The sequence below is a fragment of the Lolium rigidum genome, chromosome 6, assembly GCF_022539505.1.
Source record: "Lolium rigidum isolate FL_2022 chromosome 6, APGP_CSIRO_Lrig_0.1, whole genome shotgun sequence".
Lineage (NCBI taxonomy): Eukaryota > Viridiplantae > Streptophyta > Magnoliopsida > Poales > Poaceae > Lolium > Lolium rigidum.
The window spans coordinates 147,774,631-147,846,719 of NC_061513.1; the positions used below are offsets into that span (position 1 = coordinate 147,774,631).

Genomic DNA, 72,089 nt, shown 5'->3' on the forward strand with positions numbered 1-72,089 from the left:
GAAAGCCAAGGCGCCCGTCTCCCGTCTCCCGCCGGCCGCAGCCGCCTCCTCCGACGAACCAGCCGCCTCCTCCTCCTCCTCCGACGAGTCAGCCGGCGCCTCCCTCCGGTAGCCGCGCGGGCGCACATACGGTGCATGATGAAATGCCCGAGAGGTAAAAAACTCTACTTTTCATCCAAATTGTAGTTTAGATGCATACCTAGCCGGATAATAATGAATTTCATTGCAATGTAGAGTCGATGATGACACATTCATGGAGACGATGAATGTTGGATCTTCGTTCATGCATGATGAAGCCGCCGATGGAGAGGAGGAATATGAGGATGTAGATGAGGAAGGAGAAGGGTTGATTGAATCTCGCCATCCCGGTCGATCGGCCAACTACACCATAGCGGAGGACAAGTTGCTTTGCAAGACGTGGTTGACAATTGGAATGGATCCAACAACCGGTACAGATCAAACAAGAGAAACATATTGGGTGAGGATGTCAGAGTACTTCAACACACACAACACAAGTGGGAACGAGCGAACCATGCGCTCACTTCGGTCCCGTTGGTCCGGCATCAACACCGATTGCCAAAAATGGGCGGGCGTGCAAGCCAACGTCGATGTTCTTAATCCAAGTGGCACAAATGAGAATGATAGGGTAAGCCATTCTACTACTATGTTGACCATATGGCTCATATGTGAAGAATACGGTTGTAGTTCATATAGCTCATCTATTCTCTTTTGCTTGCTTTGTAGAACTCTATGGCTCAAGGATTGTTTAGGGATGTGGGAAAGAAGAACAAGAAAGGCAACAAGATTCTTGGCAAGCCATTCACCTTGCTTCATTGCTATGAAGTGCTAGGGAATGAAGAGAAGTGGAAGACGCGCGGCAAGTTGGATGCGGCAACTATGGCGGCCAATGCTACCGGTGATGCAACAATCATCGATGATGATGATTCAAGTGATGAAGGCAAGAAGAGAAGCTCCACTCCTCACTCCGTCAACAATGGGCGGAGGAATGTGCATGGTAGGAAGACCGCCAAAGATATGAAGGGAAAGAAGGCCGGAGATGATGACATTGCCATTGCTATGGAAAGGATTGCAAATGCAAGGTTGCAAGCAAATGAAGATAGGAAGATGCAACGAAACTTGGAGAAAGAGGCTATGGATGCTATTGAAGCTAGGAGAGCCGCTTTGGAGGAGAGGATTGCCACCAACGAGGAGAGGAAGTTGGCTTTGGAGGAGAAGATGCAAGCCACCGAGGAGCATGCACGCCTAGCGGAGGAGGAGAGGAAGCTTTTCTTGATGGATACTTCCCATATGGATGAGAGGCAAAAGGAGTACATCAACCTTCTTCGCGATGAAGTGTTGGCCAAGAAGAGATTGTTGGTAGCCAACATGAACACACCCACCTCCGGCATGTTTGGAGGAGGCATGTTTGGAGGAGGCATGCCGACGTTTGGAGGAGGCATGGGAGGCATGACCGGCATGGGAGGCATGGCCGGCATGGGAAGCATGCCCATGCCCACCATGGGAGGCATGGCCCGTATGGGAAGCATGCCCATGCCCACCATGGGAGGCATGGCCGGTATGGGAAGCATGCCCATGCCCACCATGGGAGGCTATGGAGGCATGGCCGGCATGGGAGGACCAACTTATGGAGGAGTGTTTGGAGGGACTATGGGAGGCTCGGTGAGTGGTGTGTATGGGAGTATGGGAGCACCCCCGGGAGGCTTCATGTCTTCCATGAATGCTACTATTCCTCCTTCAACCCAAGAAGATGAGGAAGAAGAAGGTGTTGACTTGGAAAATGCGGAAGTGTGATATGCATTTGTGATATGCAAATTGTGTGTTCCACTTTGTCCATTTGAACCATATGTCGTGTGTCATTGTTGAACTACGTCATTTTGTGTGTCGTTTGAACTATGTGATGTGTGTTGCACTTTGTTTCCATTTAAATTATGGTACATCATTTATTTCATGATTTATGTGTGAGTATTTGATCTTGTGAGATGCATAGTAGTGTAGAAAATTGTTTTGCGCGCCCGCGCGCGCTGTATTTTTCCGCGCCCGGCGGAGGTGTTTTTTTCCCGCACCAACGCGTGCTGCAAAATAGAGCCTCCGGCGAGGGAAAATTCGGTATCGCGCGCGCCAGCGGTTTACAGCGCGCCGAAACGGAGGTTTAGCGCGCCGCGTTTTAGCGCGCCTGTTGGAGATGCTCTTAGCTTGTGCCCGTTCTTTTCTCCCTGGGCTAGTAACATCCACAGTGTCCTCCCTCCTTACTCTATCGCCAGTGCGAGAAGAGCTGGAGTAGGAGTAGTCAGTAAACAAGTTCCTCCTTGGAGGCACACCACGCACCGACGCCTCACCTCTGAACATATTCTCCGTCCCTGCCGACCTGCTAGTATAGCTGCTCGAGGAAACATATGGACGGACAGGTGGTGGCGGCCTCTGGTTGCTTCATGGAGAGGCCCGGAGCCATTCACCCCACTGTTGCACATCTTCTTTCTCAGCCAGGCAATCTCCCTCAGGATGTACTAGACGCCCACAATCGAAGCAGAAGTGTGGCACCTTCTCGTACTTGATGTCAAACCACGTACCCTCAGTTTCATTGCTCGACTGTCTGAGACACACACCCCTCATCAGAGGCTGATCAACCTTCACAGCCACCCGAATGCGTAGATCCTTCCTCCATGCCATTCCGTTTTCATCCGTCTCAACGCTGATGAACTTCAAGACCCAGTCACCAATGAGCTCCCCAAAAGCCATGTTCATCATATCCATAGGCAAGTCCAAAACCCTTGCCCACAACTCCAGTTCATCAAACACCATGTCCGAGGGTCGTATAGCACCATCGAATTTCTTCAACAAGACCACGTTAAAATCAAACTGCCACGGCCCTCCTTTCATCACATGCCTATAATATCCTTCCGACGAGAACTTGACCACAAACCTGTTGTCCCTGATCTCCCTGAAAGTTGTTGCATGATGGAGACCCCAGGCCTGGTGCAACGCCCGTTCCAGAGCGCCAATCACCAGTTTGCGTGGTGAGCACACCTTGCCCACCGCCGCCCAGCGCGGATGGATCCTCGTCGCTCCTGCATCCTTGATCACCAGGCCCGTCGCATCCTTATCCGTAAGGAGGAGGTCCCCCATCCTTGCTGATAAGCCGTCCGACGATTCGGCTCCACCTACTTTTGCGGGAGACCTCGACGGAGCACGGCGGCCTCCGCCAGACCCCCCCCCCCCCCCCCTGACGATCTCACCGGTGAAACCATCAGAAACCCTAAGCCCTCTCGCAGAACTCCTGGAGCGCTGCCGATGAGACTCAGAAAACCACCAGCGCACGACTAGATTCTCGCCGTCGAGATCCAAATCGCCGCCGAAAACACCACGCGAGAGAGGAAAACCCTAGCTGATCGTGATCGCCTCTCGGTCGCCCTAGGCGTAACTTCCGCTCTTAGTGGACCCACTTCTACTTGACCTGCACAATTCTAACTCCATCCTCTTTGACGTCAAACTCAGAGGTCGGACTCGGAATAGTTTCACCCAAGGATCACATAATGCATTAAGTTTTTCGAAAGTGATAGATTGCGGAAATATGATTGCGGCCCTTTGTTGACGACAAGGCGCATACTTGGGACAGGTGTCCCGGTTGGATTCGGCGAAGACGATCCGATGTGGTGGCAACGTGCAGTCGCAGTCGGAGAAGTCAGCGACGGTGCATGAAGGCGTCCCTTGGGGCGCCGCGTAGACCCTCCATGGAATGGTCGTGGGCGAAGATTTGCCGGAGATGAGTCGACGCAGAAGTTTATGTAGAGGCGCACGATGACAACATGTTGATTGGACTGATCGGATTATTTGGTGGCTAAAGAAAAAGAGAGAAAGAAACAGATCTAAATCGAAATTTGCTAATCTAAAGGAAAACCTAGCTACGATATGATGCCCCCGGTGGAGATCATGGAGATCGATCTCTCCGGGGGCGGCGGAAGCGGTGGGTAGCTAAACTCTAGGCTGCGAAAAGAACCGCTCTCATACCATGATAGATTGTGGAAATATGATTGTATTGATATGCGGTAATTGGTGATTACATTGTGTGCCTCTTGGGCATTTTATATAGTAGAGAAGACTTGGAGGGCAAGAAGCATAGTAGAGATAGATCTAGATTACAATCTTAAACTACCTAATATAATATAACTAAAAGTAATATACTCTACCAAAAAGGTTAGAATTTGTCAAAAATAAATACCCCAAATCGCCCATATCCGTCTAATTCTGTCCCCGGGGATGCCGCTTTGTCCATTTTACCTACCAACGGCGCCCCATGTGTTGTCGGTTGTCCATGTACAACCCATGTGCCCCATTCTTGCCCCATATTTGGGATGAGATTGGGGAACCAGCAGATGCTGTCCGCGGTCCTCTTTGGTCCGCATGAATCCCCTCGTCAGCCACTATCCCCTTGTCCACCTCCTCCACTAACTCTACCCCAACCTCCCCGACCGGACCCAGCGCTCCGATGGCTGAACACCACCGCCGCTCCCTTGTCGTTACCGCCTCACGCAGCTACCAAAATAACAGGCACTACCCACCGCCAGCGTATATCCACACTTTTGTTGTCACGTTTGACGTCCTCGGTCATTGCCTGCTAGCCATCTTTGCCACAACCACCTCGTAGTCGATCTCGTTATCTCCTTCCCAATCAACGTCGATGTTATTCTATCCACTGCGAACCCCGTTGGTTGGACCGCTACCTCGCCCTCGCCCGCCGGAGCCTTGGATGGCTCGGGCATTTCTAGCTTTGTCGGTCTTTACTCCACCCACAACATGTTCGATCATTTTCCAAAGCAACCATTTTAGGTAAAATAAATCACAAACTATCTTCAACACTTTTCTTTGTGCATAGTTCATGATGCTCCTTCCAATATTTTATCGTAGTTAATGGCGGATGATACTATTTTTCTTAACTTCGATGAGTTCTTTGACATGTCCTCGAATGACTCGTCTGATCATGATGACGACATATTGCTCCAGGTTGCTCTTGTTTTCTATGATAACCAGCAATTTGCCATACCAAGGTTCAGACGATCTATCCCAGGACATGAAACCTTGGACTGTGACCGAATTGGCGCTCATGTTCAACTCTACAATGACTACTTCAATCCGGCGGGAAATATCTATTCTCCATCTCAGTTCCATTGACTCGTCCGCATGTGAAGGGTTGTGTTCAACTGTATATTGGAGGGCGTGAAAGCCTATGCCAACTACTTCATGACTGATACGTTGGATTCGGAATACCGGATGTAGTATAGTTGCTTTTTTCCTAAAAGGTCTAGGTTTATATCGATCCTTGGGAAGCAACTAATGTGGTGATTTACTCAAGCAAGAACTTGTTAACCTGTGGAATTTTCGTCTCACCGGATCTTCAAGGTTATTTGGGGTTTGTTAATCAATAGATGAAGATAGGCCAGGGCTAAGGTTTTACCAGCAGTTGTGCATACATGATATGGGATAAAAAAACATAATTGTGCATAACAAATTTAGATTAGATTCTTGTGGGTGATAGATCCTTATGTACTATAGACTCCAGTCGAGCTGGTTATCTACAGACTATTGCCTACCCAATCACTCAAGTTGAGCTAGCTATGAAGGATTATTAAGTGCTAATAATAGACCAAATAATTAAGATTACTGATGACACCGTTATTCCCTAATGGATCTTAAACTTCCATGATACTCCCCCTACTGTCATTGGGTTTCGCAAGAAACATCAGATCACCACTAATCTCAGCTTATTACATTTATCAATCATCGTGCTCTTGGGTTCCTAATCAGTCCTAGATTGAGGTAGGAGATAGAGATGCAATCATAAAAATCCTTGAATGTAAATTAAGCACAACAACCATGTAAAGCTAGATGCACATGATCATGCATGGCTAGGCCTCAGCCCACAGCCCTTGAGGACTACTTACACATGATAAGATCAACAATCATAAACATTCTATATAAATTCTTAAGATCAATAACAACTAGTCTTCCAATGCCACCAATTGTGATGAGATCAAGAATACAAGTAGGATCTATGGCTAAGGAGAGGGGGAGGATGGAGATGGTGATGAACATGGTGATGGAGCAGCGGTTCCCCTCTCCTCATATGTGATTGGGTGAAATGGATCTCATGCATGTGGCTTCTTTCTATGTCTCTCTCGTCTTCGCGTCCTATTTGCAGCGGTTGTGATTCCCAATATATATAGGCTCCTTTATGAAAGTTGTTTCGTTTAACAAGGGGAAGGCGGTGGCACATGGTACGAGTGCACCGTACGGGCGGGCGATGCATGTAAAATGCATACATGAACTTTGCACTATATTGCAACATATTACCACCTATTTGCTTCTTATATAATGTTATCCGCATGTTTTGTATTGTTTTCGGGGTTTTCCTAAACAATCCCCTCTCCTCAGGCTCTAATTATGTTTGGCAGAAAACGCCTCTTTTTAGTGTTTTTGACTTTCCACGAGCTACGGGACTCGAAAAAGGGCAAGGTCAGGGGCCACGCTTCGGAATTTTCGAGATGACAAAAATGATATAAAGTGGGACACCAGGACGTCAAGGAGTGATAGGTTGCAAATGTATCTATAATTTTTTATGCTCCATGCTTGTTTTACACCAATTTTCTATATGTTTTGTTTACACGTCGTGACACTTTTATGCATTTTCTGGAACTAACCTATTGACAAGAGAGATGCCACTGGAAAACTTGGGTTTGATTCCATTCAGAAGTTCACTGATTTAGTTCATATGCTTGCGTGTAGAGTTTCCGATGATCTTATTAATGGCAGTGTTTGGCGAGCACTACTTGAGAGGGCCAAATGATGAGAACATAGCTCGGCTCATGGATAATGGCAATTCAATAGAATATCATGGTTTGCTTGGAAGCATTGATTGCATGCAGTGAGAATGGAAAAACTATATGTTTGCTTGGCAGGGGCGGTACAAAGGCCACGTTGAAGGTTGCACAGTCATTCTTGAAGCAGTGGCATCTCAAGATCTCTAGACCAAACACTATTTTCTTAGGCATGGTGCAAAGGGTTACACCGATGCAAGATTTGACACTCATCCAGACGACTCGAAAACTTATTCAGGATATGTGTTTATGGTGAATGGAGGCGCGGTGAGATGGAGGAGCAAGAAACAAGCTACAGTTGCTCAATCTACAATGGAGTCGCAGTACATAGCTGTTTCGGGTGCGGGAAATGAAGTTGTTGGCTGAGGAAGTTCATCATCGAACTAGGTGTATTCCCGAATATGCATGACCATGTGTTTCTCTACTGTGATAACACATGCGCCATCGCAAATACAAAGGACCTAAGGTCTCACTCAGTGGCATAACACATTCTTTGATGCTATCATGTGATAAGGTAGTATGTCCATGACAATGAAGTAAAATTTTGCAAATTACATACGTATATAATGTCGCGGATCCAGTGACGAAACCTCTGCCACAAGTGAAGCATGATCAACACCAAGAGTCTATGGGTGTTAGATCTTTGCCTAATGTAAACTAATTTATTTGTAATCTAGTGCAAGTGGGAGACTGTTGTATATGTGCCCAGAGGCAAATAAATAAAAATGTTTTATTGTCTTATATGTATTGTTCATAATAAGTTTTATGACATGCTATAACTACATTAAGCGGAAACATTAATACACGTGTGGTATGTAAACAAATCCTTGTCCATAGTAAAATAGTCCATTTATTAATAGATGATCAAGGTTTCCTGATCATGGACAACAACGGCAATTAATAATGGAGTCATGTCGCTGGATGAATGACGTGATGGACTCACACCCATATAAAGTATTGCAATGTGATCCAAACACAAAGTTTAGCATTGTGATACTAGAGAAATGTTGTAACCTAATCCTTAGACCGTGAGGCCATATCTAATCATCGTCACCGGAGGCTGCTTTGACAACATCAACCATCACACTATAACAGGGTGCTCATAAAGGTGCTGCTCAGGTATTCCAAAGGGATGGGTTGAGGCAAGAGCGGGATTTTTACATTCACGTGACTGATAGATACTCTGGGCCCACTGGTGATATTATATATATGAAGCTTGAAAGTGTGTGACTAGGTCACGAGGATATGATATCACGAGAACGAGTTAATGTGTTTGTTAGTAACGATATCAAACAAAATATAAGAGATACCGAAGATCAAGTCTTGGACAAACTAGGTATCGTAAGACAAAGGGAATAGGACTCGACGTTGAGGTTCAACCGATAAAGATATTTCGTGGAAAGCGTAGGGATCGTTATGGTTTTCAAGAATTCCATGGTGGTCATTGATCAGAAAGATGTCTCGGTCATGGCTACGCATTCCCGAACCCGTAGGGTGGCACGCTTAAGGTTATACAACGCTTAGATATTGATTCGGGGTCGTTTGAGTAATAAGAGAGAACACTAGAATTGTTCCGGAGAGGTATCGGAATAAGTTCCGGAGTCTATGAATTGTGTAGAGACTTAATAAATATGTTTAAGTTTTTAATTAATTGAATTAAATATTAAACATGATTTAAATATAGGCATGCCCTAAATGGGCCACCATGAAGCATCCCATGAAGGGGGCTGGCCAAGCCCCAAGGGAGGAGGTGGTCGGGTGGCCCATTTGGAGGGGTGTGGTCGCCGCAAAGACCTCACCCTATTCTTCGGTGAGCACCACCACAAAGGCCTAGCTCACTTGCCCACTAAGTTATTTCCTCAAGGCGGAAGCCGGACGTTTAGAAGATTCTTCGGGCACACATCCACAACAAAGTTGGAGGCTCCCAAGGTTGTTACAACACAATAAAAAGTTATCAATGAAGTAAACAACAACTAGGGTTTCCAAAGGAAACTCTAGACAAAGGTCCCTCAAGTGAATGAGGGGGGAATTCAAATCCCTTTGGTGGTGATGTAGATCTCGGTCTTCTCCTTCGATTCTCCAAAGATCAAGAGCTTTGGTTGGTTGAGGGAGGAGATCTAGTGAAAATCGTGGTTCAACTTTAGGGTTTCTTCTTGTGGAAAATGCGCAGCTTGAGGTTGATAATGAAGGGGGTATTTATACCCCTCCACAAATAAAGCCATTGGGCGAAACATGGGCCGGATTATCCGACCCAAGTAGGGGGCGGATAGTCTGTCCAGATGAAATATCCGGCCTTCCTGAAATATCCGGCCAATAATCCGGGGTACTCCCTAGGTCTCGCGTATTTGGTCGCCTATAAGTCCTTAGTCAATTTTTGGGGTTTGATGTTGACCAACAAATCTTATAAAAGAATTCTGCAATACTTATCAACACATTAGATTATCACTAATGTTGTTATGTAACACACAAAACCATAAGAGGTGGGGAAATGTTGTTTCAAAGTTTATTCCCTTCTTCAGCACCCATGTTCCAATCAAGATTATTGCGTGCATCCGCATGTTGAGCAGGCTCAATGTAGTATCCATCAGATCATCTGTGGGCCTTTTTCCCAGTCCCGCATATTTAGGGTTGCGCTTGTGTGCGTGTTGGCTATTGATATCCACCTACGGCACTCATATCCACCATCAGGCGCGCGCCCAATAGTTCCTCTGCCTGTTCCTCCAGTTGGGCCAAGCCCACATCCACCCCTAGCTTTGCGAGCCTGACCACGACCGCAAACTCCTCACGTGATCATCTTCCTATACAACTGTTCTACTATCATCAATCCAGGAGTTGAACTGAAGTTAGACTCCATGTTTTCCCCTGTACCACACTCGAGATACGTGTGATCCATCAATCCGCACACCTAACAGTGCTTAGGTACCTCATGCTACACCGATAGAAACATGCGCTCACTGCCCTCCTATGTCGGTGGCACAAAGCATGTTAGTGGCTTAGTCGAATCCAACTTCATCTGAATTTGGTGAAAAACACCCATCCTTGTTTGTACAGCTGACAGATCGACAAAAATGATCTCGACCACCCTCTTTGATAACTGAGTCTAGACCTCAATGTTGAGGAAGAGTGGTGGCAACTTGTGAATTTAAACCCCTATTGCACTTCCTTAGGTATGACCGAGGGAACCATCGTTTCCCCTTCAAAGGGATCAATCATCAACGCATATCTATATAAAAGCCATGGTCCCTCCTTCCCGAAATCGCTTCCAGCCCCCTAGATAGTATGCCTGCAAGAAAAAAAGATTTGGTTCCACCTCATGGAAGTTGACTTCATGTGTAGACATAATCGTGTTTTTCAAGGAGTGGATATTGAAAGTTTTCCTCATCAAAATCATTGCTGTCGTGAGTCACTTCATCTCTGGTCAGTGTGTGATCTCCTCCTTACCCATAACCACCTCATTGAGCTCCTCCCCGTGCAACTTCAGGTTCTTCAACAACTCATCCACGCCAAACACTATTTTCTCCTTCGTTTCTCTCGCCCTAGAACTCTCCGCCATGGCGATCGCTCTTCTCGCCCAAACCTCTACCAAACTCTAGCCACCAAAACTATCTCTCAAAGCTAGACAACTAGAATCATTAGCCCGTGGGTCAGCCCAAGTCAGCAGAGATGGGAAAGGAAGGATTGGTGCGTGGGGACGCTGAACTTCCAGCGAGACGTAATCGTCACCGAAATCACCTAAACCCTAGATAAGACTAGGTTGTGAGTTTTCACGGGCGCTCTAAGTATGGATGTAGGCGGACGCGTCCGTGGAGTCCATTGCGTCTGCTGAGTAAGCCGTTTAAGCTAGTTTCGTTGTCCGTGGAGTCCACATAAATGCGTTTAGACGTCCAGGGAGTCCGCCAGACAACACGGACATGAAGATGTGCACTATTCGTCAGATCGATGGCTAGCTGCAAAAGTCAGATCGATGGGGAAGACCAGAAGAGAACTAGAGACGGATCAAAGAGAACCAGAAGAGAACTAGAGAAGGGTCGAAGGGGCCTAGTGGCAACGAGCTGGGGTCAGGCGGCGACCGCCTGCGGAGACCTTTTAAGACCCTTCGAGGAGCTCCTATTTGGAGGACTGGATGAGAGGGTGGAGGGCGGCGAGGATCTGGGCGTAGGCTACGGCGAGGAGCGGGGCGCTGGCCAGCGGTGGCGAACGGCGTGGCGGCGCGCCGCCATGCCCTGTCGAGGGAGATGAAGTGGAGGACTGGAGGTAAACTCTGTTTCGTTTTTTTTTTTTTTTTGCAGGACAGACGGGCCTGGCAGGCTCTGCGGAGGCTGTCCACGAGTCCGTGTAAGATAGGCGGCCCATCCGCCACGCCGTTTAGGCATTTTGACGAACACGGGCAAGCGGACTCCACGGACGTCTGTGTCCATCTGCATCCTGAGCTCTAAGTGTCAACCTTCTTTTCTTTCGGGAAAAAAAGGCGAGGCCCCTGGGGCTGAAAACGTCGGTAAACTTGGCCCAGTGAAAATGTTGTCATAGCAGGCCGGCCCCTTGCAAGGGAAAAAAAAAGATGATGCGGGCCCAATCGTCATCCCCGAAATCTGAGTCTCATCCGGAACTGACGAAGCAGACCCTCCGCGCGCGCCACGCCCACCCGCCTCTCGGTCTCGGCTCTCGGCATGGACGCGGCGGAGAGGAGGCTCGCTCGCGTCAACGCCCACCTGCTACCCTCCCTCCCTCTCCCACTCGCCTCCGTCCCTCTACTCGCGCCGTCCCCCTCTGCTGCTTCGTCGTCGCCCGCCGGAGACAGCTACCGGCGCGTCCACGGCGATGTCCCGTCGGAGCCCCCGGAGTGGCGCGCGGCGACGGACGAGGACGGGAAGGATTTCGTCGACATCCTCTACGAGAAGTCCGTTGGAGAGGGCATCGCCAAGGTGAAGCATTTCTTTGCTACCCACAACCTTGTCAAGTTTTTCGGTTTTTGGCAGACCACTATATCAGCAGATGTTCTTATATTTCATCATTAACTGATTGCATTTCCTGCTCAAGATCACAATCAACCGTCCTGATAGAAGAAACGCATTCAGACCACTGACTGTCAAAGAGCTGATGCGTGCGTTCAGCGACGCGAGAGATGATAGTTCAATTGGAGTTGTCATACTGACAGGGAAGGTAATGATTGCCCCTTCTAGCAGAGGAACAATGAAATTTATCCATTTTACAATCCTGATCAGGGTAGCCTGTGGACGGGGTCTTATTTTCATATTTTTGGTGCATAGGGATCGGAGGCATTCTGTAGCGGGGGCGACCAAGCCTTGAGGGGTTCTGATGGATATGTTGACTTTGATAGCTTTGGCCGGCTCAACGTTCTAGATCTTCAGGTCATACACAATCCTCTGAAATTTTGTACCATGACCTACTTGCTTGCAAATCAGACGAATTCTTTTGATGTTGCCTATTGGTGTATTAGTGTTTACCGACCAGTGTCACTTCTATATGAAATGATTGATATCTCTGAGCACACCAACTAAATCATTTCTCATTTCTCCAGGTACAAATTCGGCGCCTTCCAAAGCCAGTTATAGCTATGGTATGAGCATTGTCTTCTATCATCTCTTAGTCAATTTTCTTTTAGAACCCAACAAATTAGTCCTGTTCAACATGCTACCAGGTTGCTGGTTACGCAGTAGGTGGTGGACATGTTCTACACATGGTGTGTGATCTAACAATAGCAGCTGACAATGCCATATTTGGGCAGACCGGTCCAAAGGTGATTTTTATGGCCTATTTTGTTTATTGATGTGTTGTACGCAAAATTGTGATTGTTGATTTTAGATAGGAAGTTATATTGTTGTCACTTTTACATCTTGTATGAAAAAAAAATCTCCTGTGAAGTGTATATGCGTGGGACTTTACTTGCGCATTTTTGAAACATTATTTCCTTCACACATCATTAGCATGTGCAATGCCTTTGTATACACCCTTGATACCATGGATGCACTTGTACCGAGTTCTGGCAAAAGCTAGCATTAGGCCAAGATTATTTTCGATTCATGGTAGCATATCAGTAATCCAACCTTTTGCGATCTTTCTCGGAGTTCAACTTAAAGTGCGCCATCAAAATTGCCAGGGAAAGTCAATGTTATTGGAGGCGGAAACTCTAAATGGGGGCAAAGTGCTGAGTGGAACAATCCTATAGAGAGAGAAGGTGGATGCATGTAGGAATTTTCCACCTGATGCCGACGTCATCAACTATTAATATCTAAATCCAAAATTTTAGAATATACTGTCTCCTAAACAGTTAATTCGATAGTGGTCCATTTTCATCATTTGAATTTGTCTTGATGTGGGCTTCAAAACAAGATCCTATTTTATTATGTTTTAACTTGTTTTTTCGCCACTATCAACTACCATGTTATAAACTTATAATATGGTGCTACAATATAAGAAGTAAACTGTTACCACCCTCGGTGTGGAGTATTTGTAGTTTTGTACTTGTGGTGACAATGCAATGTTATGGAAGCCAGAGCATGAGTATTGATGTGTTACGAACAAATAAGAAATAGTATCAATCATCAAAGTACTATCACGCAAGTCTTACATGGATGGCAAGCGGCGTTCGATAACCTGGTAACAAAGTGGCTATAGCATGTCTATAACCTGGTCAATATAAAAAAAATGTCCATAATCTGGTAAAAGTCGATTATAAGCTGACCGCTACTGAGAGGAAAAAGTTGTCGAAACATATCAAATGGGATCTTGTTTCCGAGCACTCGTCGCAACGAAACCAACGATAAAAAATGAATCATCAATCGGGTACACAGTTTGAGAGATAAAAGATCTGAAACTTAGAAATTGAAGGGAATCGATGCCATTCAATGCAGAGGCCGGGGGTCTATCCTTTTCTAAAAACATCTTGGTGTCATATTTTGTAAATGTCTTGCTTTTGTGTACAGAGAAGTGCATGCATGAGTATTTTTAGATAGAACCGCCGCAACCTAAGGCAACATTGGGCACATGTGTAGTTTAGTTGCCCCTTCCAGGTGTTATGTGTGGCAGCTTTTTTTGTATGATTTCCTCTATCCAAATGTGATTATGTGTTTGCTTTTTTCCACGAGATTCATTACTTCAATTGGGAACACTACAAACGCTGATACGTTAATATAAGTGCAGTATATATTTTTGAGAAAACGCAAAGGACCTTTGCATTTCATTTCATTGAAAAGGAAGAGTTTGGGTTACATCCTCCTAGGAGGGAGTTCACATGAATATAAGTGCAGTCTATTGGTTGCTGCTTTTTCTCTTGTGTCTGAATCTTCTTCCTTATAAAACCCTACCAGGTTACCACACATAGCTTACTTTACCTTTTATGTCTGTGATTTCTATCACAGGTTGGAAGCTTTGATGCTGGCTATGGCTCTTCCATTATGTCTCGGCTGGTAAGCTACCATACGACTCTGTTGGCTTCATGCTTAATCGGTGATCTAATGAGATGCACCTTCTACAACATAAAGTAAATGTGCCCAACGATTAGATCTTTCGTGCGAACTCCCAAGGCAACGCTGATCAGATCATATTGAGAAAATATTCGCAGTTTTATCTTCTCATTCTATCTATTGCCTGACAGGTCGGACCAAAGAAAGCTCGTGAGATGTGGTTTCTATCACGGTTCTACGCTGCTGATGAAGCAGAGAGAATGGGACTTGTCAATGTAGTCGTTCCAGTGAGTGCCTGAAAGTTATTGGTTAGAAAAACGAAAACTGCTTATTAGCCGTCGTTAGCTATTTTCGCCTTAGAATGCAGAGCGTGATGTGCCCCACCTAAGGTGCTTATGCGACCATGTACTTTCTATATCCTTTGCATTTGCAGCTTGTTGATCTGGAGCGCGAAACTGTGAAATGGTGCCGACAAATCTTAAGGAACAGCCCCACAGCTATTCGAGTGCTGAAATCTGCGCTCAATGCAGTTGATGATGGTCATGCTGGTCTTCAGGTATTAGTTTGGCTGATGTTAAGAAACTCGAACATTACCATGTTGCTTCTCCTTTGTAACCCTCAGAGTGATGTTTATGTCCATGTAAGTACAATTGTAACGGGCATTTGTGCCACAGGAGCTTGGCGGGAATGCAACACTGATCTTCTATGGGACTGAAGAGGCCAAAGAAGGGAAGAATGCGTACATGGAACGACGACGTCCTGATTTCTCGAAGTTCCCACGGAAACCTTGATTTACACTTGATGATTTCATCATCTCGTAAGTTGTAAGAAATCTTGTTGGATGACTTCCTCTCATGAACTCATTGGCAGAAGTAACCCAAATATTTTCTCATACTCGGTGGATAGTGTAGAACTGTATATCATTGTTTTTTACGATACGCAAGTCTGTTGACAGTTTGCTGCCAGAAATGCAGTTTGTGTGCACGAAAGGAAATGCAGTAGCATGTGTGAATATCCTTGCAGTACGATATATTTTTATTGAAAATAAAGTACCTTTGGGTCACATCAGCTTGAGGAAATCAGATTGGAACAGGCATTGACTCTGCACAACAAGCTTTTGTCTGTTTTCTCCGTGGTTTCTTGTCTTTCGCTGGTCTACCTTCTGTTTAGTAGGTGGTTTTTAACCGTGTCACATATTGAGTGTCGCTTGTTTGGAGAAGTACCCACCCTCCAACGGGACGACACAAACGGAAAATGCGTCTGGTCCTGCTCCAGCGGGGCGACGCATAGTGACCGGGCCGTCCGCAACGACGCAAACCTGGTCCAAATATGCGTCTCGGATGCGTCTCTGCGGACGCTGCGCGGACGGGACCACCTAGCAGTGACCTAGGCTCGATGTGTTTTCTCAGACGCGCCAGTACTGGCGCCGAGACGTCGCTTCAGCAGTCTGCGGCCACGTTAATGGTGATGCCTCGCGTGGCGCGCGGTCGTCGCCTACCTCTGTGCACGAAGTAATTGCGATGCCACGCGTGCCGTGGCCGTCGCCTGCCTCCGGTCTATATAAACAGGGACGCGGGCATCTCATCTCCTCCCACACAAAATCCTAGCCGCCGCATAACCTCCACCTTTGCCATGAGCAGCGCCTGTCGCGGCCAGGCTACGACGCCTCCACCTCCGACTCACCTCCCCCGGTCTCGAGCTCCGACGAGGAGTTGGAGGACGACGACAGCACCGACGACCTCCTAGACCCGGTCAATGACGCGAAGTTCCTGGCTGACGCGGAGAAGGAAGCAGAGGAGGAGCGGGCAGCCCACGCGGCGTTCGACGCCGAGATGGAACGACGTAGGGAGGCGGCCGCCGCAGAGGACGACTCCTCCGACATCTCATGGTCATCTGATGACCCTGATGCGCCTACCCTGGAGGAGAAGGCGGTGGAACCGAGGGCGTTAGTCGACTCCTTCGAGATGCTCAAGAAGGCCGAGGATGCCGTGAACGAGACGATGCGGCGATGCCTGCTAGAGGACGCGACGGCGCACCGAGTTCTAGTGGCCGCACGGCTGGCGGCGGAGAAGCAAAGGGCGTTAGCCGACTAGGCTTGTACCAACTGTAGTTTGTAGTACATTATGATTTTTAAATATTATTGGAAAACAAAAAATAGATCGTCTCGTTGGGAGCACAACCAGACATAAATGGACCCACGGTCAAATATATTCGCGGGGCGATACAAACGAACGCCCGTGATTACTTGCGTTCGATGTGGGTCGCCTCGTTGGAGATGCCATGATGGATAGTCTTCAGGCCCATTTCGAAACCATGGCCCAGCCTGCCTGATGTTTATCCTTCGCGGCCTGCGCTACTCAGCGGCGCGAGCGGATCTCCTATACACGTCTCAAAACCGCAACCGCCAGGTCTCCTCCACAAACAGCACGCCACGTCTACAATTCACACCGACACCGCGCCAGGTTAGCCCTACCCCTACCCGTTCGCCGAGCACCGGATCCCCACCTCTTCCGCGGCCGCAACCACAAGTCCACAACCACAATTCGCCTCCTCCACCACCACCCCCAACCAGGTTAAACAAATCCATCCACCCACAGCCGGAGATCGCCCGCCAGAAGAATCCAGACGAGCCAAGCAAACCTCCGAGATTGTTGGCGATGCTGCGCACGGGAGGAAGCCGGCTCGCGGCTCCGGCGCTCCGGCGGCTCCTCGGCGAGAGGGCCCAGCCGGGGCTGGCGGCGGGGGGCGCCAGGGCGTACCACGAGCGCGTGGTCGACCACTACAACAACCCGCGCAACGTCGGCTCCTTCGACAAGGACGACCCCAACGTCGGCACCGGCCTCGTCGGCGCGCCCGCCTGCGGCGACGTCATGAAGCTGCAGATCCGGGTCGACGAGGGCACCGGCAAGATCGTCGACGCCTGCTTCAAGACCTTCGGATGCGGCTCCGCCATCGCCTCGTCATCCGTCGGTGAGCCTTTTCCCCAAACCCCGCTCCCCCCTCCCGTTTCCTCACCTTATTTTTCCCCAAACCGCCCGCCGTGCATATTCGTTGCGTACTTAGAGGTTCCTGTGAATTGAATCGCTAAAACAAAATCGATGATGCAGGATGAGCATTTATTTGCTAATTATTCTGGAATCTCGACTTATTAGATGATAGGATGTTGTAAAGACAATTCTGACTCTGAAACATGACACATGAGATGACTACTAGTGGATGCCTAAGCTGATTACACTAGAAGGAAAATAGCGGATGTAGTGCCAATGCTCATCTACGGTGGTCTAATCGATTGGATAATGCCTCTTTTGGGGGTCTACCCTTTGCTGCTGCGTTTATTGAATTGACCTGAGGCATTTAATTTGATTAGATTGACGTTTGCTGTAATCATGCCTTCAATTTGGGTTGGGGAGCTATTCATATAAGCTAGTACTCCATCCGGTCGTTTTTAATCGACGCCGGGTTGTTTATGGGCATGCATATTGATTAGTGTGTGCGTGTCTCGATTATTACTGACCGGAGGTAGTATATGATAGGGAGTTCATGCATGGATTACAGTTCCTCTTAACAATTTCAGTAGTCTAGGGTTAAACGTTTCATTTATCTGGCTTCTGGATACTATTGTATTGACGGTATAAGTGTTCTTTTATTTTCATCTATTTGCCTACTTGGTTTCTGATTGCTCTTGGCATGTGTAGGAAATTTTATCACTAGAAAATCATGGCTCGTAGTTTGTTCTCAGATTCTGCAACCAACAGTTACTTGTCCAAATTAGAAACTACTGTTCTCTAATGCTGAGCATACACCTTTGAAAGGTCCGTTTGTTATTGTGAGACTGCTGATTTCTTGTAGACCATTCTCAAGAATGAAATGCCTCCACACTATTGCTGATATAGTTGGTAGTCTGACAATTTGGTAGAGCCAGTTTGTGTTCATTTTTCCGATGTATAGTGCTTCTATTTCCCTGCAAAATGTGTATTAGCAAATCTTCAGCCATAAAGTAAATTCTTGATCCTACCATTGTCCTTGCAGCTACTGAATGGGTCAAGGGAAAGCAAATGGAGGAAGTAGTGACTATCAAGAACACGTAAGGCTCTCCTTGTTATTCTTTATCTTCTTTTCAGTTACAATATTTTGACTGTTGTTTTTGTCTTATCTGAACATTGTTTGTCATTTCATTGAAAAATGTCCTGACACATAGTTTCCTTTGCAAAAGGTACTCCTGTATCAGAATGTGTGTACCAGTATTACGATGTGTGAGTTTGCAACTTTGCATTAGCCTATACTCCATTCACTATTGACTATCTTCTGATGAGCGACTAGAATTATGAAACAAAATATTTTAGAATGAACTTGCTTGACTTACATCTGCTTACTAATGTTTCATTACGTTTTCTTCAAAGTCACCAAGAACATGGTCTTCTGAAGTTGCTAAAAACATCCAGCTTAATATTAATAATTTATTCGAGTGTGGTCTGTTGCCTCATATTGTTTAATGAGATTGTTAAGGTGAAGGGTACAATCAAGCCTTTTTGTTCAGCTGCTTGATATGGCTGTTATCTCTGGCATTGTTTGGCTGTTTATATTTGCAAATGAGCATGTTTACTAGTCACATCAGAGAAAGCTGTTGCTCATGGTCTTAGTTTATGTGCTTTTGTTTGTTACAGAATCAACTCATTTCCATGTTTTTGCTATAGCTGCAATGCAGCCATTGATCACTCGGTGTCTCCAAGTATGCTGTTTAATCCTATTGATCAAATCAAGTTATGTAAAACAATAACAAGCTCCAATGTTCTGTGTTTTCAGTGAGATTGCAAAGCACTTGTCACTTCCACCAGTAAAGCTCCACTGCAGTATGCTTGCTGAAGATGCAATTAAAGCTGCCGTGAAAGATTATGAAGCAAAGAAGGCGAAGCTGGGAGATGGCCCTGCAGAGAAGGCTGCTGAAGCATGAACATGAAGTTCCTGTCATGAAGGGTATTGACCATCTGCCATGCATCTGCTCCTAGTGATGATATATGCTTCTGTTATCTGATGATGGGAAATAGTGTGTAATTTTCACAAACTACGGTGATGTAGCATGTATCGTAAGGATGAACACGAACAGCTTGGAATAAATGTGCGGTCATGTTAGGAAGTTGTGCGTGCATAGCAGCCGAAAAATTGTGCATGTATAGCAGATGCTTGGAAGTCTTGTACGTAGTAATACTTGCTGATGTAAGATGCAAATCTACTGTTTGATTTTTATTTCTTTGTGATGCTGTTAGGGTTTTGTAGCTGCTTTGCAATGCTTCTGTGTTGGAACGTTCTAGTGGCGTGGCATCAGCTAGGCTGTGAACTCTAACGTTGGCTAAGAACATGGTGCAGTCTGGTGAAGTCGCAGATAAGCCGTGGACTGCAGAGTGAACACTAGAGCTTGCTGCCAGTTTGTTTCTGATGGGCAATTTGTTTGCCAAGTTTTCTCTGGCCAAATATTATCTCACGGGCTGATGCGTACAGGTACAGACGCATGCCAAAGTGAGGCAAAGTGCGACTCTCCATTGTGCTATCCTTGCGGATGGGTTACATCAAGGGTGCCAACAGCATGACCCGTTTACATATTTGAAAGCAAAACTACAAATTTAGAAGTACAAAGTGGAGGTAAAGTAACTTTCATTGGCTCAATAGATTGAAATAACGGATAGGAACAAAATACTCTAGAAATACGACACATTATTTTCAGTCAACTTCCGAGGTTTAGTTCCAAACATAGATATCTGCATCTGGAGTGTCCGTGTCCTCCAACTACCCAACTTCACATGCCATGTCGAAGGTAAAAAATGATGTACTCACATTGCTCTGCACAAACATGAGATAAATCATATCAAAATGAGAATCTAGAACGTTTGTTTCTGTAATATAAGTACAATCATATAAACAAATCATCATGATAGATAAGAAATCAGGCAGTTGATAAAGGAGCTGAATGACTAGAGCCATCGACATGCATATAGTAATGAGGTTCCTGTCATGTGCAAGCTCTGAGTGTTGCTCTTTCCTAACAATATTGTTGGACAAATAGCGTCAAGATTTAGTGATGAGAATGTGGGAAGAATTGATCATCTACAACTTCACATTCGTTAAGCTACTACATTTAACCACACATGCCCATTTTGGGGATTGTGTGATATGATAATATAAACAGAAACAACAGTTGGTTACACATTGCTGAGCTGACTGCAAAGGAACCAGACTCTCATATTTGCATAGATGTCAAATTCTCAATCGTTCATTTATTGTACATTACACATCGATGCACGGAAGGTGTAGAGATGCCTTGGTGGAAATACAAAATTAATTACGTTCATTGTTTGAACAAAAAACAGGAAGATGTTTTTCAGAACAACAGTAAAATCAAGGGTAAATCAACTGATAACAATTTGTTCTGATCAGTGGCATGCTTAAAAACACAGCCCACTTCACCCTGGTAATGACTTACTGACTAGACATAATGAGCCAAGACGAGGTTGGTCTTATGGTCAGGATAGCTCAGTTGGTAGAGCAGAGGATTGAAAATCCTCGTGTCACCAATTTCTTTTTTCTCTGTTTATTTCATTTATCGTAGACTTATGGAAATCTAGTATCAATGGACCCAGGCTCGTGCCGATCATAGGTATTCACTTCTGATCAAATTGGATTGGATGAATCAGTGCAAAAACTTAGTTTGACTCAGCTTGCGCCTACGCATTCGCTTCATTTTAGTGTTCCATGCAAAGCAAAGCAAGACCTAGATGAGGCAGGGAAATTCTTTGAAAGACCCTGGAGAGATAATGTCATATAGCATTGCTGAATAATCTAACACAATATCATGTAGCAATGTTGAACAAAGTAAAGTAACAATTGACAGTGATTGTCTGAATTGAGCTTGAGTAAGTACATTGTCATGTATGAACTACTTCTGACTCTTCTGTTTGTAGGGAGATATTTCAGATAAACTCTAAAACCGGCTACGCAATCTCTACAAGCATGACAGTACCATATCTGAACACAATAGTGCCAATCAGGAATGTAGAGCATGCAGTATCCAATATCGATGGAATGTAGAGCATGCAGTCTCCAATATCGATGATACAAGACAGAGTACAAACCACAAACATGAGCTAATTTCATATGAAAAAGCAATCCACTGCAATTACAAGAGGAATACAAGAGATTTTGATGAAAATTACAAGGTGGTGAAAAAAAAGGAGCCTAGTATACCTACTCTCACGCGATTGTCACCTTGGCGCCGACCCCCTCGAGCTGCTTCTTGGCCTCCTCGGCCTCCTCCTTGCTGACGGCCTCCTTGAGCTTCTTGGGGAGCCCCTCGATAAGGTCCTTGGCCTCCTTCAGAGCCAGGCTGGTGAGCGCGCGCACAATCTTGATGGTCGCGATACGCGCGCTGCTGGGCACCTCTTCGATGACGACATCGAACTCCGTCTTCTCGACCGGGGCCTCCTCTGCCACCGCAGCCGCGGGAGCCGCCACGGCGGCAGCGGGCGCGAAGGATGCGGCGGAGACGCCGAGACGTTCCTGGAGGTGGTCTACAAGGTTGCGCGCCTCCTCAAGAGTGAGCCCGGCAATGGCATCGCCGAGCTCAAGGACCTTCGGGGACTCCGTGGCGGTGGAGGCGACGGCGACGGCGCGGCGGCGGCGGTTGGCCATGGGGAGGGTCCTGGGGACCGAGGCCGAGGGGGATGGCGAGGTGGAGGGAGCGAGAGGATGGAGAAGGCGGAGGAGAAGGTGGTGGATGCCATTGGGAGCTCTGGAGGCTTGGCTTCGGGAGTGAGCGGGAGGAGGGAGGAGGAAGCGCGAGCAATGGAGGGGATAAGATGAGGCGAGGGGATAGATAGACGGTGCCATCTATATATCATCGTCCGTGACTCGTGAGTGGCTAATACATACCCGTGCTTCTACTTAGCAATCGTAACACTGATAAGCAAAGCCAATGAGATTGTTGTTTATTTTCTCTATAACTTTCAGGGGAATTTTTCTGTAATGTTTTGGATGCCTTAGCGCAGGTATAATGTTCGAAAATGCGTGTCTTCCCTTAGTAGCTCACCACATCATGTATATGTCATGCAATACGATTATCTCTTGCTGCTATCCTTAGCAATTTATAAGAATTAGTAAAAAAATTGTAGATTTCTTTAGAGTTTCATTACTACAAAATCATGTGTTCGAAAAAGAGTAAACAAATGTGAAAACTAACAGACAAACCACGAGAAAACATGTGTTCCAAAAAAACTTTACATAAAACTATTTTCAGATTTTTTTTTGTACTTGCCGAAGCCAATGAACTTCGGACGCGGGAGAAATCTCTGTCAGCTAACCTGCCCTGACGCGGTGCCGCCGTCAAGTGGCGCCATTCCTTCCTGAAGGGTCTCGTGGGAATCCCTTATCCACTGTACTCTTCGTGACAGGGGAAACTCTAGGACCGATCTGGTCCGGGCAGCAACGCCGTGTTGACGATGCTTCCTTTCTTGAAGCGGCTGCTTGGCACGTGGTGCTTTGGGGTGCTTGGAGCGTGGGGGGTCATAGACGGAGGGCGCAACGGTTGCAGGTCATCTTCGTTTCTTCTACGCCATTACCTTCAATTCTTTTCTTTTTGGGCATGTTGTTTCTGCTGCCCCAACATATTCCTTTGTTTCGAACTGTTGTATCGGTGTGGTTGCTATATTAATATAGCGGAGCGAAAGCCTATTTCGAGGAAAGTCAGTGAACTTAAAAAAAAAAAACGCCACCTACATGTGCGTTGGAAAAGAGGTCGAGCCTCCGTCATTATCATATTCAAAAGAGCACCATCGTCAACGAGACTTTGTGAGTCGACCAAAAAGTCATGTGGCACGTCAACTAGAGATGTCCTTGTGTGACTGATACGTCCCAAACGTATCTATAATTTCTTATGTTCCATGCTACTTTTATGATGATACTCACATGTTTTATACACACTTTATGTCATTTATATGCATTTTCCCGGCACTAACCTATTGACGAGATGCCGAAGATCCAGTTGTTGTTTTCTGCTGTTTTTTGTTTCAGAAATCCTACAAAGGAAATATTCTCGGAATTGGAAAAAATTAACGCCCAGGGTCTTATTTTTCCATGAAGCTTCCAGAAGACCGAAGAGCATACGAAGTGGGGCCACGAGGGCCCGTACCCTAGGGCGGCGCGGCCTGCATGGGGCCCGCACCGGCCTATGGTGTGGGGCCCCCGCGCCGCCTCCAACTCTGCCCTTCCGCCTAATTATAGCCTTCGTCGTGAAAACCCCTGTACCGAGAGCCATGATACGGAAAACCTTCCAGAGACGCCGCCGCCAATCCCATCTCGGGGGATTCAGGAGATCGCCTTCGGCACCCTGCCGGAGAGGGGAATCATCTCCCGGAGGACTCTTCATCACCATGATCGCCTCCGGATTGATGTGTGAGTAGTTCACCCCTGGACTATGGGTCCATAGCAGGTAGCTAGATGGTTGTCTTCTCCTCATTGTGCTATCATGTTAGATCTTGTGAGCTGCCTATCATGATCAAGATCATCTATTTGTAATGCTACATGTTGTGTTTGTTGGGATCCGATGAATATGAAATACTATGTCAAGTTGATTATCAATCTATCATATATGTGTTGTTTATGTTCTTGCGTGCTCTCCGTTGCTAGTAGAGGCTGCGGCCAAGTTGATACTTGTAACTCCAAGAGGGAGTATTTATGCTCGATAGTGGGTTCATGCCTCCATTGAATGCGGGACAGTGACAGAAAGTTCTAAGGTTGTGGATGTGTTGTTGCCACTAGGGATAAAACATCAATGCTTTGTCTAAGGATATTTGTGTTGATTACATTACGCATCATACTTAATGCAATTGTCTGTTGTTTGCAACTTAATACTGGAAGGGGTGCGGATGCTAACCCGAAGGTGGACTTTTTAGGCATAGATGCATGCTGGATAGCGGTCTATGTACTTTGTCGTAATGCCCTGATTAAATCTCATAGTAGTCATCGTGATATTGTTGCCTGCCAAAACTCACCGGCGAGCAGTGGTTAAGCAACACGAAGAGCCGGGAGGCTCCCAAGGCCGCTTAGTGGACCCTGGCACCTCGCGTCGTCCCGCGAGTTTCCTGCACACGTCCTGGCGGTTGCAAGGGCGTGCCACCCGACCTAGACCCGATCAGGAAGGTGTTAGATTGCTTCGATTGTTCCTGCATGGTAGACACGTAAACATTAAATACGAGCCCTATCGGCTCTCAGGTTGCCCTGTGGATCGGCTCAAAGAGCCGATCGCCCCATGGTTCACGCTGGATTTGCAATGACATGGGGATCCTGCTTGATCAAAACAAAGCTAAACCAATCTACGACAGTTTAGGGTTTGCACCGCATAACCGGAACGTCCTACGCGTAGTTGGGCCTAGTAGATACGAAAGATAATGCAAATATCCCTAGAAGAGGCCTAAAAACCAACATTACGTCAATTCCCGGAACATCCCTTATAGGAACGGTAAACAACACCTAGCGCACTACCGGATCCTCCAACCCCAGCATAAGGCCTAATCATGCGGATATTAAACTAATCCTTGAAGAACAAGGAGCAACTATAACGAGATCGGATCTACTAAGTATCGAACAAGCAAGATGCTGCCCTTACACCTAGATAGGTGTAAGGGCAGCTAAGTGTCGAGGGACGGCATTGCTAAGCAGATATGCATAAGAAAAGCATCAATGCAAGCCCCAAAACACCTAAGATAGGTAGTGCTACTCGCCATCAACAACGCTTCGAAGCACGAGTAACACAAGGTAGACGAATAAACGTGTATCGCCTAGATCGCGAGATGCGATCTAGGCGACATGATGCTTACCCGGAAGGAAACCCTCGAAAGAAGGGGTGGCGATGCGCTTGGTTTGTGTTTGTTGTGAACGTGATTGTTGTTTATTTCATAAACCCTAGATACATATTTATAGTCCTGGGGACTTTCTAATTCCAGCGTGCACATAACCGTGCACGGGCCAAACTCTACCTTTTAATTCTAAACACGATCTAATAAAATACAGATACACGGGCAATTTAGCCCAAACTCTCGTGCAAGGCCGCTTCAGAGATCCTCCACGCGTATATCCTTCAAGCCCATCTCGCTTACTGCCTATCTCCTGATTTCGCCAAAATCTGGCGATAACACATGCCCCCCTGGTTTTGGTAATGATAATTCCAAAACCACTCTGTTTTTCCTTCGAAGGGTCATGTCGTGGCAGAGCAGAACCGTCGCAGTATTCTTCGCCATAATACCCTGCCTTCTCAACTTCTGCACGATTGACAGCTTTAGCACCGTATCCTCGAAAACTGCTCAAGCATTGAATTTCCACTATACCCCCTCTATTTTAACCGCATCGTGCAGTTTACTTCTTCACCCTTTTGATCCGTACTAGCCATCGAAAAAACCCTCCTCCTCCATGGCCTCATCCTCCTCCTCGGCTGCATCGGCTCTTTCCTTCCAATCTTCCCCTTCAGATGAGCTGATGCCAGAGCCCGGCCAATGGGAAGAGCCGGATGACCTCCTCTCCTGGGGAAGCTTCACCTCCTCCTACGAAGAGGAAGAAGAGGAGGATGAGGAAGACGACATCCCCTCCAATGAGGAAGAGGAAGAGGACGACACCTCCTCCGACGAGCCACCAGCGAAGCGATTCCGCGGCTGGGCATGGTCGGATGACGACGAAGACGACGATGATGAAGAAGAAGACGCCCCCATTGAAGGCTACGACAGTAGCGACGAGGAGCCCGCCAGCAGCAGCACCGGCAGCGGCTACGGCGGCGATGACAAGGCCAGCGACGGCTTTTAGAGTAGGGACCGCTTAGCATAGGCTAGTGGTAGCAATCTGTCCTCCTTTTTCTCTCCCTCCTTTGAGCGATCGGCTCCTTCTTTGTAAGAAATCCCTTTCTAATGGAGAAAATATTCCCCAATCACTTTTGCTTTCTTGTTAATTTTGCCGATTGTCCAATGAAGTCACTGTTCAAAGAGCCGATGGCAAGGCCGATCCAATGGGATATTCATCCCAGATATCATGGTCTTTAATCTGAACGTGATCTGTTAACCTGCTCAATTGAGTTTATTCCTCTAGAGTCGATAGCAATGTATCGGCTTTATTATTCTGAAGTCGATGTCCGTGCATCGGCTGTATTAGTATACTGTTGTCTTTGCATGTCTTCTCGAGGTATACCGTGTACTATTATTCTGAAGTCGATGTACAAACATCGGCTGTGATGATTTTTTTCCTCTGGCCGATATAAAGTCGGCCTCCATACCTCACTGCCCATCATCCCACATGCTTGGGAAATACTTCTTGAGATGCTGGCCATTGACGGCCACTGGGAACTTCACACCATCCAACTGTTCGAGCATGTATGCATTTCCTTTTAAAACTTGGACTACTTTGTACGGGCCATGCCAATTTGGAGACCATTTGCCATACATTTTATCCTTTGTTCCCAACGGCAATACAGCTTCCCATACCAGATCACCAACTTGGAACTCTTTTGGCTTCACTTTCTTATTATATGCACGAGCCACCTTGGCTTTATTCTCCTTGATTTTCTCTAGTGCCCATAGTCTAAGTTCCGTTGCGTCCTCAATGCTGTCGCTCATCAGGGCTGCATATTCTTCAGCAGTTAAATCATTCTGAAACGTGATCCGTCTTGACCCCGCCTTAATTTCCCAAGGTAACACAGCTTCTTGTCCATAGACCAGCTGGTATGGCGAGGTTTTTATCGTTCCATGACATGACATGCGGTAAGCCCACAACGCCTCTGACAGCACCTCATGCCATCGTTTAGGGTGCTCGTCGATTTTCCTCTTAATTAGCTTGATCAAGCTCTTGTTGGACGCTTCAGCCTGCCCGTTTGCTTGAGCATAATATGGAGACGATCGGATTAACTTGATCCCCATGTCATCACAGAACTTTTTCATCTCTTTCGAAACGAAGACCGAACCTCCATCGGTCGTAATAGTCTGAGGAATCCCGAATCTATGAATGACATGTTCCAACACGAAACTGATAACATCTTTCGATGCTACTTGCCTTCATAGGGACCGCCTCCACCCATTTAGTGAAGTAATCCGTAATGGCCGGAACCCATTCATGGCCTTTGCTTGACGCAGGATGAATTTTGCCGATCATATCCATACCCCAACCTCGGAATGGCCAAGGTTTGATGATAGGATTCATTGTCGATGCGGGTACCATCTCGAATGCTCCCAAACCTCCGGCATGCTTGACACCCTTTATAATCTCGGAAACAATCTTCAAGCATGGTGGGCCAATAAAATCCCGAGCGCCCGATCAGCCACTTCATCTTATGAGCCGGCGGTGAGTTCCACAAGCACCTTCATGCACCTCGTGCAAGAGCCGATTGGACTCGGCTGGTCCCAAACATTTGAGAAGCAATCCTTCCAATGTCTTGTAGAACATGTCATCGCCAATCAGTACGTACTTCATGGCCCTGTATCTTACCCGTTTAGGTGCCCCCCGAGCCGGATCTTTCAAGTAATTGAAGATATCGGCTCTCCAATCATCTGGTTCCATGAACTGCACCTGAAAATCGGCTCCATATGCTACATCCTTGTATCCTGACGCCGTCTGTGCGAGGTTGTTTGCCTCAGTATTTTGCGACCTTGGGATCCAATTGAAGCTTATAAACCTGAATTGTGCCATCAGCTCACGGCATTGTATCCATAATGGGAAGAGTGACTCGCTCTCGCACTTATATTCCTCCGTGAGTTGAGAGATCACCAATTTGGAGTCACCAAAAATCTCCACGCTTACGCCCCTGACTTCCAAGAGCAACTTCATTCCCTTGCAGATCGCTTCATACTCAGCAACATTGTTGGTGCAGGGGATAGACAACCTGATAGAGAAGGAATATGTTGCCCCCCGAGGCGACACGAGTAGCACGCCGATGCCGCAACCATTTTCACAGACCGATCCATCAAAGAACATGGCCCAGGTACGCACAGATAGTGCTGATACGTCCGTGTTTATTCTTTCAGCTATAAGATCGGCTAACGCTTGTCCCTTAACTGCTTTCGCAGGTTGATACCGGATCTCAAATTCCGATAATGCAAATATCCATTTGCCAAGTCGGCCTTTTAATATAGGAGCCGAGAACATATGTTTGATGACATCCGATTTGCATATGACGATGATTTCTGCGGACAGCAGGATGTGCTGGATCTTGGTGCAGGTAAAAAATAGACAGAGGCATAACTTCTCAATTTCAGGGTACCTTGTTTCTGCATCCAACATCCTTCTGCTGAGGTAGAAAACCACTTTTTCCGAGACCATCATAAACCTGTACCACCAACGATGCGATGGACGTGTCGGCCACCGATAAGTAAATGTAGAACGGCCTGTCTTGCTGCGGCGGAACTAACACAGGTGGCTTTGTTAGGTACTCATTAATATCGTCAAATGCCTGTTGTTGCTCTGCCCCCCAGCGAAACTCCTCATCAGACTTGATCTTAACCAATCCCATGAACGGCTCAATTCGTCCTGACAAGTTGGAGATAAACCTTCTAACGAAATTAATTTTGCCGATGAGACATTGGAGCTCCTTCTTCGTGGTGGGTGGCTTCATCGTTCGCACTGCCTCTTGACTTTTCAGGCCGATCTCAATTCCACGTTCATGAACCAAGAAACCCAGGAACTGACCGGCCGTCACACCAAAGGCACACTTTTTCGGATTCATTCTTAGTCCGAACTTCCTCGTTCGGTCTAGGACGTGTCGCAAATCTTCTAAATGTCCGCTCGTTGAAACAGACTTCACCACCACGTCGTCGATGTAAATTTCTACCAATTTGCCGATTAAATCATGAAAGATGTAATTCATGGCTCTTTGATATGTGGCGCCGGCATTCTTCAGCCCAAACGTCATGACTACATACTCAAACAAGCCCACCGAGCCTGGCACTCTGAATGCAGTCTTGTGTATATCTTACGGAGCCATGAAAATTTGGTTGTAGCCGGCATTGCCATCCATGAAGCTTAAAATTTTGTGACCAGGCAGTTTGCATTGATCGGGGTCTCCGCTACGGCATCGGATATTCATCCTTTGGAGTGGCACTCGTTGAGGTTCCGAAAATCTATGGCAACGCGCCATCGGCCATCCTTTTTCTCCACAGGTACTACATTGGAAATCCATTCAGGCGTACTCGCATGGCTCGATGAATCCGGCGTCCAACATCTTCCGGATCTCCTTCTTGACTTCCACCAAGATTTCAGCCTTCATTTGTCGCGCTCGCTCTTTGGAACGGCCGAAATCCTTTCTTCAAGGGGAGCCGATGCTCAATGATGCTCTGTCTAACCCGGGCATCTCCGTATAATCCCATGCAAAACAATGCGGGTATTCTTTCAACAAGGCTATCATCGGGCCCCTCAGATGCGGATCTAACTTTTTGCTGATAAAGGTTGGTCGTGGTTTATCCCCAGGACCAATATCAATCTCTTCTAGCTCGTCAGCTGATGTAAACCCATACCCCAGCTTTCCATCTCCTGCTAGGTCAATGCTGAACACAGGCAAAGCACATGTTGGGGACAATATTGGCCGATTGCTAAAATCGGCCTCCTCTTTCATTGCAATGCTCAATGAGGGTTTACCACTTCTTGGTCCTTTATTATGGCTACGTGACTCGCTCGAGGTATGCTCACCATGCCTTGGACCATAAATCTCTGACAGGATCATGGACACTATGTTTGTATCAGCCGATGCCTCTGCGTCGGCCTTTGTCTGTTTAGGGCGCCACACTTTTTTTGGTGGGCGCGTCTCCGTCTCTAACTTTTGCTGAATTTTCACGGCCAGATCGGGCCGTGCTTTCCTCAACGTGTACAGGTATTGTGCCTCGGCTTCCTCCAGGTTTCGTAGCCGCTGCACCCTACGCTTACGAGAATGGTCTGAGTCCATCGGGGCACCACCTTGGCCGGTGATACCTATCTTCTTCACCATCTGACTCCTCAAAGTCTTCTTCTTGAGATGACTCAGCTCGTTTGTTCTGAGGTGGGAGGGGCCCTAGACGCTCGAACACTGAAACCTCGTTTGTCCTCTTCCTTCGCTGTCTGCATTCTGGGCAGTCTTCGATTGTTGGCAATCGGCTCACTCCTGAGTCCCAGCAATGTTTAAAGAAAGGACAGTCCCAATGCCTATCCATGTTATCTTGCTCCCTTGACCTCCCTCTAGCGTGAAGCTCGTACCCGTGGTTGTTTCTGTCCTGCCGACGATACCTCCTGTCCTCTACATCAGACCGACGATATCTTTCATCATCTACGTCGTAGCGCCGACGTCGGTCGTACTGCTGTCCATATTTGTTAAGGAGATGCGCGGAGAGTGGACGTTGATACCGCACGCTTCTCACTTCCTCCTCGGTTAGGTACCGTCTATCATCATCATGGGGCCGGTCGCGTGGATCGGCCTCCTCTTTATCCTTGCCATGGGAGTGGCTGCTCTCTGCTTTTTCTTTGCCATGGCGGCTCACAAGCCCTGCCATGTTGACATCAAAAGAAAACTCTGGCTCGCGCCCTATGGAGTGGCTAAGATCCACCATGTTGACGCCAGGAAACGGACGTGTGTCAACCTTCATAGCAAATTGTCCGAAAGTTAATCGGCCTGATTCTATCGCCATTTGAATCTGTGCGCGCAATACTTTGCGGTCGTTGGTGGCGTGAGTGAACGTGTGATGCCATTTGCGGTATGGCCTACCGTTCATCTCTTGTGACGTAGGGATTTTGTGGCCTTCGGGTAACTTCAATCTGTTTCTCCTTCGGCGGCAAATCAAAAATCTGCTCAGCTTTGCTCAAGTCAAAGTCAAACCCTCTTGGCGGCCCTGGTTGATTCACCCATTTGCGGGACACGAGGCATCGCCGTCCGAGCCCATTCAGCCACCGCGACTTCCGATCTTCCGAAAGATCTTCATCCTCATCGGCATCGACCAGGCCTATCGTGCGCTTGTACTTGTCTTGGTACGAGTTACGGGTGGCGCTGTTCATACAAAGTTAGTCTCCGGACCATGTGCGCCAACGAATTGTACTCCACTTGGAACGTCGGATCCTTGAGTGGCGGCTGCGAGGCCTGCCACGGCCAGCTCGGTCGCTTCTTTCTCGAGACAAATGAACCGAGTAACATCGGTTCTTGACGGTCTCGAAACGTTGAATGTATTCGGACATCTGTCTCTCCTCGCCTTTGCCGAACACGGGTCAGATCGGCAATGCCGGCTCCGGTGGCTTCGAATGATATTGGGTGTGAAACTGCTCTTCCGAGTTGCTTCCATGATCGAGCTGAATTTGGCTGCAACGAGGTGTACCACCCAAAAGCTGGACCGGTGAGAGATTGCGCGAAAAACCTCACACGCAGCTGATCCGATGCTGAAACCATGTGTAGCTGGGCCAAGTATCGGCTCACGTGCTCGATGGAGCTAGATCCTTCTGATCCACTGAATTTTGTGAAGTCAGGGAGCCGATACTTAGGTGGCAGCGGGATCAGGTCAAACTCGTTGGGGTACGGCTTGGAATAGCCGATTATTTTCTTCTTCGGCAGGATACCGAACTGGTCTCTCAAGACTGCACTGATCTGATCCACGGTGGAAGCTGTAGCAGTTGAGCTTTCATGACTTGGTGCAGTGGCGTATTTAGCTAGCCACGCTTGTTTCTCAGCGTCTGCTCCCACACTCCCTGCTGCTCCAGCCATCCCTCCTGCCGTAACAATTGCTCCTGCTCCGGCAATCCCTCCTGTTGGAGTCTGGATCGCTTGCGTCCAGTTGTTGCAGTCCGGCACGTATGTGCACACGTATCTATGTGGGATCTCCTTGGGCGGCTCATATAAGAATTGATAGTCGCCGAGGATCACCTCCAACCTTGTAGACCACGTATGCTTGGTGAACCTTGTTGCTTTGTGGAGCTGCCATCGCGTACGGCAATGGTGGCTCGGTGTGGAGTTGCATCTCTCCCTGGTGAGTCCCTAGCACAGGCCCCGAGGGGGAGTACGGATGCTTCATGACTTCTTGGACCACATGAAGCGCGATGCGCTCCAAAGTATTCACCGAGGCTCTCGGAATGACGATGCGGCGAATGAGCCACAACGTAGTTAATTTCCGACGCGGGGCTGCGAGTACGTTCCTCCGAAGGAGAGACAGATCCAAACCGTCGAGTACGCCTTGGGGAGTGAATCCTTTAAACCTCGATGCCGTGCGACCGGGTCTTCTCAAAGGAGCCGATGAGTTCGGCTTCACGGATGGCCTTCGGCTCATCGTATTTCTTCTTATGCTCCGCGAGGAGATCCTCGTACTTGATCAGTTCGTCCGCCATCTTGGATGCAGGTGTTGACGTGGACGTTGTAGAAGATTGTCCCACCGGGCGTGCCAGAATGTGTTGCCTGCCAAAACTCACCGGCGAGCAGTGGTTAAGCAACACGAAGAGCCGGGAGGCTCCCAAGGCCGCTTAGTGGACCATGGCACCTCGCGTCGTCCCGCAAGTTTCCTGCACACGTCCGGCGGTTGCAAGGGCGTGCCACCGACCTAGACCCGATCGGGAAGGTGTTAGATTGCTTCGATTGTTCCTGCATGGTAGACACGTAAACATTAAATACGAGCCCTATCGGCTCTCGGGTTGCCACGTGGATCGGCTCAAAGAGCCGATCGCCCCATGGTTCACGCTGGATTTGCAATGACATGGGGATCCTGCTTGATCAAAACAAAGCTAAACCAATCTACGACAGTTTAGGGTTTGCACCGCATAACCGGAACGTCCTACGCGTAGTTAGGCCTAGTAGATACGAAAGATAATGCAAACTATCCCTAGAAGAGGCCTAAAAACCAACATTACGTCAATTCCCGGAACATCCCTTATAGGAACGGTAAACAACACCTAGCGCACTACCGGATCCTCCAACCCCGACATAAGGCCTAATCATGCGGATATTAAACTAATCCTTGAAGAACAAGGAGCAACTATAACGAGATCGGATCTACTAAGTATCGAACAAGCAAGATGCTGCCCTTACACCTAGATAGGTGTAAGGGAAGCTAGGTGTCGAGGACGGCATTGCTAAGCGAGATATGCATAAGAAAAGCATCAATGCAAGCCCCAAAACACCTAAGATAGGTAGTGCTACTCGCCATCAACAACGCTTCAGCACGAGTAACACAAGGTAGACGAATAAACGTGTATCGCCTAGATCGCGAGATGCGATCTAGGCAGCATGATGCTTACCGGAAGGAAACCCTCGAAAGAAGGGGTGGCGATGCGCCCGGTTTGTGTTTGTTGTGAACGTGATTGTTGTTTATTTCATAAACCCTAGATACATATTTATAGTCCTGGGGACTTTCTAATTCCAGCGTGCACATAACCGTGCACGGGCCAAACTCTACCTTTTAATTCTAAACACGATCTAATAAAATACAGATACACGGGCAATTTAGCCCAAACTTTCGTGCAAGGCCGCTTCAGAGATCCTCCACGCGTATATCCTTCAAGCCCATCTCGCTTACGGCCTATCTCCTGATTTCGCCAAAATCTGGCGATAACAGATATGTATGTGCATTGTTATGCCTTCTCTATTTGTCAATTGCCCAACTGTAATTTGTTCACCCAACATGCTATTTCTTATCGGAGAGACACCACTAGTGAACTCGTGGACCCCGGTCCATTCTTTTACATCTGAAATACAATCTATCGCAAACTCGTTCTTTACTTGTTCTTCGCAAACAAACATCATTTTCCACACCATACGTTTAATCCTTTATTTACAGCAAGCCGGTGAGATTGACAACCTCACTGTTAAGTTGGGGCAAAGTATTGTGATTGTGTTGTGCAGGTTCCACGTTGGCGCCGAAATCCCTGGTGTTGCGCCGCACTACACTCCGTCACCAACGACCTTCACGTGATCCTTGACTCCTACTGGTTCGATAACATTGGTTTCTTACTGAGGGAAAACTTGCTGCTGAACGCATCACACCTTCCTCTTGGGGTTCCCAACAGACGTGTGTCAACTACACACCAGCAAGATAGTTTTCTGGCGCCGTTGCCGGGGAGATCAAGACACGCTGCAAGGGGAGTCTCCCACATCCAATCTCTTTACTTTGTTTTTGTCTTGCTTTGCTTTATTTTATTTACTGCTTTGTTTGTTCTCTATATCAAAAATACAAAAAAATTAGTTACTAGCTTTACCTTATTTGCTGTCTTGTTTGCTCTATATTAAAAACACAAAAAAATTAGTTACTTGCATTTACTTTATTTAGTTTGCTTTATTTACTACTGTTAAAATGGGTACTCCTGAGAATACTAAGTTGTGTGATTTCACTGGCACAAATAATAATGATTTCCTATGCACACCTATTGCTCCACCTGCTACTACAACAGAATTTTATGAAATTAAACCTGCTTTACTAAATCTTGTTATGAGAGAGCAATTTTCTGGTGTTAGTTCTGATGATGCTGCTGCCCATCTTAATAATTTTGTTGAACTTTGTGAAATGCAAAAGTATAAGGATGTAGATGGTGATATTATAAAACTGAAATTGTTTCCTTTCTCCTTAAGAGGAAGAGCTAAAGATTGGTTGCTAACTTTGCCTAAGAATAGTATTGATTCATGGACTAAATGTAAAGATGCTTTCATTGGTAGATATTATCCTCCCGCTAAAATTATATCTTTGAGAAGTAGCATAATGAATTTTAAGCAATTGGATAATGAACATGTTGCTCAAGAATGGGAAAGAATGAAATCTTTGGTAAAGAATTGCCCTACCCATGGACTAACTACTTGGATGATCATCCAAACCTTTTATGCAGGATTGAATTTTTCTTCGCGGAACCTATTGGACTCAGCTGCTGGAGGTACTTTTATGTCCATCACCTTAGGCGCCGCAACAAAGCTTCTTGATGATATGATGATCAACTACTCTGAATGGCACACTGAAAGGGCTCCACAAGGTAAGAAGGTAAATTCGTTGAAGAAACCTCCTCCTTGAGTGATAAGATTGATGCTATTATGTCTATGCTTGTGAATGGTAGATCTAATGTTGATCCTAATAATGTTCCTTTAGCTTCATTGGTTGCTCAAGAAGAACATGTTGATGTGAACTTCATTAAAAATAATAATTTCAACAACGCTTATAGGAATAATTCTGGTAACAACTATAGGCCATATCCTTCTAATAATGGTAATGGTTATGGTAATTCTTATGGTAATTCTTACAACAATAATAGGAGTGTACCCCCTGGTCTTGAAGCCATGCTTAAAGAATTTATTAGTACACAAACTGCTTTTAACAAATCTGTTGAAGAAAAGCTTGGTAAAATTGATATTCTTGCTTCTAAGGTTGATAGTCTTGCCTCTGATGTTGAACCCTTAAAATTGAAAGTTATGCCTAATGAAGATAAATATATTAAGTCATTTGCTACAGCAAACGCCATCCAAGTTCGAATTAATGAAAATATTAGATTGATGGCTGAATTGCATGCTAGGTGGGAAAGAGAAGAAAAACTAGCTAAAGAGAATAATGTAGCTAAAGTTTGGACTATTACCACCACTAGTAATGTTGATGCTTCACATGTTGCTAAACCTCCTACTATCAATGATAAAATAATTGGTGTTGGCAATGTTTCTACTCCTAGTCCAAAGCGTGCAAAATTGCCTGAAACTGCTAAAACTGCTGAAACTGATAAAACTGCTGAATTTTTTCAAAATATTGGGGACAATGATCCCATTGATGTAGATCATAATGGTTTAGATTTTGATGATTGTCACATCTCTGAAGTTATAAAGTTCTTACAAAAACTTGCTAGAAGTCCGAATGCTAGTGCTATAAATTTGGCCTTTACGAAACATATTACAAATGCTCTCATAAAAGCTAGAGAAGATAAATTAAAACTTGAAACTTCTATTCCTAGGAAGTTAGAAGATGGTTGGGAGCCCGTCATTAAGATGAAGGTCAATGATTTTGATTGTAATGCTTTATGTGATCTTGGTGCAAGTATGTCTGTTATGCCTAAGAAAATCTATGATATGTTTGACTTGCCACCATTGAAAAACTGTTATTTGGATGTTAATCTTGCTGATAATGCTATAAAGAAACCTTTGGGGAGGATTGATAATGTTTGCATTATGGTTAACAATAACCTTGTCCCCGTCGATTTTGTTGTTGTCTTGGATATTGAATGCAATGCATCTTGTCCCATTATATTGGGAAGACCTTTTCTTCGAACTGTTGGTGCTATTATTGACATGAAGGAAGGTAATATTAAGTATCAATTTCCTCTCAAGAAAGGTATGGAACACTTCCCTAGAAAGAGAATGAAGTTACCTTATGATTCTATTATTAGAACAAATTATGATGTTGATGCTTCATCTCTTGATAATACTTGATTCACACTTTCTGCGCCTAGCTGAAAGGCGTTAAAGAAAAGCACTTATGGGAGACAACCCATTATTTTACTTCTGCACTTTTGTTTTATATTTGAGTCTTGGAAGTTGTTACTACTGTAGCAACCTCTCCTTATATTTATTTTATTGCATTTTTGTGCCAAGTAAAGTCTTTGATAGTAAGGTTGATACTAGAATTGGATTACTGCGCAGAAACAGATTTCTTGCTGTCACGAAATTTAGCAGCCCCTTCTGTAGGTAACTCAGAAAAATCTGCCAATTTACGTGCGTGATCCTCAGATATGTACGCAACTTTCATTCAGTTTGAGCTTTTTCATCTGAGCAAGTTAAGTGCCCCAGAAAAATTCGTCTTTACGGACTGTTCTGTTTTGACAGATTCTGCCTTTTATTTCGCATTGCTCGTTTTGCTATGTTTGATGGATTTCTTTGTTCCATTAACTTTCAGTAGCTTTGTGCAATGTCCAGAAGTGTTAAGAATGATTGTGTCACCTCTGAATATGTGAATTTATGATTATGCACTAACCCTCTAATGAGTTTGTTTAGAGTTCGGTGTGGAGGAAGTTTTCAAGGGTCAAGAGAGGAGGAGGATACAATATGATCAAGAAGAGTGAAAAGTCTAAGCTTGGGGATGCCCCCGTGGTTCATCCCTGCATATTTTAAGAAGACCCAAGCATCTAAGCTTGGGGATGCCCAAGGCATCCCTTCTTCATCGACAACTTATCAGGTCACCTCTAGTGAAACTATATTTTTATTCCGTCACATCTTATGTGCTTTACTTGGAGCGTCTGTATGTTTTTATTTTTGTTTTTGTTTGAATAAAATCGGATCCTAGCATTCTTTGTTTGGGAGAGATACACGCTCCGCTGTTTCATATGAACACATGTGTTCTTAGCTTTACTTTTAATGTTCATGGCGAAGGTTGAAACTGCTTCGTTCATTGTTATATGGTTGGAAACAGAAAATGCTTCATGTGGTAATTGGTATAATATCTTGAATAATTTGATACTTGGCAATTGTTGTGCTCATATAGATTGTGTTTAAGCTCTTGCATCATGTACTTTGCACCTATTAATGAAGAACTACATAGAGCTTGTTAAAATTTGGTTTGCATGATTGGTCTCCCTAGAGTCTAGATATTTTCTAGTGAGGTGTTTGAACAACATGGAGACAATGTAGAGTCTTATAATGCTTGCAATATGTTCTTACGTAAGTTTTGCTGTACCGGTTTATACTTGAGTTTGCTTCAAACAACCTTGCTAGCCTAGCCTTGTATTGAGAGGAATTCTTCTCGTGCATCCAAATTCTTGAGCCAAAAACTATGCCATTTGTCTCCACCATACCTACCTACTACATGGTATTTCTCTTCCATTCCAAAGTAAATTACTTGAGTGCTACCTTTAAATTTCATTCCTTGTCTTTGCAATATATAGCTCATGGGAAAATAGCCTTAAAAACTATTGTGGTATTGAATATGTAACTTATGTATCTTATTTCTTATAAGTTGCTTGTTGAGCGATAACCATGTTTCTGAGGACGCCATCAACTATTACACCTTTGTTGAATATCATGTGAGTTGCTATGCATGTTCGTCTTGTCTGAAGTAAGGGTGATTTATCATGATCAAATGGTTTGAGTATGCATATTGTTAGAGAAAAATATTGGGCCACTGATACGTCTCCAACGTATCTATAATTTCTTATGTTCCATGCTAGTTTTATGACAATACCTACATGTCTTATTCATGCTTTATATCGTTTTGATGCATTTTCCGACACTAACCTATTAACAAGATGCCGAAGTGCCAGTTCCTGTTTTCTGCTGTTTTTGGTTTCACAAATCCTACAAAGGAAATATTCTCGGAATTGGAGAAAATCAACGCAGGGTCTTATATTTCACGGAAGCTTCCAGAGAGCCAGAGAGGGACCAGAGGGGAGCCCTGGGGGCCCCACCCCACCTGGCGGCGCGGCCAAGGGGGGGGCGCCCCCTATGGTGTGGCTCCACCAGGACCCCTCTGAGGCTGCCCTTCCGCCTATATATTCTCTCCGCCTCAAAAACCCTAAAAAGATAAGCCACAATACGAGAAAAGTTCCAGAGCCGCCGCCATCGCGAAGCCAAGATTCGGGGGACAAAAGTCTCTGTTCCGGCACGCCACCGGGACGGGGAATTGCCCCCGGAAGGCATCTCCATCGACACCACCGCCATCTTCATCACCGCTGCTGTCTCCTATGATGAGGAGGGTGTAGTTCTCCTCTGAGGCTGCGGTAGCTATGTGGTTCATCTCTCTCCCATGTGATCTTTATGTGATCATGAGCTTTGTATCACTATTAATCTATGTGCTACTCTAGTGATATTATTAAAGTAGTCTATTCCTCCTCCATGATGTAAAGGTGACGGTGTGTGCATCATGTAGTACTTGGCATAGGTTATGATTGTAATCTCTTGTAGATTATGGAGTTAACTATTACTATGATAGTATTGATGTGATCTATTCCCCCTTTCATAGCTTAAAGGTGACAGTGTGTATGCTATGTTAGTACTCGGTCTAAATTGCAACGGTCTATTATGCACTCTAGAGGTTACTTAAATATGAATTCCGAATGTTGTGGAGCTTGTTTACTCCGGCTTGAGGGAGCTCTTGTAGCCCTACACAATGAATGGTGTTTGTTATCCAACAATAGAGTCTTTGAAAGTAGCATAAGAGAAGAGAACTTATTTATTTATGTGATCATTGTTGAGAGTGTCCACTAGTGAAAGTATGATCCCTAGGACTTGTTTCCGAATATCGAAACTCCATTTATTTACTGTTCTACTGCATGTTTACTTGCTGCCATATTTATTTCAGATTGCTATTACCACTCATATTCATCCATATCACTTGCATCTTACTATCTCTTCGCCGTACTAGTGCACCTATACATCTAACAAGTGTATTAGGTGTGTTGGGGACACAAGAGACTTCTTGTATCGTAATTGCAGGGTTGCTTGAGAGGGATATATTTGACCTCTACCTCCCTGAGTTCGATAAACCTTGGGTGATTCACTTAAGCGAAACTTGCTGCTGTTCTACAAACCTCTGCTCTTGGAGGCCCAACACTTGTCTACGGGAATAGAAGCGTGCGTAGACATCAAGCTATTTTCCGGCGCCGTTCTGCGGGAGGTAAGGTAAAAGGTATTCACATCCTCTGACTACTAAGCTATTTCCTAGCATTGTTGCCGGTGTGTGAGTGCTTGAAGCTATTTCCTTTAGATCCTGCAATTGCATCTTTTTGTTTCTTGTTTTTATTTTCACTAGTTAGGCTTAATGGAAAACAACAAAAAAATTAGAGATCTTTATGAACTTTATATTGAATTAGGACATGATGTGTTTGAAGAGAGAATTAAAAAAACCCATGGAACTTTGTTTGCAAAATAGCATGAACTCTTTGAATACTATTATTACTAATGCTATGGAAGAATTTAAGCTTGGGGAAGCTGGTTGTGATATTTTTAGTCCCCCAAGTTTTGAGGAGAAAAATTTCTTTGATGATACTTTGCCTCCCATTTATGATGATTATAATGATAGTGGTATTTTGGTGCCACCTACTATGGAGGATAAATTTTATTATGATTATACCATGCCTGCAATTTATGATGATGGTTGTGATAGTTTTACTCCCACCATTACTAATAAACTTGATTGTGCTTATGTGGAGAGTAATGATACTTTTATGCATGTGAATAAGAATGCTTTATGTGATAGTTATATTGTTGAGTTTGTTCATGATGCCACTGAAAGTTATTATGAGAGAGGGAAACATGGCTATATGCATCTTAATAATATTAAGTTTCCCCTCTTTATGTTGAGAATCTTGAAGTTACTCGTGTTTTATCTTCCTATGCTTGTCACTTTGCTCCTTATGAATTTATTTGTCTACAAGATTCCTATGCATAGGAAGTGGGTTAGACTTAAAAGTGTTTCATACTTGCTTTTGATGCTCTCTTTTGCTTCAATTCTTATTTCTTGCGAGTGCATCATTAAAATTACTGAGCCCATCTTAATGGCTATAAAGAAAGCACTTCTTGGGAGATAACCCATGTTTTTATTTTGCTACTGTTTTGTTGTGTCTTGGAAGTTGTTACTACTGTAGAAACCTCTCCTTATCTTTATTTTATTGCATTGTTGTGCCAAGTAAAGTCTTTGATAGTAAGGTTGATACTAGATTTGGATTACTGCGCAGAAACAGATTTTTTGCTGTCACGAATTTGAGTAGGCCTCTCTGTAGGTAACTCAGAAAAATCTGCCAATTTACGTGCGTGATCCTCAGATATGTACGCAACTTTCATTCAATTTGAGCTTTTTCATCTGAGCAAGTTAAGTGCCTAAAAAAAATTCGTCTTTTCGGACTGTTCTATTTTGACAGATTCTGCCTTTTATTTCGCATTGCCTGTTTTGCTATGTTTGATGGATTTCTTTGTTCCATTAACTTTCAGTAGCTTTGTGCAATGTCCAGAAGTGTTAAGAATGATTATGTCACCTCTGAATATGCGAATTTTCGATTATGCACTAACCCTCTAATGAGTTTGTTTTGAGTTTGGTGTGGAGGAAGTTTTCAAGGGTCAAGAGAGGAGGATGATACAATATGATCAAGAAGAGTGAAAATTCTAAGCTTGGGGATGCCCCCGTGGTTCATCCCTGCATATTTTAAGAAGACTCAAGCATCTAAGCTTGGGGATGCGCAAGGCATCCCCTTCTTCATCGACAACTTATCAGGTCACCTCTAGTGAAACTATATTTATTTTTATTCCGTCACATCTTATGTGCTTTACTTGGAGCGTCTGTATGTTTTTATTTTTGTTTTGTGTTTGAATAAAATCTGATCCCATCATGCTTGTGTGGGAGAGAGACACGCTCCGCTCGTTCATATGAACACTGGTGTTCTTAGCTTTACTTTTAATGTTCATGGAGAAGGTTGAAACTGCTTCGTTCATTGTTATTTGGTTGGAAACAGAAAATGCTTCATGTGGTAATTGGTATATTGTCTTGAATAATTTGATACTTGGCAATTGTTGTGCTCAAATAGATCATGTTTAAGCTCTTGCATCATGTACTTTGCACCTATTAATGAAGAACTACCATAGAGCTTGTTGAAATTTGGTTTGCATGATTGGTCTCTCTAAAGTCTAGATATTTTCTGGTTAAGGTGTTTGAACAACAAGGAGACAGTGTAGAGTCTTATAATGCTTGCAATATGTTCTTATGTAAGTTTTGCTGTACCGGTTCATACTTGTGTTTGCTTCAAACAACCTTGCTAGCCAAAGCCTTGTATTGAGAGGGATTTCTTCTCGTGCATCCAAATCCTTGAGCCAAAAACTATGCCATTTGTGTCCACCATACCTACCTACTATGTGGTATTTCTCTGCCATTCCAAAGTAAATTGCTTGAGTGCTACCTTCAAAATTTCATTCCTTGTCGTTGCAATACATAGCTCATGGGAAAATAGCCTTAAAAACTATTGTGGTATTGAATATGTTACTTATGTATCTTATTTCTTATAAGTTGCTTGTTGAGAGATAACCATGTTTCTGGGGACGCCATCAACTATTACACCTTTGTTGAATATCATGTGAGTTGTTATGCATGTTCGTCTTGTCTGAAGTAAGGGTGATTTATCATGATCAAATGGTTTGAGTATGCATATTGTTAGAGAAGAACATTGGGCCGCTAACTAAAGCCATGAATCATGGTGGAAGTTTCAGTTTGGACATTAATCCTCAATCTCTTATGAGTATATTATCTGTTGTTGAATTCTTATGCATTAAAGAGGAGTCCATTATCTGTTTTCTATGTTGTCCTGGTATGGATGTCCTTAGTTGAGATCTATCAAAAACGAGAAATCAAATGCGGTCTATCTCCTTGGACCTTTGTACAGGCGACATAGAGGTACCCCTTTGTGACACTTGGTTGAAACATATGTTATGCAATGATAATCCATGTAAATCCAAGCTAATTAGGACAAGGTGCGAGCACTATTGGTATTCTATGCATGAGGCTTGCAACTTATAGGATGTCTTATGCATAACACATATTGATTATTACTACCGTTGACAAAATTGTTTGTATGTTTTCAAAATGAAAAGCTCTAGCAAAAAAATAGTAATCCATGCTTCCTCTGCGAAGGGCCTTTCTTTTACTTTATGTTGAGTCAGTTTACCTACTTCTTTCTATCTTAGAAGCAAACACTTGTGTCAACTGTGTGCATTGATTCTTACATGTTTACCTATTGCACTTGTTATATTGCTTTATGTTGACAACTATCCATGAGATATACATGTTACAAGTTGAAAGCAATTGCTGAAACTTAATCATCCTTTGTGTTGTTTCAAAACTTTCTACTAAGAATTTATTGCTTTATGAGTTAACTCCTATGCAAGTCTTATTGATGCTTGTCTTGAAAGTACTATTCATGAAAAGTCTTTGCTATATGATCAGTTGTTTAGTCATTATCTTTACCATTGCTTTGAATCACTTCATTCATCTCATATGCTTTACAATAGTATTGATCAAGATCATGTTGGTAGCATGTCACTTAAGAAATTATCCTTGTTATCGTTTACCTACTCGAGGGCGAGTAGGAACTAAGCTTGGGGATGCTTGATACGTCTCCAGCGTATCTATAATTTCTTATGTTCCATGCTAGTTTTATGACAATACCTACATGTTTTATTCATACTTTATATCGTTTTGATGCATTTTCCGGCACTAACCTATTAACAAGATGCCGAAGCGCCAGTTCCTGTTTTCTGCTGTTTTTGGTTTCAGAAATCCTACAAAGGAAATATTCTCGGAATTGGACGAAATCAACGCCCAGGGTCTTATATTTCACGGAAGCTTCTAGAGAGCCAGAGAGGGACCAGAGGGGAGCCCTGGGGGCCCCACCCCACCTGGAGGCGCGACCAAGGGGGGGCGCGCTCCCCTATGGTGTGGCTCCACCAGGACCCCTCCGAGGCTGCCCTTCCGCCTATATATTCTCTCCGCCTCGAAAACCCTAAAAAGATAAGCCACGATACGAGAAAAGTTCCAGAGCCGCCGCCATCGCGAAGCCAAGATTCGGGGGGACAGAAGTCTCTGTTCCGGCACGCCGCCGGGACGGGGAATTGCCCCCGGAAGGCATCTCCATCGACACCACCGCCATCTTCATCACCGCTGCTGTCTCCTATGATGAGGAGGGAGTAGTTCTCCCCCAAGGCTGAGGGCTCTACCGGTAGCTATGTGGTTCATCTCTCTCCCATGCGATCTTTATGTGATCATGAGCTTTGTATCACTATTAATCTATGTGCTACTCTAGTGATGTTATTAAAGTAGTCTATTCCTCCTCCATGATGTAAAGGTGACGGTGTGTGCATCATGTAGTACTTGGCATAGGTTATGATTGTAATCTCTTGTAGATTATGGAGTTAACTATTACTATGATAGTATTGATGTGATCTATTCCCCCTTTCATAGCTTAAAGGTGACGAGTGTGTATGCTATGTTAGTACTCGGTCTAAATTGCAACGGTCTATTATGCACTCTAGAGGTTACTTAAATATGAATTCCGAATGTTGTGGAGCTTGTTTACTCCGGCTTGAGGGAGCTCTTGTAGCCCTACACAATGAATGGTGTTTGTTATCCAACAATAGAGTCTTTGAAAGTAGCATAAGAGAAGAGAACTTATTTATTTATGTGATCATTGTTGAGAGTGTCCACTAGTGAAAGTATGATCCCTAGGCCTTGTTTCCGAATATCGAAACTCCGTTTATTTACTGTTCTACTGCATGTTTACTTGCTGCCATATTTATTTCAGATTTCTATTACCACTCATATTCATCCATATCACTTGCATCTTACTATCTCTTCGCCGTACTAGTGCACCTATACATCTGACAAGTGTATTAGGTGTGTTGGGGACACAAGAGACTTCTTGTATCGTAATTGCAGGGTTGCTTGAGAGGGATATCTTTGACCTCTACCTCCCTGAGTTCGATAAACCTTGGGTGATTCACTTAAGGGAAACTTGCTGCTGTTCTACAAACCTCTGCTCTTGGAGGCCCAACACTGTCTACAGGAATAGAAGTGTGCGTAGACATCAGCCGTTAACTAAAACCATGAATCATGGTGGAAGTTTCAGTTTGGACATCAATCCTCAATCTCTTATGAGAATATTATCTGTTGTTGAATGCTTATGCATTAAAGAGGAGTCCATTATCTGTTGTCTATGTTGTCCCGGTATGGATGTCCTAAGTTGAGATTTATCAAAAACGAGAAATCAAATGCGATTTATCTCCTTGGACCTTTGTATAGGCGGCATAGAGGTACCCCTTTGTGACACTAGGTTGAAACGTATGTTATGCAATGATAATCCATGTAAATCCAAGCTAATTAGGACAAGGTGCGGGCACTATTGGTAATCTATGCATGAGGCTTGCAACTTATAAGATATCTTATGCATAACAAATATGAATTATTACTACCGTTGACAAAATTGTTTCTATGTTTTCAAAATGAAAAGCTCTAGCACAAAAATAGTAATCCATGCTTCCTCTGCGAAGGGCCCAATTCTTTTACTTTATGTTGAGTCGGTTTACCTACTTCTTTCTATCTTAGAAGCAAACACTTGTATCAACTGTGTGCATTGATTCCTACATACTTGCTTATTTGCATTCATCATATTACTTTGTGTTGACAATTATCCATGAGATAAACATGTTGAAGTTGAAAGCAACTGCTGAAACTTATATCTTCCTTTGTGTTGCTTCAAAGCTTTCTACTAAGAATTTATTGCTTTACGAGTTAACTCTTATGCAAGTCTTATTGATGCTTGTCTTGAAAGTACTATTCATGAAAAGTCTTTGCTATATGATTCAGTTGTTTAATCATTGTCTTTACCATTGCTTCGAATCACTTGCATTCATCTCATATGCTTTACAATAGTATTGATCAAGATTATGATAGCATGTCACTTCAGAAATTATCCTTGTTATCGTTTACCTACTCGAGGGCGAGTAGGAACTAAGCTTGGGGATGCTTGATACGTCCCAAACGTATCTATAATTGCGTATGTTCCATGCTACTTTTATGATGATACTCACATGTTTTATACACACTTTATGTCATTTATATGCATTTTCCGGCACTAACCTATTGACGAGATGCCGAAGAGCCAGTTGCTGTTTTCTGCTGTTTTTGGTTTCAGAAATCCTACAAAGGAAATATTCTCGAAATTGGACGAAATCAACGCTCAGGGTCTTATTTTTCCACGAAGCTTCCAGAATGCCGAAGAGCATACGAAGTGGGGCCACGAGGGCCCGTACCGATAGGGCGGCGCAGCCTACATGGGGCCCGCGCCGGCCTATGGTGTGGCCCCCCCGCGCCGCCTCCAACCCTGCCCTTCCGCCTACTTATAGCCTTCGTCGCGAAAACCCCTGTACCGAGAGCCACGATACGGAAAACCTTCCAAAGACGCCGCCGCCGCCAATCCCATCTCGGGGGATTCAGGAGATCGCCTCTGGCACCCTGCCGGAGAGGGGAATCATCTCCCGGAGGAGTCTTCATCACCATGATCGCCTCCGGTTTGATGTGTGAGTAGCTGTTATCACCAGAATTTGACCGGATCAGAGGTGGGCCGCGATTAAGATGGGCTTGAAGAATATACACGGAAGATATACATGAATCGGCCTTGTATACAAAGTTTGGGCTAGTTTGCCCGTGTATCTGTAAATATAGTAGGATACGTGTCGGTTAGATAGAATTTGGCTCGTGCACGGTTGGGATTATTCACACGTTATAAAGTCTACGGACTATAAATATGTATCTAGGGTTATTGATAAAGACAACAATCACGTTCATCACAAACCAATCTAGGCGCATCGCCAACCCCTTGTTTCGAGGGTTTCTTCCGGGTAAGCACCATGCTGCCTAGATCGCATCTTGCGATCTAGGCGATATACGTTTATTCGTTGTTCATGCGTTGCTCGTGCTGAAGCCTTGTTGATGGCGAGCAACGTAGTTATCATAGATGTGTTAGGGTTAGCATTGTTTCATCGTGTCACATGCTTTTGTCCATGCAACCCTTAGACGTCTAGCCGCCCTTACACCTATCTTAGGTGTAAGGGCGGCACCTCGCTTGATCATTGTTTAGTAGATCCGATCTGTTATGATTGCTCCTTGTTCTTCAAGGATTAGTTTAATATCCGCATAGTTAGGCCTTGCAAACGGGTTGAAGGATCCGAGTAGCACGTAGGGTGTAGTTTATCGGCCCTAGATAAGATGTTCCGGGGATCAACTTCATGTTGGTTTTTAGGCCTTGTCTAGGGTTGGTTTATTATCACCGTGCGTGGCTGCCAGGCTCAATCACGCGTAGGATGTTCCGATTATGTGGTGAAAACCCTAAATCATCGTAGGTCGTTTTAGCTTTATATTGATCAAGCAGGACCACCATGTGATCGTAGACCTCATACGAATCATGGGTGGATCGGCTCCTTGAGCCGATTCACGGGACAACCTGAGAGCCGATCGAGGCTCGTATTTAATGTTTACGTGTATGCCACGCAGGAAACTAAGCGAAGCAAATCCATCACCTTCCTGACCAGGTATAGGTCAGGTGGCACGCCCTTGCACCAGCATCGGACGTGCGTGCCGAGGCTTTGCGAGCCGTCGCTCGAGGGACCAGGGCCAGCCGCAGTTCTGGGAGCCTCCCGGCTCTACTGTGTTGCCCGTCGTTGCTCGCCGGTGGGTTTCTGACCGCAACACATTCTGGCACGCCCGGTGGGACAATCTTCGACATCAACTGCATCGCCATCTACATCTGAGATGGCGGAAGGTACTCCAGTCACGTACAAAGATCTGACTGAGGAGCTCAAGAAGAAGTATGACGAGGTCAAAGCTATCCTCGAGGTCGACCTCATCGGCTCTTTCCAGAGGACCCGCTCACACGGCATTAGGTGGAAAGGGTTCTCACCGGAAGGCGCGCTCGATGGAGTGGACCTATCTACCCCTTCAGAAGAACGCACCAGGTCTATGCGTCAGGAGATTAATTTCATGGTAGCTCATTCGCTGCACCGCCATTCTGAGAGCCTGGTGAACACTTTGGAGCGTGTCGCCCTTCGGGTGATCCAGGAAATCATGAGGCATCAGTACTCTCCGTCGGGACCTGCTCTAGGGACTCACCAAGGAGAGATACCACTCCGGTCCCGACCACCGCTGCCGTTCGCGTTGGCAGCACCAGAAGTGCCGAGTTCACCGGCATTCGTCGTCTACAAGATCGGTGGTGACCCTAGTGATTACCAGTTCTTGCATGAGGCGCCTAAGGAGATCCCTCACGGGTACACGTGCACATACGTGCCAGATTGCAGTAATTGGGCACTCACGAACCAGACTGCAACAACAGGGACTTCTGGAACAGCAGGAGGAGCTTCTGGATCAGATCTTGAGAAGCAGACGTGGCTAGCTAAGTATGCCACTCCGACGAACCTCCAGAGCTCAACTCCTGCAGCTAGCTCAGAGCTTGAGAAGCAAGCGTGGCTGGCTAAGTACGCCACTCCGGCGAATCTTCAGAGCTCGACTCCTGCAGCCAGCACCGCGGATCAGATCAGTACAATCTTGAGAGACCAGTTCGGCATGGTGCCGAAAAGGAGGGCAATCGGCTATTCCAAGCCGTACCCCAACGAGTACGATTTGATCCCACTACCACCCAAATATCGGCTCCCTGAATTCTCCAAGTTTAGTGGGTCAGATGGCTCCAGTTCGATCGAGCATGTGAGCCGATATTTGGCGCAGCTGGGCACGATCTCAGCATCAGATGAGCTACGTGTGAGGTTCTTCGCACAGTCCCTCATATGATCGGATTTCGGGTGGTACACTTCGCTGCCACCAGACTCAATCTGGACTTGGAAGCAGTTGGAAGAACAGTTCCACATGCAGTATCACTCAGAGGCTTCCGAGGCTGGCATTGCCGATCTAGCACAAGTACGACGAAGCGCGGAGAAATAGTGTCAGAATACATCCAGCGCTTCAGGACCGTTAGGAACCGATGCTATTCGGCTCGTTTGACTGAAAAAGAAGCAGTCGAATTGGCGGTGGTGGGTCTCGCATCACCGATCAAGGATATGGCTTCCCAAGCAGACTACCCTTCACTGGCGCATATGGTCCAGAAGCTGTCATTATATGAACAGCGCCACCCAGAGTTGTACCAGGATAAGTTCAAGCGTGCGGTAGTCCTGGTTGAGGCAGATGAAGATGAAGGCTCTGCGGGAGATCAAGAGGTAGCAGTGGCTGAATGAACTCGGGGGGCAAGCCCCGTGTCCTGCAAGTGGGTTAAGCCACAAGGTCCTCCAAGAGGGTTTGACTTCGACGTGACCAAAGCTGAGCAAATTTTCGACCTCTTACTTAAGGAGAAGCAGCTGAAGTTACCCGAAGGCCACAAAATCCCCACGACACAGGAGCTGAACGGAAAGCCATACTGCAAGTGGCATAACACGTTCACCCATACCACCAACGACTGCAGGGTGTGGCGTCAGCAGATCCAAATGGCGATAGAAGAAGGGCGTCTAATTTTCAGCCAATACACCATGAAAGTCGACACACACCCTTTCCCCGCCGTTAACATGGTGGAGTGCACTTACCCTGGGAGGTGCCAGCCAGGTTTCTCGTTCAGCATCAACATGGTAGGACCTGGGCACCACTCTGGTAAGGACAGAGACGAGGGCAGCCGCTCTCATAACAAGGACAAAGAGGAAGCCGTTCCACGCGATCGGCTCCGGCACGATGGCAAGCGCTACATCACAGAGGGAGAAGTGAAGAATGTGCGATATCAGCAACCTCTCTCTGATCACCTCCTCAACAAATACGTGAGTCAATACGACCAACGCCGACGATATGACGACGATGACGAAAGAGATCGTCTGGCTAGCGGGGACGCCGAGGAGACATCGTCGGCATGATCGCGACGAGGAGAGATATGAGCACCATGCCAAGGAAAAGTCAAGAGAACAAGACGACGAGGATAGGCACTGGGACTGTCCCTTCTTCAGACACTGCTGGGATTCAGGAATGAGCCGATTGCCTACAATCGGCAACTGCCCAGAATGTAGAGAGAAGAAGAAGGGTGCAGGAGACGTGTCAGTATTCAAACGTCTAGGGCCTCTCCCATCTCGGAACAAGCACGCTGAGTCCTCTCGGGTGGAAGATCTCGAGGAGTTAGAAGACGACGATGAAGAAGAAGAAGATAAGTACCACCGGCCAAGGTGGTGCCCCGATGGACTCAGCCGTTCCCAAAAGCGTAGGGTTCGGTGACTACGTGGTTTGGAGGAAGCCGAAAGGTTATACCCGCACACGTTAAGGAAGGCGCGGCCCGATCCGGCCGCGAAAATTCAGCGAACTCGGACGAAGAAGGTCGACCACAAAAGAAAGAGTGGCGCCCCAAACAAAGGAAAGCCGATGATGAGACATCGGCTGGCACAAACATGGTGTTCATCCTTCCAGCGGAGTTTTGTGCTCCGGGATTAGACGAAGCACCTGTGGCACAACTTGACTGCGGCCCACGACCAGTTATCTTTGAGAAGCCACGAGAAAGAAGCTACAGACACCTGAAGGCCCTGTACTTACGAGGTTATATCAATGGGCAGCCTGTCAACAAGATGCTGGTAGACATCGGAGCGGCAGTCAACATTATGCCATACTCCATGCTACGTCGGTTGGGACGCTCTAGCTCGGATCCGATCAAGACCAACGTTACACTGAGCGATTTCAACGGCCAAGCGTCTGAAGCTCAAGGTGTTCTGAACGTGGATCTGACCGTAGGAAGAAAAACCATCCCTACGACGTTCTTTATTGTCGATAGCAAGAGCACCTATGCTGTCCTGCTAGGGAGAGATTGGATCCACGCCAACTCGTTGCATTCCATCCACGATGCACCAATGTTTAATACAGTGGGATGGAGATGGAGTAGAGGTCGTCCACGCAGATGACTCAGCCGAGATTTCAACGGCTGGCATGAACGTTTGGGAGACGGCAGGCCAAGAGCCACTCTCAGGCATCACTTTGGACGACTGCGAGCGCGTCGACGTGACAAAAACGGGGTGAGGCTGGTCTTATCCACCGGCCCGACCGTGTAACAAGAGCAAAATCTATGGACGTACGTGGCAAGGCCGATCCTTGTGATCGGCCCCAAAAAATAAAAAGGGATAATCTTGTCTCAAGCATGTCACGTAGTTATAGTAAAGCAAGACCAAGACGTAAACCTTCATTGAGCAATACAATCAAAATGGGGGCCGATCCCAGCAATCGGCCCATATTATCCTCGCCATACGTTTTGCATGTGTTCAGTGTCGATCTAATAGGTGACGGAAAGCTAGGGTCTGGGTTTATATCGGCTGATGAACTGGAAGAAGTCAACATTGGTCCTGACGGAGCCGATGTTCAAGTACAGTACCTTGGCTAACTACAGAGCCGATATCTGTGGTTACCTGACAGATTCGGCTCGGGGGGCACCTAAACGGATAAGATACAAGGCTATGAAATATGTCCTTATAGGAGATGACATGTTCTACAGGACGTTGGAAGGGTTACTATTCAAATGCCTGGGACCAACTGAGTCTAATCGGCTCTTACATGAGGTGCATGAAGGCGCCTGTGGAACTCACCAATCGGCTCATAAGATGAAGTGGCTGATTAGGCGATCATGGTTTCATTGGCCCACCATGTTTGAGGACTGCTTCAGGTACTACAAGGGATGCCAAGCATGTCAGATGTTCGGGAAGATTCAGATGGTACCCGCATCAGCGATGAACCCCATCATCAAGCCTTGGCCATTTCGAGGTTGGGGCATGGATATGATCGGCAAAATCCATCCTGCGTCGAGCAAAGGCCACGAGTGGATTCTGGCCATTACAGATTACTTCACCAAGTGGGTGGAGGCCGTTCCTATGAAGAAGGTGAAATCGGAAGATGTTATCAAATTTGTCAAAGAACACGTCATTCATAGGTTCGGGATTCCCCAAACCATCACGACCGATGGAGGTTCGGTCTTTATTTCTAAAGAATTCAGAAAGTTCTGCGATGTCATGGGGATTAAGCTGATCCGATCATCTCCATACTATGCCCAAGCCAACGGGCAAGCTGAAGCGTCCAATCAAAGCCTGATCAAGCTGATTAAGAGGAAGATCGACGAGAACCCTAGGGTGTGGCATGAGACATTGTCAGAAGCTTTGTGGGCCTATCGCATGTCATGCCATGGAGCTATAAAGACTTCGCCATACCAGCTTGTCTATGGGCAGGAAGCCGTATTACCTTGGGAAATTACAGCTGGATCGAGACGTGTCACGTTTCAGAATGACCTGACAGCTGAAGAATATGCAGCCCCGATGAGTGACACTATTGAGGATGCAACGGAACTTAGACTTTGGTCGTTGGAGAAGATTAAAGAGAACAAAGCCAGGGTAGCTCGTGCATACAATAAGAAGGTTTTGAAGGGTAATGCATACATGCTGGAGCAGCTGGACGGCGCTAAGTTCCCAGCAGCTGTCAATGGTCAACATCTCAAGAAATATTTCCCAAGCAATGTGGGATGACGAACAGTGAAATGTGGGGGCCGATTCATGAAGTCGGCCAGTAAAAAAAAATTATACTAGTACAGCCGATGCACGGACATCGACTTCAGAATAATAAAAAAGCCGATACATTGCCATCGATTCTAGAGGAACAAGCTCAATTGAGCAGGTTAACAGATCGGTTTCAGGCCAGAGATCATGACATCTGAGATGAATCTCCCAGGGGATTTGCTGAGGAGTTTGGATCTGCGCGTTTGAGGTTGGAGGATGGTTTGGACATGGACTGGATCTGTTTGACCGTATGAATAGGCAACTATTTGGCCTCAAATCGTGTTTATAGTGCAGGCCGATGCCCTGCCATCGGCTCTTTGTGCAGTGACTTCATTTGACAATCGGAAAAATTGGCAAGGAAGCAAAATTAATAGGGGAATATTTTCTTCATTAATAATAGGATTTCTTACAAAGAAAGAGCCGATTGCTCGAGGGAGGAAGAACAAAAGAAAGGTCTATTGACCAATCTGCTACTACTACTACTAGGCCTCTACTAGTAGATCCTAGTCTACGGGCCGTCGCTGCCCTCGTCGTCGTCATCGGAGCTCTCGTCGGCGCTGCTGCCGGCGGGCTCCTCGTCGCTGCTCCAATGGCCCTCATTGGGGGCCTCCTCATCTTCATCATCGTCGTCGTCGTCGTCGTCGGACCCGGCGCGGAAGCGCTTCGTCGGCGGGTAATCCTCGAGGGAGTCGTTGTCGTCGTCTTCCTCCTCCTCTTCCTCGGAGGAGGTGTAATCGTCCCAGGAGAAAGAGTCGTCCTCGCTCTCCGATTCCAGTTCCCCATCAGCGAGGAACTGGAGGTCTTCATCTCCGCTGGTCAAGGACTTGTCGTCCTCGGACCAGACGGAGGAGGGGTGGTCCTCCTGGTCCCACTCCTCTGGGGCGCGCTCGTCGTGCGCCGCCATCAGAGCCGCCATCGGGTCCCACTCTGGCGTGGGTTCGCGGGAGGAGGAGGAGGAGGAGGAGGAGAAGGACTGGGAGGAGAGATCCGACGAGGCGGAGGAGGAAGAGGAGGAAGACATTGCTCTGAGATTGGGGTTTCTGGGTGCCGATGGCCAGAACAGAGCAAGGGGATGAAGTGGCGAACTGTTTGGAGCGGTTAAATAAAAGGGGATATAGAGGAGGTTCAATGCCACAGCAGTTCCCGAGGAAGTGTTGCCCAAAGAAAAAAAAATTGCCAGGTCACGCGGAGAAGTTGAGAAGGCAAGGCATCATGATGAAGGGTACTGTGACGGTTCTGCTCTGCCACGACATGACCCGACGAAGAAAAAGCAAAGTGATTTTGGAATTAACATTTCCAAAACCAGGGGGGCATGTGTTATCACCAGAATTTGACCGGATCAGAGGTGGGCCGCGATTAAGATGGGCTTGAAGAATATACACGGAAGATATACATGAATCGGCCTTGTATACAAAGTTTGGGCTAGTTTGCCCGTGTATCTGTAAATATAGTAGGATACGTCTCGGTTAGATAGAATTTGGCTCGTGCACGGTTGGGATTATTCCCACGTTAGAAAGTCTACGGACTATAAATATGTATCTAGGGTTATTGAGAAAGACAACAATCACGTTCATCACAAACCAATCTAGGCGCATCGCCAACCCCTTGTTTCGAGGGTTTCTTCCGGGTAAGCACCATGCTGCCTAGATCGCATCTTGCGATCTAGGCAGTATACGTTTATTCGTTGTTCATGCGTTGCTCGTGCTGAAGCCTTGTTGATGGCGAGCAACGTAGTTATCATAGATGTGTTAGGGTTAGCATTGTTTCATCGTGTCACATGCTTTTGTCCATGCAACCCTTAGACGTCTAGCCGCCCTTACACCTATCTTAGGTGTAAGGGCGACACCTCGCTTGATCATTGTTTAGTAGATCCGATCTGTTATGATTGCTCCTTGTTCTTCAAGGATTAGTTTAATATCTGGATAGTTAGGCCTTGCAAACGGGTTGAAGGATCCAAGTAGCACGTAGGGTGTAGTTTGCCGGCCCTAGATAAGATGTTCGGGGATCAACTTCATGTTGGTTTTTAGGCCTTGTCTAGGGTTGATTTATTATCACCGTGCGTGGCTGCCAGGCTCAATCACGCGTATGATGTTCCGATTATGTGGTGAAAACCCTAAATCGTCGTAGGTCGTTTTAGCTTTATATTGATCAAGCAGGACCACCATGTGATCGTAGACCTCATACGAATCATGGGTGGATCGGCTCCTTGAGCCGATTCACGAGACAACCCGAGAGCCGATCGAGGCTCGTATTTAATGTTTACGTGTATGCCACGCAGAAACTAAGCGAAGCAAATCCATCACCTTCCCGACCAGGTATAGGTCGGGAGGCACGCCCTTGCACCAGCATCGGACGTGCGTGCCGAGGCTTTGCGGGCCGTCGCTCGAGGGACCGGGGCCAGCCGCAGCTTCCGGGAGCCTCCCGGCTCTCATCGTGTTGCCCGTCGTTGCTCGCCGGTGGGTTTCCGACCGCAACGAGTAGTTCACCCCTGGACTATGGGTCCATAGCGGTAGCTAGATGGTTGTCTTCTCCTCATTGTGCTATCATGTTAGATCTTGTGAGCTGCCTATCATGATCAAGATCATCTATTTGTAATGCTATATGTTGTGTTTGTTCGGATCCGATGAATATGGAATACTATGTCAAGTTGATTATCAGTCTATCATATATGTGTTGTTTATGTTCTTGCATGCTCTCCGTTGCTAGTAGAGGCTCTGGCCAAGTTGATACTTGTAACTCCAAGAGGGAGTATTTATGCTCAATAGTGGGTTCATGCCTCCATTGAATCTGGGACAGGTGACGGAAAGTTCTAAGGTTGTGGATGTCTTGTTGCCACTAGGGATAAAACATCAATGCTTTGTCTAAGGATATTTGTGTTGATAACATTACGCACCATACTTAATGCAATTGTCTATTGTTTGCAACTTAATACCTGGAAGGGGTGCGGATGCTAACTCGAAGGTGGAATTTTTAGGCATAGATGCATGCTGGATAGCGGTCTATGTACTTTGTCGTAATGCCCTGATTAAATCTCATAGTAGTCATCGTGATATGTATGTGCATTGTTATGCCTTCTCTATTTGTCAATTGACCAACTGTAATTTGTTCACCCAACATGCTATTTCTTATCGGAGAGACACCACTAGTGAACTGTGGACCCCGGTCCATTCTTTTACATCTGAAATATAATCTACTGCAAACTCTGTTCTTTACTGTTCTTCGCAAACAAACATCATTTTCCACACCATACGTTTAATCCTTTGTTTACAGCAAGCCGGTGAGATTGATAACCTCACTGTTAAGTTGGGGCAAAGTATTGTGATTGTGTTGTGCAGGTTCCACGTTGGCGCCGGAATCCCTGGTGTTGCGCTGCACTATACTCCGTCACCAACGACCTTCACGTGATCCTTGACTCCTACTGGTTCGATAACCTTGGTTTCTTACTGAGGGAAAACTTGCTACTGAACGCATCACACCTTCCTCTTGGGGTTCCCAACAGACGTGTGTCAACTACACGCCAGCAGTGACCTTGAACCAAGATCCACCGCATCTCATCAACGAAGTCGAGGAATAACGACAAATTTACCACCTTCGGACCAACATTCTCCCTCGAGAGCAACCACCTCGCCTTGGCCTCTAGCGCCACTATCGATAACGATGGACAACAGTGACACACTGAGAAACTGATCTCGTCAGATCTAAAGAAACACGAAAAGACCAAGCCGCCAATCTAAAGGATCAACAAGCACACGATGCCATTAACTCCGAGACGTCGCCGTGAAGGTCGGTGTCGGTGTGGGACTAGAGTTGAGGCAAATTTATTCGCCCAACCGACACTCTCACCACCCTAGCGGCACACCACAACAGACAAACTCTAACCCTAAACACTAGACCAGAATGGAGAAACAATGTCCCCTCCCTCCTGCCGCTAAAAGGCAAGCATAGGAAGAGGGGACCAACACTAAGGCCGGTGAAGATCTGGGGAGGGAGGGGTGTCGTCGCCTCTCTCTTGTCTCATGAGACAATTTTAGTAGAAATTATTGTAGCACCCTACCTTTTAATAAAGGCAAGATACCTGTGTATCGTGCTATTCCCGGGATCACTGATAGCACACACATTTCAAAATATAGTAATCATTGCAATAGTATCAAATTACTACATCGTTGATCCGAGAGGGTACAATAAAACCTTACAAATTGCATAGTCACATGGACTAGCTCGGAATAAACACAGCGAAAAGTAAATCATCAATGAGCCTTCATCATCTTCATGTGCCACAGGCAGTCATGTTGGAATGTATACTCGACATCCTACCACGTACTTCTCCTCAGAAAATCCTGCACGTTTGAATATGCAGCCCCACGAATGGAGGTCGGTACAATGATGTATCGGCAAATGACACTTATATGGTGGCAGTTTTGGGCATGACTATCTACATGATATTTGGCAAGTGGAGTTTAGGCAAATTTGCATAAAGCCAATTTTATCCTACATTTTATTTAAAACAAAACATTTTTGAAAATCTTTGAATGACATTATGAAATCACACCATGGATAAATCCTCCATGGGTTTTAGAATAATCACATGGTTACATCGCCCATGAGTTTTCAAAGGTTGATACAAAATTTTAAATACATTCATAAAAGATGATGAGATTCCTCCGTACATTCCCTGCCTAGAAGCTCAAATTGTCCATAACCGGGGACACGGCTAAGATCTTAGGTTTACTCTCGAGAGGCTGTGCACTTTCACCTTACGACCCACCCTTCCCAAGAGAAGAAATGAGACAAGATCTTTCAAAAAAAATAATTTATGAAAACTTTTCTAGGGTACTATTTTCTAAAATACAAATCCATTAAGGATTTGAAAACCTTGAAAACCAAGATATGTTTAGTTTTGAAAATACTTTGAAACCAAAAGTCCTTACAAACCTTATTTTGGAAAATACTTTTAAATAACTTCAAAAAGTTTTAATTCCTTGTGAATTTTCAATCAAGTTCAAACCATCAAGCATTAAATTCATTTTTATTTGACATTCCAAAATTTAGAAAATTTCGGGATGTGACAATTATGATCATAAGCGAAGACATATTATACAATGGACAAAAATAGCCTTTGCTTATTTTCCTAAGAGATCCTCCCTTTAGCTAAGGAAGTAATCCTTTTATTCTACTTTATTCTCTTTATACTAACTAAGTAACAATCTGATGTGACAACTCTAAATAAATGATGACATCATCCTATTTACCTCCCAGAACAAAAAGTTTGATCATGGCTCCAAGAAACTAACTTGTTCAAATGCTCTTTAAAAAGAGGTGATAGCGTAGGGCATTTTTTGTCGATCCATTAAATTTTAGAGAAGAAAAGGAGGAGTTGTGTTTTGACTCATGGGAGCATATTCTCCTTTTATTTTGAAATGTACCCTAGACACATTTTAAGATGTCACGTGTTACACACCCACAAATTTATTTCATTAAAAAGTTGACTTATCGTGTGGCATGTGTAAAAAAAATCATGATAAAAATAAGTCTTTCACAAGATAAGCTGTAATATCCCAGGTTTAGAGGCTACAAAATGAGAGAACACCAAAGTGCGCATTGCATTCATGCATACAAAATCTGGGGAATTTTCGCGTTTTCAAATAAAACTTGTCACACTAACTGAAGTTTCACTTGACTTGATGGAATTGAAGTAGATCATCAAGTCAAGCGCTATAAACTTCACTGTGATCTTTGCTAAAACTTTGTGTTGTGTAAAGATGATTTGATCTATGAACTAGATCAAATGGGATTAGCTTTACTATCACAACACCTTAAGTGAGGATTAAATACCAGATCCTATAAAAGATCATAACATGGTATTCCTTACAACAACACATTCTTTAAGAATCAAACCCTAATTATTAACACTTAAAAGTTAGCAACTACCTTTGTGTGTAATTTAATTCACTTCTAAACTTATTACCAAATCAGGTAAACCACATGGTCTGAAGTGCCTAAAAGCCACACATTCTTATTCAAATTATAACTTATAAAATATATGGAATATCATAAAACTAAATCCGTTTATATTACGAATTATAGTTCAAACTATTTGAATAAAACTAACTATGAGTATTTTGAAACTCATATGATCATGCCTAGATGAAATCAAACACCAACTATCCAAAATTGAGGAATAACCTTCAACCCTAACCTTTTGACCAATATTATAATATAAATCCAATCAAATATGATATAGTGCATCATCCACAATAATAAAACCATCCACAAGATATTTAGTAACAAATGCCACTTGGCTATTCAAAGATAAATCATATGAGAGGATAATGATCATGCCACATAGGATGAAAATATCTACATAACTTGCATTCCAAGCTATGCCACCGCATGCTCAAAGGATTGCTATGGATGAGGGTATGACAACCAAGCACCTTAATCATCAAACCAAAACAAGAGTCACCCACCTATGTGTCATGATACTAGAGCTTGCCCAAGCCTATAAAAGGAGCCACACCCTTCATCCATTTGATCATCTTGATGCTTCCATCCTTGAATCATATCATATTTAACCAATTAGTGCCACCTAGGGTAAACCCTATCTTATTACTCTTATAGTAGCACCATTGATCACCATTCCTGAAAACCACACCATGGTGATCAACTACAACACCAACCTTGGATAGTAATTCACATTACATGCTCTACTCAACTAAACCTTACTTGAGGATAATAAACCACCTAGTTTAGGAACCATTGTTAATTACTTAGTTAAGCAAATGAGAAGTCATAGTAAACCCTAATGTTTAACTCATGGTACCACTTTGATAATCATCCTTTGATATGATACGTACCTATGCTCAACCATAGTAATAAATCTGCCAATACTTGCTGCATATAGACCCATTCCACCTAAGAACCAACTAATCCCTATTAGTGAACTAAATGAATCCAATAGTAAACAATAGAAGCACATATCTCCTCATTGCAGTAGTTCTTGTTCTTAATTAAACATGTTCTTCAAAAGTTATTATTTTGAAGTAAATATCAAGCAAACCATAGAAGTAAATAGTTCTTACTGGAAATACTTATTATTTCTTAATTAACTTGTTCTTCAAAAGTTATGCTTATGAAGTATAATATAAGTAATCATCAACCATGCACTATAAGACTTAAAACTGACAACTGCTTCTTTCATATTAAGATTATGTCAACTACTATTTCCTTGTGTGTGTATATGATTCATTGTACCACTTGTTTATGATGCTAATACAACCAAACCCTAATACGAACCTTGTTTGAGAATCATTGTAAAAGTGCAACACACTCTAAAGAAGTCTTCACAACTCACCAATCCTAAATCATCGGGGTTAGGTTACGCTCGAGACGATTGCATCTCATATTATGCATTATAGCATCTTTGCCAGTTATTTAAATATTGTCCTTACCGGACGATGATGGTATTTTAGAATTTGGAGTTATCATGTATCGAAACTTTTGCCTGCTGCATAATCTTGCAGTCAAGAAAGGCAAGTTCATCGCTTGCTCATGTCGTTTGATTATTTTTATCAAACTATATGCAAAGTACTATACTTATCACTCTTGCATTGAAAAGCAAAATATTATTTTACAATTATGAATATGATTATGTGGTGGGCAATGGAACCATGGTATGCGTTGATTGGTGAAGGTTCCATTGCAAGGGTACTATTCATCTAGGACTAATCACCAATGCCATCTAGTGATTGCGCCGTACATATCGTGTTAACCATGAGATCTATAATGGCTCTGGGAAGTCAGCTGTATCTTTTCCCTTATGCATATCAATGGACTTGATAGATCCTGGCTGGGTGTTGTGATAACACCGCAGTAGGTTGGGAAATCCTTTTAAATCCCCATCCATGTGAATGAGAGCGCTCTACCGTCTATGATGAATTGTTCATAGTACATCAGGGGTAAAGCCGTATGATCGGGAGAAGTCTACCGAGGATGTACGGATGGACAAAAGGGTGGGTATGCAGGGTCGTGGAGAAGGCAGTGATTGGCTTGGATCTTACACCTGGCCTCACACCAAGGAAGTGTGGATGAGAAAGCCGATGCCTGGTTGGCAACAAGGATAATGTCTCTTATGGGAAAAGTAACGCACCTCTGCATAGTGTATCAAATTGTGGCTTGTCACTCCCTGTTCCGGGAAGGGAACTACAAACGCGGCAGGAAAGGAACTTCGTGAAGTTCCGCTCAACCAGTGAAGACTGACGGGCATAGTTTTCAGAAGAAAATAAACCTTTTGAAGAAATGTTTACGAAAACTTGCATTCACCTATGACTTTCTGGTCTCTGGCCGTAGCTAGTGCATGATACACCTATTTCCTATAATGAACTTGCTGAGTACGCTCGTACTCATTCCCTCCCTTTTGACCCCCTTCTTAGATCAAAGTCACCGAAGGACAAACTATCGTGGAACTCGAAGACAAAGGAGTCAACTGCAACAAGATGGAGAACCCAATCAATGAAGTCAATGAAGTCAACTTCTGCATCAGCTAGAGTAAAAATCTAGACTAGTAATAGAAGGGAACAATTCCCCTAATCCTAGTACCTAAGTAGCTAGAGTTCTATAGCAAACCAAGTAGCTCTAGAGCTAGAGTTAGCAATAAGTTAGATTACGAGTTGTTATTCTGAAGTTTTATTTAAAGTTTTACCTCACTATAAAGTAGGAGGTATGTTGATCTTCTGTAAACAGTTCGTGTATCCTTCTATAGACATGCCTTGGACTCGCATATGTTTCTGTTGTACCACTCTGAGGGATGTAATATGAGTGGAACGGTGTTTCACTTGTGTTATGTCAACGACTTGCGTACTACACCATGCAGTGGTATGCTGGGTCACCGCATAAGCCTTCTCTTTTTCACATAGATCATAAATAGTATCGTTTTTTCGCGGAATTTGACGAACATATTGTGCAGATGTATATGTAGAATTTTTTGTCAGAAATTTTTTACGCTTCAACATATGTGTTTTCTTGGTAGAGCGAGCATATGCTCATAAAATTAAAAAATATGTGGTTCCTTTATAGAAAGAAAATTACCACTAAAGACTATTTGTTGAAGCAAAATTGGCATGGATGTACTAAGTGTTGCTTTTTGTGTTAAGATTAAACAATACATGTCGTTTTGCTAAGATTTGATGGTGCAAATAATTTCCAACATAAACCCACCAGGAAACATAACAAATTTATTTGGCAATTGGATGAATGGTGTGCACAAGAAAGAAAAGGCTCACACTAGAGTAGGTGTATGTGCATTGTTATGGGCCATTTGGGGAATGCAGATGATTTTATCTTTAGCGAGCTTCCCATCATTTATGCACGTTATTCCTATGACTATCCATTGAATCTATATGTGGTCCTATCTTCAGCCGCGGGAGGAACACCGAGGTATGGATTTTGCGTGCAACCGTTTGACAATGGTAGCATGGGATATGTACAACTAATACAGTTGGCGGTTTAATATAAGGATAACATGTTGATGCACATGCACATCGTGTTATTGCAGTTCTTTAGATGGTGCATCCAGCTGGTCCATGATACCAGTTACCTTTTTTAAGATTTTGAATATTTTTGATTGATGAAGAAGTTAGGGCTGTCACATTTCAAGAGGGGGGGGGGGGAGGTTGTGCGTGCATGCGTTTATAAATTCATAGGAGCAATTGTATGCGCGCATTTGTGAGGGTCTGTATACGTATTGTATTTCACAATAAAAAAAATTAACCTAGAACTAAACTAGATTTTTTATTTGTTTGAAATAGAGCCAATATTTCTCTTGAAAATAAAAAAGTATACATATGTGCTAATGGATTGTGCCAGTGACCAGCCCACTGAACTAGTGCTTCGGACCATGTTGCGTTCCCTCCCACATCTATAGGGCTCTTATTTTCAGCTTTAAGGGCATGTACAATGGTGATATCTTAGCAGTATCACATACGATAAATGTTTAGGTGGAGGAGAGAGAATGTTAAAAAAAGGTTTGCCTTCTCTTAATTAAGTGATAATTTCTTAGCACAATCTCTCTCAGCACAAATATAGGATATCTAATTACTATAGATAAGACTAAAACATAATCCATTATACATCATGTTTTTTTGTTATATCTAAATTACGTAACGATGCTAAGATAAGACAGTCTTATCAACCATTGTACATACCCTAAGTGGGCTCGTTAATGGTCGCGCTGATTTCAACCCGGTAACATGTAAGGATTCTCCTTTTCTCTTCTTTCTGTTTGGATTAAACAAAATTAAATTTAAAATGTTTCAATTTAAAAAATTCAAACATAAAAATAGTTCAGATTAAAAATGCTCATATTTGTAAAAAAAAATTGAAATTTGAATAATATTAAAAATAAAAAATGTTGAAAATAAAAAATATTCAATAAGTTGAATAAAACTTAAATCTAAAAAATCAAACGTGAGAAAATTCTGAATTGAAAAATATTCCAAAATTTTAAATTTTAAAAAACTGACTCGCAAAAAGTAAAAATCAGCAGAAACATAAGAAAATCTGAAAGAAACGAAGAAAAAAAACAGCAGTAAACCCCAAAACACAGCTGAAAATCGGTCAAACCCCAGCAAAAACCAAAAATAGAAAGTGCCCCCAGTTCCCGCTCATGGGCCTGGCCCAGCCGTACTTCGTTTCGGGCGGCCCCGATCATTCAGGCCGTAACGAGCGGCAAATAAGTTCCACCCGTCCATGCATGGACTGCGATATCATCCGCGCGAGAGGCCCGTGCCGTCCTGCGCAGTTCATCAGCAGCGCGAGCCCAACAATTATCATCACGCACTGGCAAGCAGCCCAGCTTCACGGAAGGAGCGCCATGTACCAACGAACGAGCCCATGGGGTGGAAACTTTTGCCCTAAAAAAACAAAAAACCGAGGCGGGCACCAGGTCCCGATCCCAAGATCATTGTGAGCTCTACGCGAGCGGCGGTGGCGGTGTTGCCATGGCTCTTCTCAGTGTTGCGCGAGCATCTTCGCCGCACGAGCGCTGGCAATGGCAAGGCCGTCGCCGGAGGCCCGAATGCTCGAACTCAACCGCTCGTAGCTGCTGTCCAGATTCCGCCGGCACGTCTCCCCGTCAAATCAAACCCATAATCTAAGCTCCGTGGTCTTACGCCCTTACCGATCAGGAACGGCCAAGCTAACGTCTTTACCGATCTGCAGCAGCCAAGTATAGGTACGTAGCTTCATTTTTATATGGTCGACTTGGGAAGATTAGCTCATCTTGCTCGATCGATCGGTCCAGCGTCGCTTTCTGCTCAGAGTTCACGCGCGATGCTTCACGGATACATACACATAGGGCCCTTGGTTCGGTCTCCACCATTACAATACTGAGCTCGCGACATGACCTGTAGTCTAAACAGACAACACGCTCCACCTGCAGGTGTGGAGTCGGTGCACGTACCTACGTGTTATATTCTGTCCTGACGTTTGTTGTCAACTCCAAGTTTAGGTAAACACCGTCAGCGAGACGTAGTATGAAACAATATAAGATGGGGCGTCGATCAGTTGTGACAAGCGAGCAGTCATCGTGTTTTCGTTCCTAAGTCTGGATGCACACAAAGTTTTACGAAAAAATGACATTCTATGTGGGGTGTGACAAAGAAAAACTTCTCATGAAGAGCTACCGTTGAGAACACCACAAATTATCTTTTTTTACATATGGGCCAGAAAATATGTTTTCTTTTCGTGAAATTTTGTGAGAGATCATACAATGTCTAGGTTTACACCAGGATATTTTTTATGAAATTTTTAGACATTCATGTTTTCTCTTTTGCATATGAGCAAACATGGATTTCCGTGAGCCAACGTATTTTGGTCCTTTCTGTATGGATAATCTACCCCCACTTCTAATCCATGTCTAATCATATTGTCTAATGATCATTCAGTTCTCTATTGGCCTGCAGACTTTTTCTCCTAGTATTAGTTGTGTAATGACTTCCTTGAATAAGGGAATGATTCTCGTTATATATTTTTTTTTGCGAAACACAGTACAATTAAAGACGCTCATACGTACACGTACACACTCACCCCTATGAACGCACACACGCACACCCTACCCCTATGAGCACCTCCAAGAGACTGCGTTGAATAACTGATCCGGCGGGTCTTGAGATTGACGAAGTCACCACGAGCGCCTCGTCGTCGACGGGAACGTCGCCTCCCACTGAAGAATATTTCGCCTTTATGAGACACCAAAGTGTCAAATCTGTGATTTGAACTCTGGTGGGCTGGGGGTGCCACTGCCCTCCTAACCATCCAACCACGGGTTGGTTCTCATTCTCGTTATATATCCGGTTTGTTCTTTTTGCCACCGATGCTGACCTATGAGCTAACTGACTAATGAACTATGTATTGTACTTGTTTCTTTGGAGAGTGAATTAATGTGTACGAATCCTTACAATGATATATATTCCTATCCTATCCACTTATAAAAAGATCTTTCTTGCATGCCCGATCTACAGTTTTTGCAAATACAAGTATACTCATGGTGCTTTAGTAGTAGACGATCGTGGAGTGTATAAGAAAGGCAAAAGCGTCTCATGAATAGCTATCGTTGAGGAGAACCAACCTATGCTTGGATATTTAGGAGAGCAGTGGCATCACAAGCCACCAAGGTTTAAATCCTAGATTTAACACTTTGGTATCTTATTAAAAGCTTGAATATTTCTCAGTAGGAGGTGTCGTTACTGTAGATAGCGAGAGTCCCGTGCTGACTCCGTCATTCTCAAGACCCTTCGGATCAGTTTCTTAAACTTAGTCTCTCGGAGGTGCTCATAGGGGTAGGGTGTACGTGCGTGTGTTCATAGGGGTGAGTGTATACACTTATTTGTGAATGTTTACGTATGTACTGTGTTTTGCAACAAAAAAAACTACCGTGGAGCATCAAAATTTATCGTTTTCGAGTAGGCAAGAAAAAAATTCCGTGAAATTTTGTGAGAGAACATGGATATTTCTTATGAAATGTTTAGACACTACAAAATATGTTTTCTTTTGCTGTAGTTGCATCTACATCTATGAGTTAAAATGGATTTCCATGAGCTAATCCACTTGTAATCCGTGTCTAATCATATTGTCTAATGATCGTTCAGTTCTCTATTGGCCAGATGATTTTTTCTAATTTCTATCGCGCCCACGTAATCCTAATAGTTGTGTAATGAATTCCTTGAATAAGGGAATGATTCTCGTTATCCGGTTTGTTCTTTTGCCACCGATGCTGACCTATGAACTAACTGACTAATGAACTATGTATTGTACTTGTTTCTTTCGAGAGTGAATTAATGTGTACGAATTCTTACAATGATATATATTCCTATCCACTTATAAAAAGATATTTCTTGCGTGCCCGATCTACAGTTTTTGCAAATACAAGTGTACTCTATTGTGTTGCTTTAGTAGAAGACGATTGCCTTTATAAAATTGACAAACAAGTATACTTCTTTGCTCTTTGCCCTTTCATCGACTGCGACAGCCAGACACTCTTGATATCCTGTCATTATCTTCTTGAGTTTAAAAATGAAAGAGCAACCAATCTCCGAGCCTGCTCGATTTGAGTATCACTCAATTGAGTATATCAAAGGGCAAATGACGGTTTCGTGCGTGTCTAACGCCATACGATCTGTAACAGAAGAAGACTAAATAATCTTTGTACAGGACATTAAATATTATTAGTTGCTGACGTACATGTTCAAAGTTGACTTCACCATTATTGTGGATCAATCAACAACTTCACCAAGTCCTAGTTACGCTCTTGCTCGCAGCTGCTAACGGGTCTCGGTTGATTTTCTTTCCTTTAGGCTTTAGCTACTCATATGTTTTAGTTCTCTAAGTTTAAAAATTCTTGGACAATCGTGTTCAAAAAGCGCCTTGGATACGGTTTCCGTGGAATGCCGGAATCCCAAGTTTTGTGACAATGCGTGTTGTTTACTTTCAGTGTTTGTTTATTATGAACAGCTAGATCGAGCTCAGTTTTTTTTTTTTTTGAGGAAAAGGCAGTCGAATCTGCCGTCCAATTAGATAGAAAGAGTGGTATGCACAGAATGACCCAGTTTATAAGGGAAACCGGGTCCAAAAACCATACATTGCCCAGTTTATAAGGAAAACTGAGACAAAAAAACCGCACAAGCGAGGAGTCCCGTCATTCACACAACGCAGACACCAACGCAACAAACACACCTCTAGCTTCGGGGCCGCCACCCCGACGTACCGTCCAGAACGACCTTCACATTGCCCGAAGACGAGTTTAGAGTGTCATGCTCTACCAATAAGTTGTCGTTCTCTGTTACTGGAGTGTTACTGTAGTTGTCAATCTCAGATGGAGCAGTTGTTCGTTTTAGCCATTCTCGCTGTGTCAAAGCCTGTGACTTGAGTTGTATATCACTCTTCACACTTGCTGATAGAAATGCAGGGCTGTAGCTAGTAAAACTAGAGCTGGTGAGGTAATTGTTAATGTAGGTCAACATATATGCTTCTCGGGGTGACATACACCACATGGTGTACCATACCAATCATACATAAACAAGAAAGTGGGTCAAGGAGAAGATAAACTGCCTGCTGGACACCTCGGCTAAATAATCATCTGAAATCACGCACACATATCCTAGCGAAACCCACGTGGTGCTGCCGCGGCACCCTCTACCAGAACACATTGGATTAACTCAAAGTCGGAGAGGTTCACACCCCCTGCACTGTAGTTCACTGTGCAGCCAGCCCAGCAGCATTTGACCATGTTTCTAGCTGCGCCTGCGCACATGAACTGCAGTCCGCAAACCTTTCCGTCGATCTGTCAGACAGTACCACACCTGGAATCTGAGATCTGGGAGCTCATGAAAGCAACAAAGGCAATCTATCTGTCTAACCCGTAACTGAATTCCACCGTTTCCGGTTACTAGAATCTCTCGCTGGCTGATCCTAATGGCAACATTACCAAAGCAGATTCTGAAGTTACTCCAGGTAGATTGCGTGAAGAAATTTAAATGGGGAAACTGTCTACCCTGTCGCGTCATGGTCTCATCTTCCTCGTCGTCCATTCTTCACTGAACCTCTTCGCAGAGGGCAGTGGGCAGAGGCCGCGCGCACGAACACACTGTGCACAACATACTCGCGGGCGCGCACATGCCAGCATACGACAAGGTGACCTGCTGCTATAAACAACTCGTGCAGCGCGTTAAAGACGAAGCGATGTGATGTGATCGCTGAGAAGATGTGCACTGCACAGCCACGTACTGAAAGGAAAACTGCTACTACGCCGTAGGTCCACGCTGATTGATCCTTTTGTTTGTACCGACAAGCCCTGACTAGACGTGAACTTTTTATACTCGTAGTAATTATGAAAGATAGGGGATAACCTATGAAGAACCTTTCCAAATATTATACTAGCACATAAAACAGAAACTCAATTCGGCTCCTGGATGCGTATGATCTCTCTACCATAAAAACATATTTCCAAATGTTAAAAAAATTTGACAAAAAAATTTACGTGTACATCTTCATAACATATGTGTGTTTAGGGATAACTTGCTTTATTACGTTTGATCCATAATAAATAGTAAGGTTAGTTTTGTTGAAATATTGGGCCCATATGAAGTGGTTCAAACTCTAAATATCTCAAAACCCACATTGTGGTAATCCATGTGAGTTTGAGCCCAAGCTGGTGGCATCTCACTAGGGAGTGACAAGAGTTGAAAAGTTTAGTCTCACATGGAAAGTTGGGAGGAAGTAGACCACCTTATAAGGCGGTTGTTTCACCACTAATAAGTGAGTGAGAAGAGGAGTGGTACACGCGCGCTCCTCCTCCTTCTCGCTCGACACGACACGACACGACACATCACGTCACGACGCTCGGGGTGAATGGATTGAGCCTCGAGCCGAGACTTTCCTTTCTTTTTTTTCAGTTCAGGAAAACGAACAGATTCCTAGACGGACGCGTCACAGTTAATCAGTTCGTGTCGCTCCCGGCTCATGGCTATCTCTAACCGACACGAAAACGTGCGACGTGGGCGTGGCCCACGTTGCCTAGGGTTTCCTGAGCCTATATAATCTCTTGCCTGGCTACCGCAGAAACATATTCGATACACGAGTTAGGGTTTTCCACCTCTCTCTGCTTGCGCCGCCATCATAGCCCACTCCATCCCGCTCGCCGGCAAGCACCGGTGAGCGGGAGAGCAGGTCTCCGGAACCTCTCGCCTTTGCGATCTCTACGAGAGAGGGCGAATTAGGTTTTTGGGAAGCGCTCTGCGCGACTACTCAAGTTCTTCATCACAGGTCGTCTTCCGTCCAAGTCGGGCGGTGCAGCCTACCGTCGTCTTCAACATCGTCTACTTCGACCCGTCGTCAACAATGTTGTCATCAACAACGCTACTGATGTGACATCATCTGCTACACCTCTACCGCCACCTCCACCAGATCGGTACGTGTGACATATCTCGATCTGTTTAGCGATGGATGCTTTACTGTTTGCGCTGCTACTATTCATGTTGATTAATGCATCTAGTATGTTCGAGTGTCACATGTTAGTAGTTGTTGTTGTCATGCGTAATATTATGGAATTAATCATGGAAATTGTGCCTAATTATTCAACAATCCAAAAACCTAATTGTAGGCAATTTCCCGAGTTAACAATGGCTGGTTTTGCTGATGCACTCAGGCTAGCTAAGTTTACTGGTGTGCACTTTAAGAGGTGGCAGATTAAGGCCACACTCTGGCTTACTCATCTGAAAGTGTTCGAAGTTAGTAATGGCTTGCCTGAAGGAACTATATCTGACCAAGATCAGAAAAAGTTCAAGGAAGACAATATTCTCTTTGTTGGATGCGTACTGTGTATATGCACATAATAGACGGTAAAGAGATATGGGATGCACTGAATGCTAAATTTGGTGCAACCGATGCATACAGAGAAATGTACATCATGGAGAGCTTCCATGATACAGGATGGTGAACAACCGTTCTGTAGTCGAACAAGCTCATGAGATACAGTGCATTGCGAAAGAGCTTGAACTCCTTAAGTGTGACTTACCTGACAAGTTTTTGGCTGGATGCATTATCGCTAAGTTGCCCCCTTCAGGAGAAACTTTGCCACAACTCTCAAACACAAGAGACAGAAGATATCAGTTGAAAATCGGATAGCGTCTCTTGATGTTGAGGAGAAAGCTCGGGCTAAGGATACTACTGAGAAAGGAGATGGTCAGTCTAGCATCAACATGGTGCAGAAGAAACCCTACAGCAAGAACAAATGGAATTTCAAGCCCTCCTTCAATAAGCCTATGAAGACTACAACCTTCAAGAAGAAGAAGATGATAAACTAAGCATATATGAGCTGCTTTACATCTGGAGAGGCTGGCCACTTTTCTAAGGACTGTCCAGAGCGGGCAGACCGCAAGAAAAAGGCGAAGCATGTCAACATTGTGACCGCTAGCAATGTTGATGCGTACGGTAATCATTTTGCTGTTCTTTCGGCATTTCAATCTCCATGCTGGGGGATTGATACGGGTGTTAATATTCATGTGTGTGCTAACATATACATGGTCAATTCTTACCAGGTCGCCCGGGACTCCTCCGTCTTGATGGGGAATGGGTCACATGCTTCCGTTCGTGGTGTTGGCACGGCCGAAGTTCACTTCAGGAAAGATCGTGCAGCTGAGGAACGTGCAGCATGTCCCTAATATGAACAAGAATCTCGTTAGTGGCTCCCTTCTATGCAGCGATGGGTTTAAGGTTATTTTAGAGTCAAATAAAGTAGTTGTTTCCAAGTTTGGACAATTTATTGGTAAAGGCTATGAGTGCGGAGGCTTGTTCCGCTTTTTGCTTTCTAATTTCAGTAATAATTCTATGAACCATATTTCTGGAAATGTTAGTGATGATACAAGTGTTTGGCATTCTCGTTTATGTCACATTAATTTTATTTTAATGTCTCGGCTTTCCAGTTTAAGTTTAATTCCGAATTTCACCATTGCCAAAAGTTCAAAGTGCCATAGTTGTGTGCAATCAAAGCAACCTCGGAAGCCTCACAAGGCGGCCGAGAAGAGAAAATTGGCACCTCTAGAGCTCATACATTATGATCTATGTGAGATGAATGGTGTGTTGACAAAAGGTGAAAAGAGATATTTCATGACATTGATTGATGATGCGACTAGATTTTGCTATATTTATGTGTTGCGAACTAAAGATGAAGCTTTAGACTTCTTTAAAATTTATAAGGCCGATGTTGAAAATCAACTAGACAGAAATATCAAGCGTCTTAGGTCGGATCGTGGTGGTGAATATTTTATTAAAATCTTTGATGAATTCTGTGAGGAACATGACATTATTCATGAGAGGACGCCTCCCTACTCGCCCCAATCAAACAGGGTTGCCGAGAGGAAAAATCGTACACTGACTGACTTGGTGAATTCGATGCTAGCCATTGTTGGTTTATCAAAGACATGGTGGGGGGAGGCTTTGTTGACTTCATGTCATTTCCTGAATAGAGTTCCTAACAAGAATAAAGATAAAACCCCTTACGAGGAGTGGGTTGGAAGAAAATCATCACTTTCGTATTTTCGCACTTGGGGATGTTTGGCGAAAGTAAATATTCCAATTACTAAGAAGCGCAAACTCGGACCAAAGACAGTGGATTGTATCTTTCTAGGTTATGCTCCGCGGAGTGTAGGCTATAATTTTTTAGTAGTTCAATCCGAGGTACCTGATATGCATGTTGATACTATTATGGAATCTCGTGATGCAACATTTTTTGAGAATATGTTTCCTATGAAAGATATGCATAGCATTGCTAGAATTTCTACTGAGATAATTCCCGAATTTAGTACATCTAATGAGTATTTTGAACAATCACATGAGAATGTTACTGAGAAGGATGACAATGAACCTCCTATACAGAGCAAGATACAAAGGGTTGCAAAATCCTTTGGTGTTGATTTCATTGTGTACCTTGTGGATGATACTCTCACGTCCATTGCAGAGGCATATGCATCTCCAGATGCAGATGACTGGAAAGAAGTTTTCCGTAATGAGATGGACACGATTCCTTCTAATGGAACTTGGGAGCTATCAGAATGACCCCATGGATGCAAGCCTGTGGGCTGCAAATGAGTGTTCAAGACGAAGCTAAGGCCTGATGGTATTATTGAGAAGTACAAGGCGTCGATTGTAGCGAAAGGCTACACACAGAGAAGGGGAAGATTACTTCGACACATATTCACATGTCGCTAGACTTACCACCATTCGAGTACTATTATCCATGGTTGCCTCCTATGGTCTTATCGTTCATCAAATGGACATAAAGGCCTTGCTTCGATTTCGTGCGTTTAAAGGCAGGGTTGAGCAACCAATCATAAGCCGGATGCATTTCCCGTGCCCCTATCTTAATGGAGAGTTGGAAGAGGAAATCTATATGGATCAGCCAGATGGGTTTGTAGTAAAAAGTGAAGAAAAAAGGTGTGCAAGTTGCTAGAATCTTTATATGGCCTGAAACAAGCACCTAAGAAATGGCATGAGAAGTTTGACAGAACTTTAACTTATGTAGGCTTTGCTATTAATGGGGCTCACAAGTGCGTGTACTATCGCCATGGTGGGGGCGAAGGGGTTATACTATTTTTCTATGTGGCTGATATTCTGATCTTTGGTACAAAGATAGAAGTAATAAACGAAGTTAAGTCTTTCTTATCAATTAGCTTTGATATGAAAGATCTCGGA

General features: G+C 44.7%; 2 protein-coding genes and 1 pseudogene across 2 annotated transcripts; 2 read left to right on the forward strand and 1 right to left on the reverse strand.

Moving 5' to 3' along the window:
- Nucleotides 1-11,527: 11,527 nt before the first annotated feature.
- On the forward strand, nucleotides 11,528-15,393 carry LOC124667355 (1,4-dihydroxy-2-naphthoyl-CoA synthase, peroxisomal-like). Its single transcript, XM_047204649.1, has 9 exons — nucleotides 11,528-11,812; nucleotides 11,928-12,050; nucleotides 12,158-12,259; nucleotides 12,430-12,468; nucleotides 12,550-12,648; nucleotides 14,270-14,317; nucleotides 14,506-14,601; nucleotides 14,748-14,870; nucleotides 14,989-15,393. The coding sequence occupies exons 1-9, from the start codon at nucleotides 11,558-11,560 to the stop codon at nucleotides 15,103-15,105; spliced, it is 1,002 nt and encodes a 333-aa protein (XP_047060605.1). The 5' UTR covers nucleotides 11,528-11,557; the 3' UTR covers nucleotides 15,106-15,393.
- Nucleotides 15,394-16,847: 1,454 nt separating this feature from the next.
- LOC124665577 (iron-sulfur cluster assembly protein 1) lies at nucleotides 16,848-19,564 on the forward strand. The gene is made up of 3 exons (XM_047202975.1): nucleotides 16,848-17,284; nucleotides 18,344-18,398; nucleotides 19,118-19,564. The coding sequence occupies exons 1-3, from the start codon at nucleotides 16,972-16,974 to the stop codon at nucleotides 19,263-19,265; spliced, it is 516 nt and encodes a 171-aa protein (XP_047058931.1). The 5' UTR covers nucleotides 16,848-16,971; the 3' UTR covers nucleotides 19,266-19,564.
- Nucleotides 19,565-19,831: 267 nt separating this feature from the next.
- Nucleotides 19,832-22,178, reverse strand: LOC124665576 (annotated as a pseudogene).
- Between the last annotated feature and the right edge of the window lie 49,911 nt (nucleotides 22,179-72,089).

Bases quoted from the DNA above. Each gene is read 5' to 3' on its own strand.
- LOC124665577 (XM_047202975.1), top strand. From the start codon at position 16,972: ATGCTGCGCACGGGAGGAAGCCGGCTCGCGGCTCCGGCGCTCCGGCGG. The intron at 17,285-18,343 runs GTGAGCCTTTTC...TTGTCCTTGCAG, and splicing joins CATCGCCTCGTCATCCGTCG to CTACTGAATGGGTCAAGGGA. The intron at 18,399-19,117 runs GTAAGGCTCTCC...CTGTGTTTTCAG, and splicing joins GTAGTGACTATCAAGAACAC to TGAGATTGCAAAGCACTTGT.
- LOC124667355 (XM_047204649.1), top strand. From the start codon at position 11,558: ATGGACGCGGCGGAGAGGAGGCTCGCTCGCGTCAACGCCCACCTGCTA. The intron at 14,318-14,505 runs GTAAGCTACCAT...ATTGCCTGACAG, and splicing joins CTTCCATTATGTCTCGGCTG to GTCGGACCAAAGAAAGCTCG. The intron at 14,602-14,747 runs GTGAGTGCCTGA...TTGCATTTGCAG, and splicing joins TTGTCAATGTAGTCGTTCCA to CTTGTTGATCTGGAGCGCGA.